This window comes from Pseudophryne corroboree, chromosome 4 (assembly GCF_028390025.1).
Source record: "Pseudophryne corroboree isolate aPseCor3 chromosome 4, aPseCor3.hap2, whole genome shotgun sequence".
Lineage (NCBI taxonomy): Eukaryota > Metazoa > Chordata > Amphibia > Anura > Myobatrachidae > Pseudophryne > Pseudophryne corroboree.
This window is the reverse complement of record NC_086447.1, coordinates 94,279,421-94,351,509: the sequence shown is the minus strand read 5'-3', so window position 1 is coordinate 94,351,509 and position 72,089 is coordinate 94,279,421. Positions and strand designations below refer to the sequence as shown.

Here is a 72,089-nt window from a genome sequence, read left to right as displayed (position 1 = left end):
CTCATTTAAATGGGTTGATTTTTGGGTGGGGGTGGAAAATTTTCTTCTACCGCTTTTGCAACCTTATCTCTCTGGCTTCTGTGCTTGTTTATTCTTACCATCCTGGAATATGGCATGCATCCTGTGAATTGACTTTAGGTTTGGTGGCTTCCAGAGATCAGCGTCCTGTCCTATGCCAGGGCAAATTAATGTAAACCACACTCCCTGGTAATATAAGCACCTGGCTGAAAAGCACAGAGGAGAAACTAGAAAGTAAGTGCCATTTATTTTGGAAAAGCTGCGGGAGAGGATTACAGGCCAATAAATGTAACTCTGTAGGAGAAATAAGTCTACTATATATGATCTGTGTTCTCATTATAAACAAAAAGGGGGGGGGGAAACAACAATCTTGGACAGTGCTGATGAAAAGCAAGGCTGCATAGGGCCTAAGTGCAGACCGTACCCAAAGTACATAATTTATATTCAATTGACAGACTTTTATGTGCCAATTGCTAAAACCCTGGTGGGCGCGCTACAAAAGGGCTGTCTTCTGGAATGTCAAGTTAAAAAGCTCTAGAGTGTTCTCCGTTGTTTTGTGAAGTGTTCCATATTCCATTTACTGCTTCGCGTTACAGCACAATTAGCATAACAGCTTATTTCTTTTCTTTTACCAGAAATGGGAAAGAAAGAGAAAAAGAAACACAAAATTAGATGTTGGTGCGAAGTTGCTCACTGTGGGACAAAAGCTTTTGATTTTCATTGTTCGGTCCCGCTGCTCCGAGTCTGCTGCGTACCTAATTATTCTCAGAACAACTCCAAATTACCCCCCCGGAGTACAAGAGTGCGCAACGCTGGCTAATTATACCTGGCTTGTTCCATGGTTTCCATGTGAGAGAAATCCAGACCTTCTGCTGGTAATGTCCCGCTCCGCTGTATCCTATTGAACGAGACAGCGTGAGTTCGTTGCTGCAGGCCAAAGCCCCATGGATTTCTGTTCTGAAAGAGTGTAAAAAGCAGCGCACTGCTGGGAATCATACACTATGTTCTGTCAGGGTTATATTTCTAGACCTGAAAAGGGAACATGTAGTTATTATACATTGTATTCATCTGTGGGAACAAAGACTTTTAAATGATTAGGTACAGTAGATGCCAGACGCCTGGCCGTATCCAGCAGCTGTAATCTTGTATCACCTGTGTACTGTGCTAAAGCTATGTGAATGGAGTTGGGTGTGCTTTGTCAACACTGACCATGTCAACATGATTAAAATGCCGACAAAATGTTCTTGGTGGTGCAGCGATCACTTACCTGGTGGCTCAGTTGCTGTCTTCTGGGCCTGGCGGTCAGGTGATGATGAGTGACGGCAGACATCCAATGGTATGTAATGCCTAACCTCTCCTCCACCAAGCGCCTAACCCTCCTCGCCTGCAGCCTAATCCTCCTCTCCTTCAGCCTAAACCTCCAATCCTATAGCCTAACCCTAACCTCCCCTTCTGCAGCCTTCCCCCTAACCTTCCCCTTCTACAGCCTTCCCCCAGACCTTACCCTCCTATAGTCTACCCCTAACCCTCATCTCCTGAACCTTCCCCCTAACCCTCCTGTAGCCTACCCCTAACCCTCCTCTCCTGCAACCTAACCCTCCCTACACCTACCCCTCCCCTCCTGTAGCTTACCCCTAACCCTCCTGTCCTGCAACCTAACCCTCCCCTCCTGCAGCCTATACTTAACCCTCCTCTCCTGTGGCCTACCCCTAACCCTCCTGTCCTGCATCCTAACCCTCCCCTCCTGTAGCCTACACCTAAACTTCCTCTCCTGTAGCCTACCCCTAAGCTCCTCTCCTGCAACCTAACCCTCCCCTCCAGTAGCCTACCCCTAACCCTCCTCTCCTGCATCCTAACCCTCCCCTCCTGTAGCCTACACCTAAGCTCCTCTCCTGCAACCTAACCCTCCCCTCCTGTAGCCTACACCTAAGCTCCTCTCCTGCAACCTAACCCTCCCCTCCTGTAGCCTACTCCTAACCCTCCTCTCTTGCAATCTAGCCCTCCCCTCTTATAGCCTACACCTAACCCTCCCCTCCTGTAGCCTACACCTAACCCTCCCCTCCTGTAGCCTACTCCTAACCCTCCTCTCTTGCAATCTAGCCCTCCCCTCTTATAGCCTACACCTAACCATCCCCTCCTGTAGCCTACACCTAACCCTCCCCTCCTGTAGCCTACACCTAACCCTCCCCTCCTGTAGCCTACACCTAACTCTCCCCCTCTGTAGCCTACACCTAACCCTCACCTCCTGTAGCCTACCCCCTAACCCTCCTCTCCTGCAGCCTTCCCCCTAACCATCCTGTAGCCTACCCCTAACCCTCCACTCCTGCAACCTAACCCTCCCCTCTTGTAGGCTAAGCCTCCCCTCCTGTAGCCTTCCCCTAACCCTCATGCAGCCTAACCTGAATGTCTGCTTAAATGCTGACATTTCAGATGTTGACATTTTGAACATGACTGTTGACGTTATGACTGCACCTCATATGAATGATAATGCATTGCTGCATCGCTTTGGCACTGGTGTTTGGTTCCTGTACAATCTGTGAGTAGGTTCTGTGTTCTCCGCCTGGTTACTTGTGTTTCCCCTGATGGTGCAATGACCTACTGGCAGTTTATTTGGTTTATGAGCACATTCAGCCCTGTGATAGATTAGAACAGTTTTGGACCTCACAGCAACAGCTGGGCCTCCCTTTCCTTACCAGAAACTCTTACTGCAATTGTTGCACAGGATGGCTCTATTATTTATGTCTCCTTCATCGGGTACAGCGGCAGAGGCTTATTAACATCTGGGGGAACCAGATGCAGCCATCCTGCCCCTCCCCTTAGCTTTTGCTGGTTGGTGCCATCTTCTGTGTGATATATTTGGGCAGTAGCGCATTCACAGAAGGCAGAAGGGCTCTTGCATGGTGCCAGAGTGTTAACTCTCCCCATCTTTCACAATAAGTCACACAAAAGATGGCGCCTTCGGCAAAAAGGCAGAGGGGGGACCCTCTGCAGACATATCATTCTGGGTGCAGGGCATACCTTGACTCCGCACACCCTGTACCTATTGCGGATTACACCCATTGTTCAGAGAAGATAAGCCAGGTTTCCATGTAGCTGTCTCATGAGCAGGGTACTACCTACCCTTTCTTTTCATGTCTGCATTTACTTTACCAAAACTGTATGTACCAGGCCGGTACACATATGTCCTATTTTCCCATTTTCTGGTACTGCGGAAAGTTGTAAGGGGTCTATTTATGAAGCAGTGAAAAGAGTGGAGAAACAGACCAGTAGAGAAGTTGCCCATAGCAACCAATCAGCTTTGAAGGAAGCCTTTATCAAGTACATTCTGTAAAATATAAGCAAGATGCTGATTGGTTGCCATGTACAACTTCTCCACTGGTGTGTTTCTCCACTGTTTTCACTGCTTCATGAATAGACCCCAAAGGGGGACATGTACTAAGCAGTGATAAAAGTGGAGAAGTGAGCCAGTAGAGAAGTTGCCCATGGCAACCTATCAACTGCTCTGTATACTTTTATAGTATGCAAATTATAAATGTTACGTCAGTGCTGATTGGTTGCATGGGCAACTTCTCCACTGGCTCACTTCTCCACTTTTATCACTGCTTAGTACATGTCCCGCTAAGTTTGAAATCGACGTTCATGATAACGTAGCTTCTGTTGCGCTCAGTACAGCCCCCGACTTAAAATTACGTGAGGGATCGCAGCAGAGGGACATCCTGCATCGCTATTGGCCATGAGACAGCTATGCCAGTCGTAACTCTACCACAGTGCTGCGTAACTGAATTATACTTAGCCTGGCCTACACCTCCTAGCTACTAAGCTCACTGCACTGGAGAAAAGTTATTCCGATTTCATGCGATCATTTTTTTTTTCTGTGCGTTTTTTTTATTTTTTTTATTTTAAATTTTGTTATTGCAACTTTATAACTATGCATTGCTAAAGTGGTGTTCCCCTGAGAAGCACACGTCGCCTTGGGATTTTCTGTATCAGCATTTTTAAAACCCAGCACTGAACTGCAGGGACGGCTCCGACTGATGGATGAGTGCGACAGCTGGGACTGTCGCTACGCAGTCTGTAAGAGAAGGAGAGGATCCAAGGGACATCTTTCTCACCTGCTCGGCAGCCGTGGCCGCTGCCACGGGACATGTAGACGGAGCTTTGCAGCTGGTAATGTGTGGTGTTGCAGGAGCATCCATGGAGTAATAAATTATGAAATATTCTCTACAGTCCTGTGTAGTGTGGTGGTGACATATAAATAATTCCGTAATATTCCAAATGTTTCAAGGCACAAGCTGAAATGGTTCCTGAAATTTACTGTTTTCTTTTTTAGTAAATTTCCAGGCTCAGTTCTCATGATTTATTGGATCAGCATACAAAATGGCTGCCTCCACTCACTTCAGTATTGTTTTTTAGGTGTCACTCTGATTTGACACACTATTTCCATGGTCTCAAGAATTTTATAGGGTTCCTTTTTTCCACTGGTAATGTAGTACAGAGTGATACCTTCTACTGGGCAACTAAGCAAACTCTGGCCTTACTGTTAGGGGTAGTTGTGGAGGCTGTTATAAAAACCAGTGAAGAGATGGCCCCTGGCACTCAAAGATTGTTTGCTGACATTTGTCCATGTAACATCCATAAGCCTTCGAAGCACACTGTGAAAGCATCAGAAAGGACCATATTTAAAATTGGTGATTGATTTATTTAACTAGATTTAACTGATTTGGTGACTGATTTAACTGGTTGTGAGGCGCTACATCTCTCGGGTAAGGGGTGAGAATGCCCATTGGCTGCTGCCTCTGTTCCGGTCGTGGGTCTCTAACTGAATAGTTCCGAGCACTTTACTTGGAGGAGATAGGGTGTGACACGACCTGTGTCTGATTGCATCTGCCTATTAGGGTGGCTGGGGCTGGTTAATTATGATTTAAGAATGATGTGGGTTACGCTGGGTACATACTATATAATCTACTGTGTGATATATTGTTCTGACGCGTATTTGAACGATATGCATACCCTCCAACATTTTACACATAAAAATCGGTACAAATTAGAAAAGGGGGCAGGGTCATGGGTAAAGGGGGCGTGGCCACACCCCTTTTCCTATACTTTCAAATAGAAGTTTGGAGAGCCAAAAATCGGTACAGACCATAAAAAAAGGTACTGTACCTATTAAAAAGGAGGGTATGCGATATGTTGTACACATCATATAGTGTGTACTCCTCATCCGTCGTTCCCAGCCGTCGTTCATTCCACGGCTGATGCAGTGTTACATACAGTACCGCATGTAACAATACATTGCTCCATCGTACAGTGGATTGCGTAGTGTGATGTATCGTTACATCGCATTGCTGCGTTGCACCGTTGGAAGGCGTGTACGCACCTTTTAGAGTAGTTTTTATAATTGTTTATATGTTATTTATAAATGGAAGAAAAAAAAACCTTTTATCTGGTTAATACGTAAAATCGAAAAAGAATTGTGATGGGGAAATGCAGCTTTACCATCTTATTTCTGGTGTCTCCAGTTGGATGTGAAATTAAAGTCTTTGCTCTGCCGCTGTAATTCCTATGGCTGGTGCTATCCTGTGGATATAAGCAGGTGTCACGGCGGTATCACTCGTCGCTGCCAGGCCAGCTGTGCTCCTGATTAGCTACAAGACATGAGACGGTTACTGGTGGGAATATCATCCCACTGTATTATTGTATCTGTCATGATAACAGTATGGGGCAGTAAATTCCACAGCACTCCTTGCCTATATTTATCCTATCTTATACAGCGCTTGAAGTGTTTCCCTTTTCTTTCTTCATTTGCAGATCCTATATGGGGGGAAAAAATGTTTTAAACTTGTTAATGTTCTGTGAATCAGTGAAAATGTCTTTGCTGTTTTTAAGACAAATGCAAGTGTATATAATGAAACAATAATCCGAGACCTCAGTTGAACCAATCTTCATCGGAATGGGGCCTTTTCCATTTACTAGGAACTAAGGGGGACATTTACTAAGCAGTGATAAGAGTGGAGAAGTGAGCCAGTGGAGAAGTTGCCCATGGCAACCAATCAGCACTGAAGTAACTTCTATAATTTGCATACTATAAAATGATACAGAGCTGATGATTGTTTGATGGGGAAATTTCTCCACTGGCTCACTTCTCCGCTCTTATCACTCCTTAGTAAATGTCCCCCTCTGGGCCTTATTCAGTAAGGATTACAAATTCTGCTTATTAGCAGAATTTGCAATCCTTTTGTTCACATGCTGGGGGCCGCCCATTGCAGGGCAAGGCCGCCCAGCATGCTGCCAGTCGCCACCCCCCTGCGACCACGCTGAAATTGCGGTCGCACCGCAATTTCAGCGTGATCACAGAAAGTAGGGAAGCCTACTGCCGGTGCAGCCTGGCTGCGTCGGCAGGAGGCCTGCAGCCATCTTTTTGATCACATCGGCTGAGTGTAATGTCACGCAGCCGCCCGCTCACGCCCACGCCACGCCCCCAGTTCGTCTGCCGTCGCCTCAGTTTCCCAGATGCCAGCCCCACAACACTCCATCTCCGCCTAGGAAACGGAGCATTGCTGAGCCCCTCCCGCCCCGCGAACGCCTCTGCCTGATTGACAGGCAGAGGTGTTCGCGGGGCGAGTGGGGGGCGACGTCTAAGCAGTTTTGGGGTGGAGTCAGGGGAAACAGGGGCCTGACAGCGGCGTTTTAGGGGCAGCTGTGTGTTGTCACACGCATCCGCTCCGATCTAAAAAATGGCGCGACTCCTGCCGGCACAGCTTGGCTTCCCTAGTTTCTGCGACCATGCTCTGATTGCATTGCAGTCGCAATTAGAGCGTGATCGCAGTGGGTGGGCGACAGGTTGCATGCTGGGCGGCCTTGCCCTGTGATGGGCGGACTCCAGCATGCGATTGAAAGGATGGCAGAGCCTGCCAAAATGCAGAATCTGCAATCCTTACTGGATTAGGCCTTAAGTAAGCAAAATAGAAGCCAAGATCAATGCCACATGTTTAAATATGTTCTATCAAATTGAGAATCTAGAACCATCAAATGGCGCCACAATAGATCAGATTCAAGGACGTTTTATATAAACTATAAATGTGTGCAGCTACATTTGTGCTAGATCAGGATGGCAGCTCTGGGCCACTTAGGACACATGTGACGCGTTTCAATGCCTATCTACCTACCAGTGATCGCATTGAGCGGAAAAAAAAGTGGGTCCCAGGGATCCCTCACTTGGGGTCCTACTCCACTTTTTCTGGGTCCCATTGCAATTTGTGCTTTTGAGCTACCCGTATGCCATCAGACCACCCCACATGCCCTACACATAGGCTACTATACACTTTGGGATGTCCCACCTTTTCAGTACTGACAATGCCGCAGCTCGGGTCACACCAGTAAGCTCTCCACTGTGCTGGAGGGGCACTGGGCAAAGAGGGGGGATGTACTGTAGGTCTCAGGCGGCGATCACACTGTACTGGGGGGCACTGGCCAGAGAGGGGGGATGTACTGTAGGTCTCAGGCGGCGATCACACTGTGCGCTGGTGGGTACTGGGCAGAGAGGGGGGACGTGCTGTAGGTCTTAGGCAGCGATCACACTGTGCGCTGGGGAGCACTGGGCAGAGAGGGGGACGTACTGTAGGTCTCAGGCGGCGATCACACTGTACTGGGGGGCACTGGGCAGAGAGGGAGGATTTACTGCAGGTCTCAGGCGGCGATCACACTGTGTGCTGGGGGGCACTGGGCAGAGAGGGGGGACGTTCTGTAGGTCTCAGGTGGCGATCACACTGTACTGGGGGGCACTGGGCAGAGAGGAGGGATGTGCTGTAGGTCTCAGGCGGTGATCACACTGTGCTGGGGGCACTGGGCAGAGAGGGGGGATGTACTGAAGGTCTCAGGCGGTGATCACACTGCGCTGGGAGGCACTGGGCAGAGAGGAGGGATGTACTGTAGGTCTCAGGCGGTGATCACACTGTGCGCTGGTGGGTACTGGGCAGAGAGGGGGGACGTGCTGTAGGTCTCAGGTGGCGATCACACTGTGCGCTGGGGAGCACTGGGCAGAGAGGGGAGGACGTGCTGTAGGTCTCAGGTGGCGATCACACTGTGCGCTGGGGAGCACTGGGCAGAGAGGGGAGGACGTGCTGTAGGTCTCAGGCAGTGATCACACTGTGTGCTGGGGGGCACTGGGCAGAGAGGGGGGACTCAGGCGGCGATCACACTGTGTGCTGGGGGGCACTGGGCAGAGAGGAGGGATGTACTGTAGGTCTCAGGCGGCGATCACACTGTGTGCTGGGGGGCACTGGCCAGAGAGGGGGGATGTACTGTAGGTCTCAGGCGGTGATCACACTGTACTGGTGGGCACTGGGCAGAGAGGAGGGATGTACTGAAGGTCTCAGGCAGCGATCACACTGTGCTGGGGAGCACTGGGCAGAGAGGGGGACGTACTGTAGGTCTCAGGCGGCGATCACACTGTACTGGGGGGCACTGGGCAGAGAGGGAGGATTTACTGTAGGTCTCAGGCGGCGATCACACTGTGCTGGGGGGCACTGGGCAGAGAGGGGGGACGTTCTGTAGGTCTCAGGCGGTGATCACACTGTGCTGGGGGGCACTGGGCAGAGAGGGGGGACGTTCTGTAGGTCTCAGGTGGCGATCACACTGTGCTGGGGGCACTGGGCAGAGAGGGGGGATGTACTGAAGGTCTCAGGCGGTGATCACACTGCGCTGGGAGGCACTGGGCAGAGAGGAGGGATGTACTGTAGGTCTCAGGCGGTGATCACACTGTGCGCTGGTGGGTACTGGGCAGAGAGGGGGGACGTGCTGTAGGTCTCAGGTGGCGATCACACTGTGCGCTGGGGAGCACTGGGCAGAGAGGGGAGGACGTGCTGTAGGTCTCAGGCAGTGATCACACTGTGTGCTGGGGGGCACTGGGCAGAGAGGGGGGACTCAGGCGGCGATCACACTGTGTGCTGAGGGGTACTGGGCAGAGAGGGGGGACGTGCTGTAGGTCTCAGGAGGCGATCACACTGTGTGCTGGGGGGCACTGGGCAGAGAGGAGGGATGTACTGTAGGTCTCAGGCGGCGATCACACTGTGTGCTGGGGGGCACTGGCCAGAGAGGGGGGATGTACTGTAGGTCTCAGGCGGTGATCACACTGTACTGGTGGGCACTGGGCAGAGAGGAGGGATGTACTGTAGGTCTCAGGTGGCGATCACACTGTGTGCTGGGGAGCACTGGGCAGAGAGGGGGGACGTTCTGTAGGTCTCAGGCGGCGATCACACTGTGCTGGGGGGCACTGGGCAGAGAGGGGGGATGTACTGTAGGTCTCAGGCGGCGATCACACTGCGCTGGGAGGCACTGGGCAGAGAGGGGGGATGTACTGTAGGTCTCAGGCGGTGCTCACACTGGCGCTGGTGGGTACTGGGCAGAGAGGAGGGATGTACTGTAGGTCTCAGGCGGCGATCACACTGTGCGTTGGTGGGTACTGGGCAGAGAGGGGGGACGTTCTGTAGGTCTCAGGCGGCGATCACACTGTGTTGGGGGGCACTGGGCAGAGAGGAGGGATGTACTGTAGGTCTCAGGCGGTGATCACACTGTGCGCTGGTGGGTACTGGGCAGAGAGGGGGGACGTTCTGTAGGTCTCAGGCGGCGATCACACTGTGCGTTGGTGGGCAGTGAGCAGAGAGGGGAGGATGTACTGTAGGTCTCAGGTGTGCTGGGGGGCACTGAGCAGAAATGAGGGACGTACTCTAGGTCTCGAATCGGTGGCGATTGGATAAGGACATCGCTGCCGGCAGTGAGAGAGAGACTGAGAATTGGCCTCTCTTTCTCTTGGTTATTGGCTGCACAATGCGTCCTGTAGAACCCACTAATTTATAAAAACGGGGTCCCAAAATGCCTGTAGTGCATAAAAACGCGCTATAGGTCATATTTTGTGATCGCTGTCTACTATAACCTCCAAAGTGCTCCATATAAAAGTACATAGGGGGTCATTCCGAGTTGTTTGCTCGCTAGCAGTTTTTAGCAGCCGTGCAAACGCTAAGCGGCCTCCCACTGGGAGTGTATTTTAGCTTAGCAGAAGTGCGAACGAAAGGATCGTAGAGCTGCTAAAAAAAAAAAATTGTGCAGTTTTAGAGTAGCTACAGACCTACTCAGCGCTTGCGATCTCTGTTCAGTTCCGGATTTGACGTCACAAAAGCACGCCCTGCGTTCGGCCAGCCACACCTGCGTTTTTCTTGGCACGCCTGCGTTTTTTCGAGCACTCCCTGAAAACGGTCAGTTGACACCCAGAAACGCCCACTTCCTGTCAATCACTCTGCGGCGGCCATTGCGACTGAAAAGCTCCGCTAGACCTTAAAAAAATACATCGCCCGTTGTGAAAGTACGTGGCGCGTGCGCACTGCGCTGCATACGCATGCGCAGAACTGCCGTTTTTTTTTACTTAATCGCAGCGCACATTTTCAGCTAGAGATCAACTCGGATTGACCGCCATAGTTTCCGTCTTCATCTATTGCTGGTGCTGATGAGTCTTTCCAGCTATTCTGCACCCAGGACAGGGGGGTGCGGAAGTTCCCAAACTCTGCTTCATATACAATCCATGTTTTATTGGTCTAATGTCTCCCGGCAGTTAATGTGCAGGAGCTTTCTTTGATGTGCCTTCCACCGCTTATCCCTCAACTTTGATATCCCTGTATTAACAACAAGTATATTCTATATAAACAGACCCACAGGAGAACAGAACGCGCCAGCTCTACTATGTGAAGGGTGCATGGCAAATAAGGGAATTGCAGATCAAGCCTCTGTAGACCAGGTGCCAGCACACAAATGCAAAACAAAATGTCCAGAAGGGTCGTTGAACTACCGCCCTTCTCTCCGTGCAAACAGGTGATTATGGGAGTTTTTTTCTTAATAGATTGTTTTGCAGATTGCTGTGTGCTGGCACCTCCTTTGTTTTTTTTAAACAAAACTTTTTATTTTTTTCCCCCAGTTTGACCTCACGCATTACGATCCGTACGCATGCGCATTCGTTTGATAATCGCCCGCTGTGCAATTTCGCACAACAGTGATCAGGTCTGAATTGCGCTCTAAGGGGGTAATTCAGACCTGATCGTAGCATCAAATTTGTTAGCAGTTGGGCAAAACCATGTGCACTGCAGGGGGGACAGATATAACATGTGCAGAGAGAGTTAGATTTGGGTGGGGTGTGTTCAAACTGAAATATAAATTGCAGTGTAAGAATAAAGCAGCCAGTATTTACCCTGCACAGAAACAAAATAACCCACCCAAATCTAACTCTCTCTGCAAATGTTATATCTGCCCCCCCCCCCCCCCCCCCCTGCAGTGCACATGGTTTTACCCAATTGCTAACAAACTTGCTGCTGCGATCAACTCAGAATTACCCCCATGTGCACTGCAGGGGGGGGCAGATATGACATGTGCAGAGAGAGTTAGATTTGGATGGGTTATTTTGTTTCTGTGCAGGGTAAATATTGGCTGCTTTATTTTTACACTGCAATTTAGATTTCAGTTTGAACACACCCCACCCAATTCTCTCTCTGCACATGTTACATTTGCAACCCCTGCAGTACACATGGGGCCTAATTCAGACCTGGTCGCACGCAGGCTATTTTTTGCACTGCTGCGACCAGGTAATCGCCGCCTACAGGGGTGGGGGTAAGTGCTTTGCAGGGGTGTGATCGGATGTGCAGTGAGCTGCACAAACAAAAGTTTGTGCAGTTTCTGCACAGCCCAGGACTTACTCAGCCGCTGCGACGATCCGGGCCGGCGGTGACGTCACAAATCCTCCTCCGGAACAGCTGGACACGCCTGCGCTTGACCGGACACTCCTTCAAAACGGCGAGTTACCGCCCAGGAACGCCTTCTGCCTGTCAATCTTCTAGCGATCGCCAGTGCGATCGCTTTTTCCGTTAGCTTCGTCGCTGCCCGGCGATCCCCGTTGCCGGCCAGCGACGCGCCTGCGCGTTGCAGGTCGCACGCATGCGCAGTTTATACCAAATCGCACGGCTGCGAAAAAAGGCAGAGTGTGATCGGGTCTGAATAACCCCCATGGTTTTGCCCAACTGCTAACAAATTTGCTGCTACAATCAGGTCTGAATTACGCCCTTAGGCCCTCATTCCGAGTTGTTCGCTCGCTAGCTACTTTTAGCAGCATTGCACACGCTAGGCTGCCGCCCTCTGGGAGTGTATCTTAGCTTAGCAGAATTGCTAACGAAAGATTAGCAATTCTGCTATTGGGGGTAATTCCAAGTTGATCGCAGCAGGACATTTTTTAGCAGTTGGGCAAAACCATGTGCACTGCAGGGGAGGCAGATATAACATGTGCAGAAAGAGTTTGATTTGGGTGGGTTATTTTATTTCTGTGCAGGGTAAATACTGGCTGCTTTATTTTTACACTGCAAATTAGATTGCAGATTGAACACACCACACCCAAATCTAACTCTCTCTGCACATGTTATATCTGTCTCCCCTGCAGTGCACATGGGGGGTCATTCCGAGTTGTTCGTTCGTTATATTTTTCTCGCAACGGAGCGATTAGTCGCTAATGCGCATGCGCAATGTCCGCAGTGCGACTGCGCCAAGTAAATTTGCTATGCAGTTAGGTATTTTACTCACGGCATTACGAGGTTTTTTCTTCGTTCTGGTGATCGTAATGTGATTGACAGGAAGTGGGTGTTTCTGGGCGGAAACTGGACGTTTTATGGGTGTGTGCGAAAAAACGCTACCGTTTCTGGGAAAAACGCGGGAGTGGCTGGAGAAATGGAGGAGTGTCTGGCCGAACGCTGGGTGTGTTTGTGACGTCAAACCAGGAACGACAAGCAGTGAACTGATCGCAGTTGCCGAGTAAGTGTGGAGCTACTCAGAAACTGCTAAGAAGTGTCTATTCGCAATTTTGCGAATCTTTCGTTCGCAATTTTGATAAGCTAAGATTCACTCCCAGTAGGCGGCGGCTTAGCGTGTGCAAAGCTGCTAAAAGCAGCATGCGAGCGAACAACTCGGAATGAGGGCCATGGGGCCTAATTCTGAGTTGATCGCAGCAGCAACTTTATTAGCAGTTGGGCAAAACCATGTGCACTGCAGGGGGGACAGATATAATATTTGTAGAGAGAGTTAGATTTGGGTGGGATGTATTCAAACTGAAATCTAAATTGCAGTGTAAAAATAAAGCAGCCAATTTTTACCCTACACAGAAACAAAATAACCCACCCAAATCTAACTCTCTCTGCACATGTTATATCTGCCCCCCCCCCCTGCAGTGCACATGGTTTTGCCCAACTGCTAAAAAAAAATCCTGCTGCGATCAACTTGGAATTACCCCCATTAATAGCAGAATTGCTAACAAAAGATTAGCAATTCTGCTATTAAGTATTTCCTTGCAGTTTCTGAGGAGCTCCAGACCTACTCCTAGACTGCGATCACCTCAGTCCGTTTAGTTCCTGCGTCCGGCCAGCCACTCCCCCGTTTCTCCAGCCACTCCTGCGTTTTTACCTGGCACGCCTGCGTTTTTTAGCACACTCCCTGAAAACGGCCAGTTTCCGCCCAGAAACACCCACTTCCTGTCAATCACACTACGATCAGCAGAGCGATTGAAAAGCTTTGTTCGCCCATGAATAAAATAGCATAGTTTTGTGTAAAATTGCTTAGCGCGTGCGCCCTGCGGTGCATACGCATGCGCAGAACTGCCGGATTTTAGCCTATTAGCAATTCTGCTAAAAATAGCAGCGAGCGAACAATTTGGAATGACCACCTTAGTCAGCCCTTTGTCAGGCACATTTGTAAGGTGTGTAATTCTAAAAAGCCTCACTTATTCCAAATTGGCAGTCTATCAGTTTTTAGCCATAATTTATCTAGTACATTCTACAAATGTTAGCTAGCACCTTATTGGTTGCTATCTCACTGTGGTATGCAGGTATTCCAAAATAGGGAAAACCCCCAAATACTTCTGCTCCCAAGCATTTTGGATATGGGTGACAGCCTGTATCTCAAATTTTGTACACACGTTCCATAAATGTGGAAGCCGTGGTTCCATTAAAGCAATTCAGCACTACTGGGAAGAAGCTGAAGCCACTCTGTCAAGTATCTCCTCTATGGACTCCCCTGCTTCCTACTAGCCTCGCCCTATGATCCCCCTTTTTTCTCTTTAACTCCCTTTCAAATCACATATGTGACCTATGCACCTGGATACCATGACCTATGCTCATCTGCCGCTTTTTTCCTCCTGTTCTTCTAGAACCAAATCACTCCTGTTATAGGAGATGCCCTGGTCTCTGTATTTGATGTAAGGATGGCCATAGACCATCGATGGTTAATAGTTTTCCATTGATGGGGAGATGCAATGGTGTTTTTTGTTTGTTTTTTTGCTTCTTTTTCTGACTCCGGGGCACGGAGCCTAGCACACATCCCCGATAGGACCTGCAAAGTCCCGCCACCACATCTGATAGACCTGCTGCCCTCTGATTAATTGAGCAGGGTGACCATTGTATGAGGGCATGGGGGTCTGTCATTGTGCTCATGTACAGCATCGCACAAATTAGCAAGTTGGGCTAGAGACTGCATTGCCATCAGCCCATAGAAGCTGGTAAGGACTGCTGTAATTGCAGGGGAGTGGCCTCCCATGGTATGTGCTGTCACAGTCCCAGGTGGAGAAAACTCCTCCCCCTGGGACTGCCTGTCTGGCTGTGATTAGCAGGGAGTGCTTCCAATGGGAAGTCGTTGTCACTGCTAGGCAGTCCCTGCAGGTAGCACATTATACTGGGGGGCAGCAGTCCTGCAGGCACTAGGAAAAATCTGCCACTATAGGAAGTACAGCTGTGGAACTGCAATTGCCAGCAAGCCCTGATAGGTATTGACTGCTTTAAGGGTAACCGTCCAGGCATTTACTGTTTTGATATATCTGTTTTTTTCTTTCTGTTTTAGCAAGCAAATATATGTGCTTATGTTTGTCACCATTATCAACATGTATGTATGTATGTATGTACAGTATGTATGTATTTCACACCAGGCCTTCTGAGTCGCAACAGACACCCCTAGTAGGTATACCTGGGGATACCGCCCAACGCCACACTATAGGGGTATCCAATTATACGCAGTAATCTACTGCATGACTTACGGTGTGAGCTGAGATCGCTGCAGGACAAACACACATCCACGTGCTAGCCTGTGTGTGAGCTGAGAGCGCCGCAGGACAAACACACCTCCACGTGCTAGCCTGTGTGTGAGCTGAGAGCGCCGCAGAACAAACACGCCTGCACGTGCTAGCCCGTGTGTGAGCTGAGAGCGCCAAAAGACAGTATCCAGATCTTCATCTACTTATCACTTCCAATAAAGTACGGGGGTAGAGTAAGCACAGCATGCTGGGGTGACTGTGGGCGGCTGCCTGGTGCCAGCTGTTGAGTCGTGCATCACTCATCTAGCCGATGTGGTGACTGTTACACAGCGAGGTGGGGTTACGGGGGAGCTGTCTGTATTGCTCATCCATCATCACGGGTTTGTTGAGACAAAACACCTTATTAGTTAATGTCTGTCCCCCGGAGATGAGGCAGAGCAGAGCTACAGAGCGATGGAGAAAAAGACGTATTATGTTACTTTCTGCATTACAGCTTTTGGCTGTCGCTCTCATAAAGATAAAATTATAGTGTTATGCAGGAATCTTAGCTGCCCACGCTATGGGTAGATGGGTACAGTGCAGTGAACCAAATATTCATGTCAGTGCGGCTTTTTCGTACTAGAAGCAAGTGGCATTGATGAGGTATAGGACACAGTGGGTGAGGTGTATCAAACCTTGATGAGAGATAATGTGGAGAGGTTACTCAAGCACCCAATCAGCTACTGACTGTCCATTATCTAGCGCAGGGTTTTAAATGACAGTAATATGCTGATTGGTTGTTGCTTTGAGCGGGATGCAGTCATTATCCCAGTAGTCAGGATCCCGACGGATCCCAGAGGTATGTACGGGGGGGTCATGGTTAGACACTAGGGGCAGGGTTAGAGTTAGAGGGAGGTTAGAGTTAGGCTGCAGGGGTGGGGGAGGTTAGGGTTAGGTTGCAGGAGGTCAGGGATAGGATTCAGAGGGGGTGCAATTAGGATAAGGCTGCAGGCCACCGCACCCCACACCCACCCCATAAATAATTACATATATGTCTGGGTCTGAATGCCCAGTGTAAGGCCACATGATAATGGCTCCTACAGCATCTGAGAACCATCTTACCTGGAGACGGGTGTAGTACGGCTGACCGGCGGTCAGCTTACCGACGCCGGGATCCCGGCAGCATACCGACGCCGGGATCCCGGCGGGGAGGAGCGACTGCAGCAAGCCCCTTGCGGGCTCGCTGCGCTTGCCATGCTGCGGGCTCGGTGGCGACCTGCAGTCGCCACGGGTTCTATTCCCACTCTATGGGTGTCGTGGACACCCACGAGTGGAAATAGTCCCTGTTGGTCGGCATGCCGACCATCGGGACAGTGACCCGTCGGGCTGGTGGAGGAGGTCATGTGACTGTCGGTCAGCTGACCGGCGGTCACATGAATACCACCCCCTGGAGACACCCCTAACTTCTCCAATGGCAGCCTAATCCTCCCCTCCCGCAGGCTAACCCTAATCCTCCCCTCCTGCAGCCAAACCCTAACCCTGCCCTCCCACAGCCTAACCCCAACCCTCTCCTCCCGCAGCCTAACCCTAACCTCCCCTCCTGCAGCCTTACCCTAATCCTCCCTTCTTGCAGCCTAACCCTCCTACCGCAGCCTAACCTTCTTTTTTTTTTTTTTTGTCATCTTTTAAATGTAAACCATTTTAGGAAGCTTATTGTTACAGATGCGCCCTCATTTATCTAGCCTCAATACACCACGCAACGTAAGATATGTGGCACAGGTAAGCCGCCAGGTCCTGTGCAGCTCCAATTTTTGCAGAAAATGCATCTTAGTGGCAATGCGATATGGCTAGCACGCATCGGGAGACTGGTTTGATTAATTTGATATATGACACATGTATATCCCTGTGTGACTGAGGGGGAGATGTACTAAGCAGTGAAAAGAGTGGAGAAATGAGTGTAGTAGTTGCCCATGGCAACCAATCAGCTGCTCTGTATAATTTCATAGTATGCTCATTTTAAATGTTAAATTACTTCAATGCTGATTGCCAAGGGCAATTTCTCCACTGGCTCACTTCTCTGCTCTTTTCACTGCTTAATACAACTCCCCCTAAGTCTGTATACAAAGCACATTGGAACTTGCATGGAAACAAGCTGTGGTACCGCAGCATTTTGTATACAGATTCAGAGACTCAGTCACACACAGATACACAAGTGTTGCATCACTTTGCACATTTTGGTGAAAAGATTCCCTGACTCTGTCAGAGTCTCACGGGACTTGGCACACCACGAGGGGCTGTTTAGCGTGACTGCAGCACTGATGTATGAGGACACATCTGTAATTATCCTGAGTTTGTGAGTGGACAACAAAACTCGTTGCGTGCCGCTGATCTGACCGGAGAGCAAATGTTTGTGCAGGTAGCGCGCCGTTCGGTACCCCCTGGATACTTTGAATGGGCTGTTTTGGTGAATTTCCTGGACGGAAAGTTCAAGGTCTGTTATTCAGGAAGATGTCTGGCTTACCTCCCAGGAGCGACTGCCAAACTTGCTGGCTGTACTGAAGGGAAGACGAACTGTTTAGCTGAGCTACCGTTCCTCAGTGTTTTGCCATTGGTGCAGTGTGAACGGATGATAGGAGCCAGAGGAGACGGAAAGTCTGACATAGCAGCAGTGATGAATATTGCAGTGTCTCCCAACGTAAACCTAGCAGCGACCGAGATGTGATTCAGCTACCTTTTCTGATAAAGAGGTATACTGATTCATTGTGCCTAGACGTGCTCTGTCTATATAAGCTCCCACCTTTTCAGGAGTCACTGCAGTGCAGCAGCTCGGAGTTTTGGAGGGCGTATACAGGCAGTGTAGCCATGGATTTTCCTGTATAATGCATTAAAAATAACTAAAAGTTTGCTATAAAATATACATTCTATGGCTGACAATGAAATATGAGTGTACAGGCTGAGGATGTATCAGGGTTTATGTACACACCAGCAGATGCCTTACAACTATGGGGGTCATTCCGAGTTGATCATAGCTGTGCTAAATTTAGCACAGCTACGATCATTCACACTGACATGCGGGGGGACGCCCTGAACAGGGCTATCCCGCCCCGCATGTCAGTGCCGGCCCCCCCGCAGAGTGCAAAGGCATCGTACAGCGGCGATGCCTTTGCACTTCAAGAGTAGCTCCCGGCCAGCGCAGCTTTAGCGTGCTGGCCGGGAGCTATTCATCGCTCCCCGGCCCGCAGCGGCTGCGTGTGGCATCATGCAGCCGCTGCGGCCCGCCCCCCCTGCGTTGGCCGGACTGCTCCCACGAAACGGCAGCCAAATGCCGCCGTTCCGCCCCCTCCCGCCCAGCGACCGCTTCCCTGCTACGGCCTTCGTCCGTCTGGCATGCGCCAGCGCATTACGTCGCTGGCGCTTGCGCAGTAGGGACCTGTTTGCTCTGCTGCGACAAAAAGCAGCGAGCGAACGGGTCAGAATGACCCCCTATGAACATCCCAGTTAATTAACCAGTGGTGTGGTTTTACTGAAGATAAAGCAGGTACAGCTGTACTCACTGTTATACACACTGTAAATGGAACAGAGCGGGGTGTCACACAGCTCATCAGCTGCTGGATGTATGTAGGTACTGGCTAGTGGTGCAGGATGCTGGAACAGCGTCTATATCACAGGTTTCACTGAAGCCAATTGGAAGTCTACTACCTCACACAGGTGGATATTTACTAAACCTTGGACGGAGATAAAGTTGATGGAGATAAAGTACCAGCCAATCAGCTCCTAACTGTAATTTTTCAAACCCTGAAATGGCAGTTAGGAGTCGACTGTCTGGGACGTTATCTCCGTTGACTTTATCTCCATCCACGGCTTAGTAAATAGACCCCACAGTCTCAAGGATCGCGCCGCACATGGTCCGTAGCCATCTTAGTACAGGGAATGAAGCTTCCCAGGAGGGTAACTCCACTTTGGACATAAGCTACAGTTAAACCGACAACTGGAAGCACCATCATTGCTCTTACTGTCGTTCCAGATCAGATTTTCTCCTATAAATGTGCCATAATATTCTAAACACAGACTCCACACAGAGTTAAGTGTTGCAGTTAGTGTCCCTCTCCAACCCCAGGAATGCTGCTTATCAGTTCACTAGTAACAAAGCAAATCACTGGGACATGAACCACATTTAATTTGTAAATAACCTGTAATGCGTCTAATAATATGTGGCCCCAAACATGCTTTTAGATGCCATCTGTAGGCGCTGCCTTATAGGGCGTATTGTGTCTCTGAAATATAAAGTCTTGATGATAGTTGCAGCTTGCTGCCCTGGTTTCTTACCCTATATAAATGTTTCTTTCAGGAATGCTGCAGAACGGAAAGAAGTTCGATTCATCCAGGGACAGAAATAAGCCTTTTAAATTCAGGTTAGGACGGCAGGAAGTGATCAAAGGATGGGATGACGGCATTGGGCAGGTATAGTACATGCTTTCTGTTACTGCGCAGCACGTGTGTGTGTGTGTGTGTGTGTGTGTGTGTGTGTGTGTGTGTGTGTGTGTGTGTGTGTGTTCTGCTTAGGAAGACTCTGCACAGTTCTGTTACATAGCTGGTTGGAATTGTTTGGGTGAAATCCCAGCAGACGGGATCCTGCTGTCTGTGTTCTGACAGTCAGAATCCTGACAGATCGAGGTAAGTATTTATACCCTAGCCCACCCTGCAGCCTAACCTTAAGCTCCCTCACCCCCCGCAGCCTCCCCCTCCCCCTAGTGCCATACCCTAACCCCAAGGCCAGTACTTACCGTCGGGATCCCACTTTCTGTGTTCTGTCAGGATCCCAACTGCCGGGATTCTGACCGCATCCCATCACAATACATAACAATATCACAAAGCAGCACATCATCAATGCTGCAAGGGCAAGTGAAGGTAGGTCGCTTAGCCCTGTCATTCTCTTCCATCATCCTTCCATCTGAATGCAAGCCTATAAACCTGTGGAGGTTTTCCTTTCCCTTAAAAGTAAATTTATAACTGGTCCTCATTCCGTCTGACATCTGAAACATGAATCCGAATGATTGAAGCAGCTTTGTAACCTTGGTTACATCAGAAAGAAGACCCCGCCCTTCACTGCACTAGATACTACACATTGGAGCAGATGTATTAACCTGGAGAAGGCATAAGGAAGTGATAAACCAGTGATAAGTGCAAGGTGATAAACGCACCAGCCAATCAGCTCCTGTTAATTTACAAATTTGAGCTGATTGGCTGGTGTACCTTGCACTTATCACTGGTTTACCACTTCCTTATGCCACCTCCAGGCTTAATACATCTGCCCCATAGAAACACAGAATGTGACGGCAGATAAGCGGTGAAATGAGCGACCTGCTAATCTAGGCCAATGTAGTACAAGCGATAGCGACGTGCGGGGCCGCACAATGCTATCGCTGTGGGGCATACACACGGAGAGATCCGTGCTTTCTAACCAGGTCAGATTAACCGGATCTCTCCGAGTGTACCCACCTTTAGAAAGGAATGCAGTTTAGTTTTTTTGTATTTAATGGGGATTAAGTGAATGAATAACAGGAGGAGTAACAATTACCCGGACACTGGGACCAGATTGTATATATAGAAAAGATAGGAAGAAATTAAAAATCTAATCCATCAAACGATTGGGGGAGAGATGTGTGCTGAGCGGTTCGCTCAGCACACATCTCTCCCCCCGCTCAGCACAGCGCGATGTGTGCTGAGCGTGCGGGGGAGACGGGGGCGCTCATTTCACCCAGCGGGGGCTGCGCTGCGCATCGCTATCACTGTGAGGGGTACACACGGAGTGATCACTGCTTAAAATCTAAGCAATCTAGTCAGATTGCTTAGATTTTAAGCAGCGATCGCTCCGTGAGTACCTCCCTTAAGTCTCCATAAGATAAATGTAATGGAAAATAAAAAAGCTTGGCGACTTCCTGCAGATAATGTCTATAGACCTTAACATGAGACTACGTGGCGATGAGCTGGTTATTACATTGTTAGGGCACGCTGTGAGGCTTCCTGTGCCTTCTGTGTTACACTAACAGCATTACACAGTGTATAACCAGTGTCTCAGTGCGCGTCGTCCACTGTCTCTGTTCTATATTTACCATCCTGTAAAAGGGGCGTGGCCTTGTGAGAGATCCTGTGTCATTGGGAATTTACAGTATATGATTGAAGGCTGAGGACATTATAGCAAACAGAGTAGATGCGCAACTTCCTTAAGGGGGAGATGTACTAAGCAGTGAAAAGAGTAGAGAAGTTGCCCATGGCAACCAATCAGCTGCTCTGTATAATTTTATAGTATGATTCTTGTAAATGTTACTTCAATGCTGATTGGTTGCCATGGACAACTTCTCCACTGGCTCACTTCTCCACTCTTTTTTCACTGCTTAGTATAGCTTCCCCTAAGTTTGCTGATAAGGGTTGGGTACAATATGCCGACATTGGCAACACTCCGCATATCTACATGTTGAATATGTCAACTGATGACCTGTCGGAATCCACAGTGTCATCACTGACATAATTTCATTAGTCAGAATGTCAACAGTATGTCAACCCGAAACAACCTAACCCTAATTCCATGTCTACAGTCACAATGTCAACATCTTGGACATTACGACATTGTGTGGGCGTCGACATATTATCTGTCGACATTTTAAACCTGTCGACCATACAAGCATGTCAAAATTCTGCTTTTGACACTTTGATTATCAACATTCGCTGGGGGGGAATTCAAATGTTATCGCCCCCGATCTCCCGTCTAAATTGACGGGAGATCGCAGGGGGTGATATACAATTGATGTTCCCTATCGCGCAGGTTGCGCCCGTTAGTGTCGGGTTTAGCCGAGTAATGGGCGTGATTGGGAAAAGTGCCGTCAGGGCGCCCAAACTGATCACTTTTCACACATTTCAGCTCACCACCCCCGGCGGGTGCGAGCTGAAATGTAGACGCCGGCAGCCGATCACACCCGAACAGATCTACATACAGTATGAATATCTCCTTTGGGCGCCATCTAGTCAAAAGATTGACATTGACAGTGTTGAAATAGACGTTATGGTAAGAACTTACCGTTGATAACGTGATTTCTTTTATGTCCACAGGATAACATTGGGATATGGTTGAGCGAAAGCAGAAATGGCACCAACACGGTCACGAGCTTTCTGGCCTCCCAGGATGCATCGGGGCTTCACCATATAATCCCGCCCACTGACTCAGTCAAATCAGTTCTTTCCACAGCGATTTAAGCAGGAGTATCAGATAGAAACCTATTTAGGGGATAAGAACACACATGCACACCCTTCCATACAAGAGGTTTAGTGATTGTCAAGATCCTCAAATCAGGTGCGTCAGGGTGGGATCCCTATGGATACCTGTGGACATAAGATAAATCACGTTATCAACGGTAAGTTCTTACCATAACGTCTATTTCTCTGGCTGGGTCCACAAGATTATCCACAGGATAACATTGGGATTCCCAAAGCCAATTTTAGTGGTGGGGACGCTCCTGATTACACAGGAGGACCTTTCGCCCGAAGTCTGCGTCATGAGAGGCAAAAGTATCCAAGGCATAATGTCTAATGAATGTGTTTATGGAAGACCATGTGGCTGCCTTACAAATCTGTTCTGCTGAAGCACCCTGTTGTGCTGCCCATGAAGGACCTACCTTACGTGTAGAGTGTGCAGAGACATTAGCCGGAGTAGGGAGATCTGCATGAGAATAAGCTTCTGATATTACCATTCGGAGCCATCTCGCCAGCGTCTGTTTACTAGCAGGCCATCCTCTTCTATGAAATCCGTAGAGGATGAAGAGAGAATCTGTTTTCCTGATGGCACTAGTACGATCTATGTAGATTCTTAAAGCTCGGACTACGTCCAGCGACGCTTCTCCCGCAGAAAGTCCCGATACTTGAAAAGCTGGGACTACAATCTCTTCATTCAGGTGAAACTTTGAAACCACCTTCGGAAGATAACCAGATCTCGTTCTAAGAACTGCTCTGTCTGGAAAAAACCTTAGGAAAGGAGACTTACACGATAACGCTCCTAAATCTGACACTCTTCTGGCTGACGCCATTGCCAGTAGAAAAAGTACATTAGGCGTTAACCATTTAAGATCTGCTCTCTTAAGCGGTTCAAACGGAGGACCCTGGAGGAATTTAAGAACTAAATTCAAATCCCAGGGAGCTGCAGGAGGAACAAATGGAGGTTGAATATGTACCACTCCCTGAAAGAAAGTACGTACATCCTGTAAATCAGCAATCTTTCGCTGAAACCATACAGTTAATGCTGATACTTGAACTCTCAAGGAAGCCACTTTCAAACCTTTATCCAATCCTGCTTGAAGAAAATCCAAAATCCTGGATACTTTAAAAGATCTTGGATTCAAACTTTTTCCAGTACACCAATGAATATAGGCTTGCCATATTCTATGATACACCCGAGCTGAAGAAGGCTTTCTTGCTCTAAGCATAGTTTGGATTACTTGTTTCGAAAATCCTCTAGCTTCTAAGATAGAGGTTTCAACAGCCACGCCGTCAAAGACAGGCGATCCAGATGGCTGTGACAACCAGGACCCTGCATTAGCAGATCTGGACGCTGAGGGAGCAGTATTGGTGCTTCTACGGACATCCTCAGAAGATCTGTGTACCAATGCCTTCTTGGCCAAGCTGGAGCTATTAGAATTATTGCTCCCTTTGCTTGCTTTATTTTTCTCACTACTCTAGATAACAGAGATATTGGAGGGAACAGATACGCCAGATGAAACTTCCATTCTACTGACAGTGCGTCTACAAGGACCGCTCCAGGATCCTTTGTTCTTGATCCGTACTTCGGAACTTTGTTGTTTAGATGAGACGCCATGAGGTCTATCTCTGGTAGACCTCATCTGTTCACTATTGTCTGAAACACTTCTGGGTGTAATGCATACTTGCCTACCTGACCCTCTCCATGAGGGAGAAAATGCTCTGTTCCTGGACTTTCCTGGTAATGTATGATTGCCATCACCTGTGGTGAAACACCTTTCTTATCAATTACCTAGCTCACCACAGGTGATGGCAATCATACATTACCAGGAAAGTCCAGGAACAGAGCATTTTCTCCCTCATGGAGAGGGTCAGGTAGGCAAGTATGGTGTAATGCCCATTCGGTTTCCTGAATGGTGTGTCGACTGAGAAAATCCGCTTCCCAGTTCAGTACACCTGGGACAAACACTGCTGACAATGCTGGGAGATAGAGCTCTGCCCATCTTAGAATGGGAGTTACTTCCTCCATCAGTCTCTTGCTGCGAGTTCCTCCTTGATGATTGAGGTACGCTACTGCTGTTGCATTGTCTGAGCGAATCTGGACCGGTCTTCCTTGCAGACTGTCCTTTGCCTGAACTAGCGCCATATAAATGGCCCTTATTTCCAACAGATTTATTGGCAGGCGACTTTCCCTTGCGGTCCATTTTCCCTGGAACCAAAGGCTTCAGAGTACCGCACCCCAGCCTTGCAGGCTGGCATCTGTTGTCAGGACTTGCCATTCTTTTATCCAAAAGGGTCTTCCCTTGTTTAAATGGTCTGTCTGTAGCCACCACGCTAGAGACCTTTTTACGTTTACTGGAAACTTTATCATCTGCTTCTTTATCGTCTGATGATTTCCGTTCCATTTGGTCAGAATAAGGTGCTGCAATGGTCTGGAGTGGAATTGCGCATATTCCACCATGTCGAAGGTTGATACCATCAGACCCAACAGTCGCATTGCTGCATGGACTGACATTGTCTGGGCGTGCAACGCTTCCTTAGCCATGACCTGCACCTTGACTATCTTTTTCTCTGGTAAGAGAACTTTCTGTAGGTCTGAATCCAATATGGCCCCCAAATGAACCATCCGCTGTGACGGATTCAGAGACGACTTTTCCCAATTTATGAGCCACCCGTGTCTCTGTAAACAAACTATTGTCTGTTGAAGATGGCTCAAAAGTAAATCCTGCGAATGTGCTAGGATTAACAGGTCATCGAGGTATGGGTATATTCTTATCCCCTGTTTGCGCAGACAAGCTGCCATAACCACCATAATTTTGGTAAGCACCCTGGGTGCTGTTGCTAGCCCGAAGGGCAAAGCTTGGAACTGAAAATGTTCCTGGAGGATGGCAAACCTGAGGTAACACTGATGAGACAGTGCTATAGGCACGTGTAGGTAAGCATCCTGTACATCCAGAGATACCATGTAATCTCCCGGTTCCATAGCTAACATTATGGAGCGTAACGTCTCCATGTGGAACCTTGGGATCCAAATGTATTTGTTCAACATTTTCAGATTGAGAATTGGTCGAAATTACCCATTTGGCTTCTGGATCAGAAATAGATTGGAGTAAAACCCTTGTCCCCTCTGTGATGGTGGTACTGGGATAATCACACCTGGCTGCAGTAATTTTTGGACTGCTTCTTGCAGGGCATTGGCCTTCGACCCATACCCCTGAGATACCACCTTCTGCACCCAAGCATCTGTTGTTGACTGTTGCCATATGTGTGCAAAATGAAGGAGTCGGCCCCCAACCCTGGAATCCTCCAGGCGGAGGCCCGTCTCTTCAGGCTGATGGTTTCTGTTCAGGCTTGGAAGCCGGCTTTTTGCTAGCGCACTGCTTCCTACCCCTGGTTCTGAACTGGGGTTGCTTAGACTCCTCTTTTGCTTTCACTTTGCTTTGCCAACGAAATGAGCGAAACTTTGAACCCTTAGACTTAGGGTTATAAGTAGCCGGAAATCTGACCTTCTTTGATTCAGCCTCTGATTCTAGGATATCAGATAATGGTTTCCCAAACAATATATTACCAATGAAAGGCAATGCTTCCAACTCTTTCTTGCATTCCGCATCTGCTTTCCAGGTATGTAGCCAAACTGCTCTGCGAGCGGCTACTGTCAAGGCTGAAGCTTTAGAAGCAACTGTACCCATATCAAATACTGCTTCTTCCAAGTATTGGGCAGATTGTCTTAAACGGCTTAAATGATACTCTTGCTCCCTATTAGGAGAAGGGATGTCATTCTCTAGTTCCTCTATCCATTCGCCCATTGCCTTTGCTATCCAGGCCGAAGCTATAGCAGGTCTTACCACTGCTCCTACTAGAGAAAATACATTTTTCAAAAAGCTATCTACCCTTCTGTCTGTGACATCATTTAGTGAGGTAGATGACAGTGGTAAAGCAGATTTATGCACAAGTCGCAGAACATGTGCATCTACTTTCGGAGGAACTTCTCTTTTCGAACAATCCGCAGCTGGAAATGGATAATAAGAATTCCATCTTTTCGGAATCTTATATTTCTTACTGGGCGTCGCCCAACACTCATCCATCATTTCCGTCAGCTCATCTGACGCTGGGAATTCAGTTTTAACTGATTTTGTTCGTTTAAACACAGGTGCTTTAGATTTTAACACTGTCTTGGCTGGCTCTTCCAAAGAGAGAACAGCCTTCACAGCATCAATAAGTTCAGCTATATCCTCTGAACTAAAACTCTGCGACTGATCATCATACGGAGTATTTGAATATACTGTATCATCATCTGTTGTATCATCTTGTGTAGTCTGCCACATAGACGCATCTGTCTTAGTCTTACCTGTCCCTTGGTTGCTTGTAGAGGCTACTGGAACCAAGCCATAGGAAGAGAGCTGCATGTATGGGATAATAGTGTAACCTAACCCTTGAGGTGGTGCTACCGTGTCATGACTGTGGTTTTGTGGACCCGGTGTTAGTGAAGTCTGTGCGGGCGACTGGAGGACAATGTGAATACTATTACTGACCTGGTTTGGGAGTGTTGTGGACTCGGGGTTTCTTCCGGTGACCGGGAAGAGGAACCGCAGCTGAGATGACCGAATCTAGGTTTTCCTCATGCAGGATTTGGTCGGCAGACAGGAGGCACGTATGGATGCTGGAGGTCTCCTGAAAGACAGAACTTGAAAAGGTGCTGAGGAATGAATGAAGTAGTACCGGATGCTGGAGACACCAATTACGCTTGTGAGCACTGGGTGTTTGGAGGTGCAGAAGTGCTAGGAGGCACTGAAGTGCTTGTAGGTGCAGAAGTGCTTGGAGGCACTGAGGTGCTTGGAGGCACTGAGGTGCTTGGAGGCACTGAAGTGCTTGGAGGTGCAGAAGTGCTTGGAGACAGTGAGGTGCTTGGAGACATTGAGGTGCTTGGAGACATTGAGGTGCTTGGAGACACTGGGGTGCTTGGAGACACTGAGGTGCAGAGGTGCTTGGAGGCACGGAGGTGCTTGGAGGCACGGAGGTTCTCCGAGGCACGGAGGTGCTCGGAGGCACGGAGGTTCTTGGAGGCACTGAAGCCACAGGGATACGGGAGCTCTGGAGATCACAACTACAACAGCAGTAAAGATGAAACATGGCAGCTGTGGTTTTCAGTTAAGACTATGGAATACTGTACTGTGCCTTTAAGATGAACCACTGCAGCTGTGCCTTTACGTTGAGACTCGTGGAAATAGTGAATATCAGTGGCAACACAAAAGTAAACCAAACTGGGTAACAAAGGAACAGAGTTTTCACAGGAACTAAAGTACAAAGGTTACCTTTAGGGAGCTCAGCTTCAAAGCTCACACAGAGCTGTGTGTGACACGAGGAACTGGCCCAGTTTCCAACTCAGTCTCCCAACTTATACTTGCTGGTCCTTGGTGATTGGTGAGCAGGATTAGGTGATGCAGAGAGTCTCAGGCTGGCATAGGATTGGACAACTCTGGGTCAGGTGAACAGTCACTGTCATGTGAGTACTCTAGACTAGGCTGTGATGTAGAATGAGGCCTAGCAGGCCGAGAGAACACTGAAGCCTGAACTTCTGCAAAACATAGGATGCTGGCTTTTAGGCCTAAACTTCAGATTACTGAATTCAGCCTCACACAGGAGATCACCACAGGTGGAGCTAATTAACTATTACCTTTCAGGCAGAGAACTCAGGAAAACTCATAGTGCTGACAAGCTGTTTAACTCAGTGAGTAAAAAGACACAGGATCCGGGACAGATGGCAGGGGTAAGTCACCAAATATGAAACCTACAGTCAGGATTGTGACAGTACCCCCCTCTTCAAGCGTGGACTCCGGACACCCATCTTGAATCTTAGAGGAACTTGAGAAATTCATACAGAAGAACTTAGGACCTTCGTTGATGCCTCTTCTTCTTACGGGAACATTTGGTTTTGACCAAGGAGAGCGGAATCTCCTGTAAAGATAAACCTTCCTTAGAAAACATGGGACCTCCCATGAAAGGAGTAGCATCATGAACTGGATCAAATTCAGAGTCTGAGTCCAAGTCTAATGGAAGATATGAATCTCCCTTAGATACACAGTTTGCAGATGAAAAGGAAGTGCACTGGAGTTTTAAATTCTCTGGGCTAGGAGAGACTCCTACATGAGCAATTTTAATGGTCGAATTCTTACCGAAGGAGATTCTTAGATTATCCCTGGGAGGACAGCACAAACTTCCTTCTGCATTCCCTTTAGAGCATGATTCTTTTATCGAGTCAAATTCCAAAGGTTTAGGACTAAATTCTTTAACCACAGCATTACTAAAAGTCTGTAAGTCATGGAACACAGGATCATTACTCTCAAAAAGCGTGTTGGCCCACTCCAAAGCTCTTCCTCTGAATGTGTTATGCACACCAGTGCCAGCAGGAATGTACTGGTGTCTGAACGGAGAGGGATGCAAAACAAATGAACTCGCAGACAGACTGGGGAATATGACATTACATACACAGAAGGTGATAGGGTAACAAAATAAACACAAAGTGAACAGAGAAGCCCAAAGGCTAAGAAACTGGGTGTCTCCCTAGTATTAGGAATGCTCAGATGGAAAGAAGCGAGATGTTGTGATTTAATACGTAGAGAACCCAAAATGCTGTTGCTAAGGGCAACAGCAAAACCCTAAAGGGTTACCAACGGGTGTGGCAGTAAACTCCTTGGTCAGAGATGGAATAATAGACACAAGGAGAGTCTCCACAATCCTAGTCCTCACTTGCAGTGCACTGGTTCAGTTTACTGCCACTAAACTGACACCTGAACACCTTGCACAGTGAGAAAGGATTTTGGCAGGCAAGTCTGAGAATACAGCCGCAAACTTGCTAGGTTCACAGAGTAGCAAAAGAACCCCAGCAGGTTAAACGACTGACTCCAGTCTTACTGCTAGGTCTGGATTGGCAGAGTGTAATACCAAATCCCAAGGCCTATTTGCAGTAAGCAACAAACAATTACAAAGTTTACACAGTACTAGCTAGCTTTCAGGAACTGACTAACCAACAAAGATTCAGCAGCATCTGCCTAACCTGAGAAGAGGGTTTATATAGCAGGTGCTGTCCACGCCCCACTCAGACCTCACAGTCTGTGAGCACAAAAACCAGCACCGGATCCCCTGCCGTGCACAGAGCCTGTAACCACTGCACAGCAAAAGACCCGAACCGGAGTATCAGCTACGCTCAGGTTACTCCGCTAGCACTTGTCTCCCGGTTGCCATGACGACGTGGCAGCACAGAGCAGGAGATCCTAACAGTACCCCCCCTCTGACGAGGGGTCAAAGAACCCCTACCACCGGGTTTATCGGGGAACTGCGAGAAGAAAGAGCGTAACAGTCTGGGGGCATGAAGATCACAACTGCACACCCACGACCGCTCCTCCGGGCCATACCCCTTCCAGTGCACCAAAAATGACAGCCGACCCCGAACCATCTTGGAGTCAAGAATCCTTTCAACAACAAACTCCCTCTGGCCACGTATCAGAAGAGGGGAAGGTCTTCCACTGGAAGAAGGATTACTAATCGCCCGTTTTAAAAGGGAACAATGAAATGTTTTATTGATACCCAAAGAACGGGGTAGATCTAACTGAAATGCCACCGGATTGATAACCCTAGTGATCTTATAAGGACCGATGAACCGGGGGCCTAACTTATGAGATGGCTGTCTCAACTTCAAATTCTTGGTAGACAACCAGACGAAGTCTCCTAATTTGAAGCTGCAGGGTCTTTTCCGCTTATCAAAAACCCTTTTGGTCACTAATGACACAGACACAAGGGCTTTCTTCACTTTCCTCCAAATACCTCTAAGGACCGAAACCACAGAGGAACCACCAGGCGTGGAGTCCAGGGGGTCAAAAGAATTGGCCTTAGGATGATGCCCATACACACAAAGGAAGGGAGAGATCCCTGTAGCAGAGTGAGCCGAGTTGTTATAGGCAAACTCCGCCATGGACAGATGAGCAACCCAGTCAGTCTGACACTTGGAGACATAACACCTGAGGAACTGCTCCAAGGATTGGTTCACCCTTTCAGTCTGCCCATTAGACTGCGGATGGTAGCCTGACGACAAGCTTACAGAAATCTGGAGATCGGAACAAAATGCCCTCCAGAATTTGGCCACAAACTGGGATCCTCGGTCAGAGACCACATCAAGTGGCAACCCGTGGAGGCGCACAACATGCAGCATAAATAATTCAGACAGGCGTCTGGCCGATGGCAGCCCAACCAATGGAACGAAGTGTGCCATCTTCGAAAACCTGTCAACGACAACCCAGATGGCTGTCATCCCCGAGGATTTGGGCAAGTCCACCACAAAATCCATTGAAATGTGGGTCCATGGCTTAGATGGAATAGAGAGTGGATGTAATGGGCCAACAGGAACCCCTCTAGGAGTCTTATTTCGGGCACAGATGTCACATGCCCGAACCCACTGATCCACATCCCTAGCCACCGAGGGCCACCACACCGCCCTAGATAGCAACTCCTGAGTTCTGGCAATACCCGGGTGACCTGCCGACTTCTTGGCATGGAATTCCAGGAACACTCGCTGTCTTAACCTAGGAGGCACAAACAAAAGACCTACCGGAAGGTTTGGAGGAGCCTGCTCCTGTGCTCTAAGGACTAATGACAAGAGGTCCTGGGTAATGCCCACTTTAATACATGATGGGGACACAATGGGCAATGGCTCCTCTGTGGTCTCCTGGATTGGAGCAAAACTCTGCGAGAGCGCATCAGCCTTGATGTTTTTTGACCCAGGGCGATATGTTATCAAAAAATTAAAGCGAGCAAAAAACAAAGCCAATCGTGCCTGCCTGGCATTGAGGCGCTTCGCTGTCTCTAAATATGCCAAATTCTTATGGTCGGTGAGAATTGAGACCACAAACTTAGCCCCCTCAAGCCAGTGTCTCCACTCCTCGAGTGCATCCTTAATAGCCAACAATTCACGGTTACCCACGTCATAATTCATCTCGGCAGGCGAAAATTTACGGGAAAAGTAAGCACAGGGATGAAGGCGATTATCAGACACCCCCATCTGAGAGAGCACTGCCCCAATACCCATCTCAGAGGCATCCACCTCCACCACAAAAGGACGCTCTGGATCTGGGTGTCGCAGCACCTTGGCCGAGACAAATGCCCTTTTGAGACGGGCAAAAGCCGCTTTGGCCTCACAAGACCAGTGAGCAACATCCGCCCCTTTCTTAGTGAGTGCCACCAAGGGCGCCACTATAGACGAAAATCCAGCGATAAATCGTCTATAAAAATTCGCAAAGCCCAGAAAACGCTGAAGCGCCTTCAAACTAGTGGGCTGCACCCAATCCAGGACTGCCTGTACCTTGGAACCCTCCATTTGGAAACCTTCTGGGGAGATAATATATCCTAGAAATGCGATTTGCTGAACTTCAAATTCGCACTTCTCCAGCTTCGCCCCAAGCCGGTGGTCTCTCAGTTTCTGGAGGACTAAGCGTACATGCTTCCGATGTTCCTCCAGGGAATGGGAGAAGATTAGGATGTCATCTACGTATACAACTAAGAATCTATCCAAATATTCCCTGAGCACATCGTTCATGAAGTCCTGGAAGACTGCCGGGGCATTACAGAGCCCAAAAGGCATCACCAAATATTCAGAATGCCCTGAGTGGGTATTAAAGGCAGTCTTCCATTCATCCCCCTCTCTTATTCGGATTAGATTGTACGCACCGCGTAGGTCAATCTTAGAAAAAATGGTGGCAGTACGAAGCTGGTCAAACAAGACCGAAATGAGAGGCAGTGGGTATGAGTTTTTAATCGTGATACGGTTCAATTCCCTGAAGTCGATGCAGGGTCGCAACGAACCGTCCTTTTTACCCACGAAGAAGAACCACGACCCAACTGGAGACTGTGAAGGTCTGATAAATCCCTTAGCCAAGTTCTCCTGAATGTACTCTGCCATAGCCTGAGTCTCAGGACGTGACAGGGAGTACAACCTGCTCTTGGGAAGCTTAGCATTCGGCAACAAATTAATGGCACAGTCATAGGGGTGATGGGGAGGTAGTACCTCTGCAACTCTTTTGGAGAACACGTCCGCAAAATCTGCATAACATCCTGGCAATCTTGGCAAACTTAGCTGCGAAAGCCTGACTGGAAGGCTCAAGCAACTCCTGAAACAATCAGTACCCCAACTAAGAATCTCCCCAGAGACCCAGTCAAATTGAGGATTGTGGGCCCTTAACCAGGGTAACCCCAACACCAATGGGGCAAAAGTACAGACAGTCACATAAAAGGACAATTTTTCAGAGTGTGTGGCTCCAATAAACAAAGAAATCTGGCTAGTGCAAGAGGTAATTTTACCCTGGGATAATGGTTCCCCGTTTAACCCACAAATCACAATTTCCGATGCCAAGGGTACTAAGGGAACAGAGTGTTTCAGGGCGAATTGGCGGTCCATAAAAACCCCGTCGGCCCCACTGTCCACAAAGGCCTCAGTCTTGACAGTTTGACCGAGGATCTTCAAGGTCACCGGAATGATAAAAGTCTTCTTGGGAAATTCTGACTTCTGGCCTGACAGGATATTTCCCATCACCCTCAGGCCCTGAAGTTTTCCGGCTTTTCTGGGCATGATACTACCACATGACCTATATTCCCACAGTACAAACATAACCCCTGCTGTCTCCTCCGCGTCTTCTCACGCGAGGAGAGGCGGGTAGCCCCAATCTGCATAGGCTCCTCGGAAAATTCCTCAGAGTCTAAGGTTCCCTTGGGAAAGAAGGAAACCTCGGTCTCCCTTTCAAGCCTGCGCTCTCTCAGCCGTCTATCCACCCGAATGGATAACTGCATGAGCTGATCCAAGCTATCAGGCAAGGGATATTGTACCAGTTGGTCTTTTAACTGGTTAGAAAGACCTCTTCGGTACTGGTGTCTCAGGGCTGGGTCATTCCACTGGGTATCATGGGCCAACCTCCGAAACTCCGTACAATAAACCTCAACTGGCCTTCGCCCTTGCTTAAGGATCGAAATCTGAGCCTCGGCTGAGGCCGTCTTGTCAGGGTCATCATACAACATGCCCAGTGCCGTAAAAAAAGCATCAACACTTTTAAGCGACGGACAGTCAGGCTGCAACCCATATGCCCAGACCTGTGGGTCTCTTTGTAGCAAGGAAATCACTATGCCCACCCGCTGAATCTCCGACCCAGAAGACTGAGGCCTAAGTTGGAAATATAGCTTGCAGCTCTCCTTGAAACAAAAGAACTGCGAGCGATCTCCAGAAAAACGATCCGGGAGATTTACTTTCGGCTCCTTAACCCCTGAAGGTACTGCTGCTGCGGGAGCTCCGCCAGCGGCCTGCGAGGTGTGCATTTTAATGGACAAATCATTAAATTGTCGAGTCAGGACCTGCACCTGATCGACCACCTGTTGCAAAGTATTTTGAGGGGTATGCTCCATATTCCCACAAAATTTCAACAGGAGTATTGGGCTGCTGAATATGTTATGCACACCAGTGCCAGCAGGAATGTACTGGTGTCTGAACGGAGAGGGATGCAAAACAAATGAACTCACAGACAGACTGGGGAATATGACATTACATACACAGAAGGTGATAGGGTAACAAAATAAACACAAAGTGAACAGAGAAGCCCAAAGGCTAAGAAACTGGGTGTCTCCCTAGTATTAGGAATGCTCAGATGGAAAGAAGCGAGATGTTGTGATTTAATACGTAGAGAACCCAAAATGCTGTTGCTAAGGGCAACAGCAAAACCCTAAAGGGTTACCAACGGGTGTGGCAGTAAACTCCTTGGTCAGAGATGGAATAATAGACACAAGGAGAGTCTCCACAATCCTAGTCCTCACTTGCAGTGCACTGGTTCAGTTTACTGCCACTAAACTGACACCTGAACACCTTGCACAGTGAGAAAGGATTTTGGCAGGCAAGTCTGAGAATACAACCGCAAACTTGCTAGGTTCACAGAGTAGCAAAAGAACCCCAGCAGGTTAAACGACTGACTCCAGTCTTACTGCTAGGTCTGGATTGGCAGAGTGTAATACCAAATCCCAAGGCCTATTTGCAGTAAGCAACAAACAATTACAAAGTTTACACAGTACTAGCTAGCTTTCAGGAACTGACTAACCAACAAAGATTCAGCAGCATCTGCCTAACCTGAGAAGAGGGTTTATATAGCAGGTGCTGTCCACGCCCCACTCAGACCTCACAGACTGTGAGCACAAAAACCAGCACCGGATCCCCTGCCGTGCACAGAGCCTGTAACCACTGCACAGCAAAAGACCCGAACCGGAGTATCAGCTACGCTCAGGTTACTCCGCTAGCACTTGTCTCCCGGTTGCCATGACGACGTGGCAGCACAGAGCAGGAGATCCTAACAGAATGCCAGGAACAGATAACGAGTAACGTTGGAAGGAATTACTGCACCTGAAGGATCAGACTCCATCAGAGAGAGACATTGTTCAACCAGAGCGGCATATTGCAATAAATCTCCATCAAAGTGAATAGATGGTAAACCATCAGACGAAAGCTTAGAGACTGAAACCGATGATGCACTCTCAGAAGCTAGATTGGAGTTAGTTTGTAGAACGTCAGGCTGATGAGAAACTATCCCTTCTGAAGTAGTCTGGCTGAAGTCCTCAAATAAGACTGAGAAATCACTTGAAATCTTCTGGATGGAGATGCTAGTAATTCTCCCCGAAGCAGCACCACTTGCGTCTGCGACTGAGGTAAACAACTCTGGTGACTGGATTGAGGAAGTAACTTCGGTGTCCTTCTCAGCGAAATTAGCCTGAAGTCCTGTATCCAAATCAGCAGATGGAACATTAAGTTGCTCAGACAAACTTAGGGACAAAGTTGAGAAAACTGTACTTAGATCAGTATCCAGCACTGGAGCACGTTCAGATTTTAAATGAGTAGCCTTGGGATTTTTCTTGACTTTGGCAGCTACAGCAGAATTATTCCGACATTGATGAGAAGAGGTATTAGATTTCCCTGCAGACGCTGTGGACTCAATGCGGGAAGACGAGGAAACAGAATCAGAGACAGACTGAAGTCTAATTTTAGATTTAGATGGTGAAAGTCCTTTACTCGGACCAATGCTTGGAATTGGTTTGAGTCCAGATGAGCTTGAACAGACTGAAACTGGAGAAATCTTTGGCTGGACGAGTAGGACTGGATTGGATCCGAGGATACTTGAATTGGCTGGAGCCAAAGGAGACTGACCATGCTGGTCCTGGAGTATCGCTGGACCGGATGGAACCGGGACGGACTGACCAGGCAGAACCTGGAGTATTGCTGGACCGGCTGGAACCGGGACGGACTGACCAGGCGAAGCCTGGAGTATTGTTGGACCGGCTGGAACCGGAACGGACTGACCAGGTGGAGCCTGGAATATTGCTTGACCGGCAGGAGCCCTTTACTTCACGGGGCTGAACTGAGGCAGGAGCCCCCTCTTCACGGGGCTGGGCTGAGGCAAGAGCCCCCACTTCACGGGGCTGGGCTGAGGCAAGAGCCCCCACTTCGCTGGGCTGAGGCAAGAGCCCCCAATTCACGGGGCTGGGCTGAGGCAAGAGCCCCCACTTCACGGGGCTGAGGCAAGAGCCCCCACTTCACGGGGCTGGGCTGAGGCAAGAGCCCCCACTTCACGGGGCTGAGGCAAAAGCCCCCACTTCACGGGGCTGGGCTGAGGCAAGAGCCCCCACTTCACGGGGCTGGGCTGAGGCAAGAGCCCCCACTTCACGGGGCTGGGCAGCACTCTAGACTCTCTGGCTGGGCAGCACTCTGAAGACTCTCTGGGGCTGGACCATCTGAACCCCTCACTGGGGCTGGACGCTCTGAACCCCTCCCTGGGGCTGAGGACACGGACGCCCCTCCTTGGGCTGAGGACACGGACGCCCCTCCTTGGGCTGAGGACACGGACGCCCCTCCTTGGGCTGAGGACACGGACGCCCCTCCTTGGGCTGAGGACACGGACGCCCCTCCTTGGGCTGAGGACACGGACGCCCCTCCTTGGGCTGAGGACACGGACGCCCCTCCTGGGGCTGGACACTCTGAAGACGCCCCTCCTGGGGCTGGACACTCTGAAGACGCCCCTCTTGGGGCTGGACACTCTGAAGACGCCCCTCCTTGGGCTGGACACTCTGAAGACGCCCCTCCTGGGGCTGGACACTCTGAAGACGCCCCTCCTGGGGCTGGACACTCTGAAGACGCCCCTCCTGGGGCTGGACACTCTGAAGACGCCCCTCCTGGGGCTGGACACTCTGAAGACGCCCCTCCTGGGGCTGGACACTCCAAAGACGCCCCTCCTGGGGCTGGACACACCGAAGACGCCCCTCCTGGGGCTGGACACTCCGACTCCTCTGTGACTCTAAATGGCTTGAACATTCTTCTCTGGACACCCAACTTGGGATAAGGTCTTTTAATCACCGGACCCCAGTCATAAATTTGAGTCTCTTTCAGAGTAGCCTTCTTGATACCCCCCGTCAGCAGTAGCAGGATCGGCTACTGTGAACGACTTGTAGACATGAGCACCATGATACTGAGATTTGTCACTATTCCCTGGCTTGCGAAGAATGCAGTCTTTAACAAAATGACCGGAATTTCCACAGTAAAGACAGAGGTGTAGCTCCCTACGCCGCTGACGTTCAGCTTCAGAGAGCTTGGGCCGTGGATAGCTCTGATGAACAACTTTTCCTTGCACAGAGAAAGAGACTTTATTAACTGGATGGGACAAAACAGGTTCAACAACGTTGGTAGTATTCCTGAAGAGATCAGGCATCACGGAAAGAATACTAGACAAAAGTTCTTGTAACTGTAATAACATCTGGTAGAAAACCTGCAGTTGGTCAGGAGTCTTAGTGCAGAAGGTCTGAGAATCTCTGGAGAACGAATTCCGCTGCAGACACTGTGCCAATTGATGCTGAGTCAACTCCAAACCCTCCAAGCGTCCTGCAATATTGCTTAGGAGGTCCTGCGTCAGACAAACACTTTCGGCCGGGTCCATGTGGCCAGTTCCTACTGTCATGACTGTGGTTTTGTGGACCCGGTGATAGTGAAGTCTGTGCGGGCGACTGGAGGACAATGTGAATACTGTTACTGACCTGGTTCGGGAGTGTTGTGGACTCTGGGTTTCTTCCGGTGACTGGGAAGAGGAACCGCAGCTGAGATGACCGAATCTAGGTTTTCCTCATGCAGGATTTGGTCGGCAGACAGGAGGCACGTATGGATGCTGGAGGTCTCCTGAAAGACAGAACTTGAAAAGGTGCTGTGGAATGAATGAAGGAGTACCGGATGCTGGAGACACCAATTACGCTTGTGAGCACTGGGTGTTTGGAGGTGCAGAAGTGCTAGGAGGCACTGAAGTGCTTGTAGGTGTAGAAGTGCTTGGAGACACTGAGGTGCTTGGAGGCACTGAGGTGCTTGGAGGCACTGAAGTGCTTGAAGGCACTGAGGTGCTTGGAGGTGCAGAAGTGCTCGGAGGCACGGAGATTCTTGGAGGCACGGAGGTGCTCGGAGGCACGGAGGTTCTCGGAGGCACTGAAGCCACAGGGATACGGGAGCTCTGGAGATCACAACTACAACAGCAGTAAAGATGAAAAACGGCAGCTGTGGTTTTCAGTTAAGACTATGGAATACTGTACTGTGCCTTTAAGATGAACCACTGCAGCTGTGCCTTTACGTTGAGACTCGTGGAAATAGTGAATATCAGTGGCAACACAAAAGTAAACCAAACTGGGTAACAAAGGAACAGAGTTTTCACAGGAACTAAAGTACAAAGGTTACCTTTAGGGAGCTCAGCTTCAAAGCTCACACAGAGCTGTATGTGACACGAGGAACTGGCCCAGTTTCCAACTCAGTCTCCCAACTTATACTTCCTGGTCCTTGGTGATTGGTGAGCAGGATTAGGTGATGCAGAGAGTCTCAGGCTGGCAGTGGATTGGACAACTCTGGGTCAGGTGAACAGTCACTGTCATGTGAGTACTCTAGACTAGGCTGTGATGTAGAATGAGGCCTAGCAGGCCGAGAGAACACTGAAGCCTGAACTTCTGCAAAACATAGGATGCTGGCTTTTAGGCCTTAACTTCAGATTACTGAATTCAGCCTCACACAGGAGATCACCACAGGTGGAGCTAATTAACTATTACCTTTCAGGCAGAGAACTCAGGAAAACTCATAGTGCTGACAAGCTGTTTAACTCCGTGAGTAAAAAGACACAGGATCCGGGACAGATGGCAGGGGTAAGTCACCAAATATGAAACCTACAGTCAGGATTGTGACATACCGGAGTTAATCTGTCCGCTATTGAAGATAAAGTCTTTGCGAACATATTCCATGGTGGCTCTGTTGGTGGTTGAACCAACTCCTGTTTTTTACTTTGCTGAAAAGCAAAACAGTTCGCACACAACCCCTCATAAGTGACCTGATAAATTCTCCTAGTCACTTTTGCCGCTCACAGACATGGTAATAATCTGTTAATGACTACACAATTTGTGACTGAAAATCACCTATATACGAGTATATAGAAGTGAGATCAATCTGACCACAGCCGTGCACCTGATTTGAGGGTCAGAACAGGACTGACAACATAGAAAAGTCAGCACACATACTAGCAGTCAGTCACATGTTAAGGCATTAGACATTGTCATATGAGAATACAACCCCCATAACAACTTAGAAGTAAGTAGGAAAATTGTACTTCTGTTTCAACTGGTTCTTTTTCAACATAACATGCAGAAAACACAGTAATATACAGATCTCATATGCAATATGTACTAAAAATTAACAATTCATACTAACAAGTAGAGAGAATTTTTAGTACTGTATACCCTTTCTCTGTAGAGCGGGATACAGGGAGACTCACCACACTTCCATATCCAAGCAAATGCGCTCGTAAGACGCTGAGTGGATTCAGACGCTACTGATGTACACTACCACTCCTGATAACTGATAACGGACACAGTCGCTCACTAACGGACACGGACGCTCAGCGACTTCCACGTGTATGCAGACGCTAAGGCCTGTGACTCGGTCTAGCCGGGAACTCTAGTGTACACAACCGCAGCGTCTAAGCTGCGACCGAGTACCCTCGTGGTAGCGTCTGAGACGGAAGTAAGGTCATTCAGTTCATGGACGGGAGACGCGCAGAAACTGGTCATGAACTCGGAGGACGGGCGGCCAGGAGAGCGTCTGAATCCCCCTGTTGACTTAAACTCTAAGGATCGCGGCCTCTACCTAGTCCTGGCGCCTATGATCCCTAGAGCGTAGCGCTGTTGCACTCGAGATGTTCGGCGCATCAACACACTGTTTGTAATCTCCACTGTGTCCGGACCCCTCTAGTAAAAGGAAATCCATAGACTTACCTTCCCCCCATGCTCCGGCCACAACCTGGTTACGTCTGCTGGACCTGCTAGAACATCCGACACAGACGCCCGTCGAGACAGCACTGTACCGCGGTAAGCGTTGTTGCGACCCGGTGGGGAGTTGTTGGAGCGACTCTTTCCAGTATGCGTTTAAGACGCTGTTAAGAAAAGTCGCTTAAAAAACATAGTAAGTTCTATAAAAATAACATAATAAAAGCTTCAGGCGGCTTTATTCACAGCAGCCCTGTGACCATGCGGCTTCCTGCCGCACCAAGCAAAAAACTGATTTGACTGAGTCAGTGGGCGGGATTATATAGTGAAGCCCCGATGCATCCTGGGAGGCCAGAAAGCTTGTGACCGTGTTGGTGCCATTTCCGCTGTCGCTCAACCATATCCCAATGTTATCCTGTGGATAATCCTGTGGACCCAGCCAGAGAAATTCATAACGTCTACACCACTGTGTTGACAGTTATGTTGACATTGTTGTAATGTCAACAGTCTTGACATTAGGGGGGCTTAGGGTTAGGCCAGTGGTTCCAAACCTCGGTCCTCAAGTACCCCCAACAGTTCATGTTTTCCAGGTCTCCTCACAGGATTGCATGTGAAATTATTTGCTCCACCTGTGGGTCTATTAAAATGTATCAGTGAGTAATGAATACACCTGTTCAACTTCTGGGTGACCTGGAAAATAGGATCTGTTGGGGGTACTTGAGGTTGGGAACCACTTGGTTAGGTTACTTAGGTACTAGAGGAAAGGTTAAGGATAGGGATTAGGCAGAGCGGAGAAATACTCACCAGAACAGCTCTGACCTGCATGTGAAAGTCACATGATCGCCGGGACCTGGAAGCCACGCTGGAGCTGCTGCAGACATAAAAGGCAGGTAAGTCACTAGGTAAGATGGTCAACATATAATACCACACCCCTGGCAGACTGGGTACATTTCCTTTTTAATATAGGGAAGTTTTGTGGAAATTGTTGAGCAGCTTTCATCTATATTAGATCATTTAACAAGAACCACAAGTACATGGATTATAAAGCTGCTTCCTTCACGTTGGTTTCCCAGGCATCAGGCTTGATCCTGGTGCTTGCTGGTCAGTGAGGAAGAACATCATTATCTTATATGTTTAGAGATGTGAGCTCGGTTGCTGTACCCAAACTGGCAGTGCTAAAAATGAAGCTTCTATTTTCAAATCTCAATATAAAACATTTTACGGCCCCCTCTATTCATTCTTGTGTATTTCCATCCCAGCGCCGTCATAATCTGACAGCATGTGAATCATATGGGTTGATCAGCTTCTAGGGCACTTTTATAACGGAGGCTTACGTGTTCTAGCCTCTGTGCGGCAGGGCATACTGCGATGGCTGTCCCGCAATAGCTAAGGAGACCGACGGTCTCAATACCTCCCCTGCATCCCGCCCCCTGAGAATCCCGACAGTCGCCATGCCGACTAGCAGGGATTATTCGCTCGCAGGGAAAACCATGTGTAAAATAAGAAGTGGCCACCTACAGCATCATTGCATGGCTTCTCTACAGAACGGGAGGCTGTGGGATGTATAACAGCGCCCTCTGTTGTCTGTGTCCTGTATGCACACATATGTAAGCATGCAGTCACTGGCATCTTACAAACCCGTGCTAAGGAGTGTTACCACGTAATAGTAAAGTGCTATCTCCCCTACTATAAAGCTAAAGGCCCTCATTCCGAGTTGATCGCTCGCTAGCTGCTTTTAGCAGCTCGGCCGCCGCCCTCTGGGAGTGTATCTTAGGTTAGGAGAATAGCGAACGAAAGATTAGCAGAATTGCGATTAAATAATTCTTAGCAGTTTCTGAGTAGCTCGAGACTTACTCCTACACTGCGATCAGCTCAGCCAGTTTCGTTCCTGGTTTGACGTCACAAACACGCCCTGCGTTCGGCCAGACACTCCCGCGTTTTATCCTGGCACGCCTGCGTTTTTCCGCACACTCCCAGAAAACGGTCAGTTTCCGCCCAGAAACACCCACTTCCTGTCAATCACACTCCAATCACTTCAACGATGAAAATTCTTCGTTCGGACGTGAGTAAATCTACTAAGTTTTGTGCTAAAATACTTACCGCATGCGCACTGCGAACCATGCGCATGCGCATTTTTGCCTTAAGGTCCGTTGCGAAAATCGGCAACGAGCGAACAACTTGGAATGACCCCCAAAGCACGCAGTTTAACGGGTGAATAAAATAAAGTAGACTGTAGTCCCTTAACCACTTAACTGACGATTTATTTTGCCGAAAACCACTCCGAAATTGTCGGGGTTTTTTATGAGTGAAGAACATGAATTTAACCCTATCCCAAATGAATTTAGTTTAAAAAAAAAAAAAAAGGGAAAAAATGTTTTTTTTCTTTTTTTCCCCAAACATTGAAACAGCAATCGTGAACATCGGAACATCAGGAACATCGCGACCATCGCGGCTTTCATTTTGAAAGCCAGGACAGCCTGCAGGTATACAGGGGGGTTCTAGGGGTGGCTTGGGAGGGTCAATTTACACTCCCCAGCGGCTGCCATTGTCTGCAGCTGCTGGAGTGGGGGGATCCTGCCGTGCTGCCGATCACACAGGGGGAGTGTGTGGGGGGCAGAGGGACCTTCCGGTCCCTCTGACAGCAGCAGCGGAGGGAAGTTTATCTTCCCTGCCGTTGCTAACACTATCTGCATGGTCGCATTTGATGCGACCATGCCAGGCAAGTGGTTAATGACATGTAGATTGTAAGCTCGCTAGCAGGGCCCTCTTACCTCTATGTCTGTCTTGTTTTATTATGGTTTTGTTCCTAATTGTAATGCACAATGGACTATGCTGGTGCTATATAAGTAACTGATAATAATAGTTCCAATTATATTGGAGCCAGCAGGATATTTTAATGAGTATCCCCCTACATTTTAGTAGTTGTATCCATGAAACGGGGCAGCTGTCATGGGACACTAGTGGAAGTACTGTAGGCATGAAAATCATAGATGGGAAGAGGGTGCTTGTGAGAAGGCTTTGGTGTGGGTATATTGTAGTTGGGAGGAGGGTAATTGTGAGGGTGCGATAGTGTGGGTAGTGTAGGTGTGAGGGGGCATTAGTGTGGGTATAGTGTAGGTGGGAGAAGGGTAGTTATGAGGGGGAAGTGTTGGTCTTATAGGTGGGGGGAATGTAGGTGTGAGGGTACATTAATGTGGGTAGCATAGATGGGAGGAGGATAGTGTGAGGGTGCGATAGTGTGGGTAGTGTAGATGTGAGGGGGCATTAGTGTGGGTATAGTGTAGGTGGGAGAAGGGTAGTTATGAGGGGGAAGTGTTGGTCTTATAGGTGGGGGGAATGTAGGTGTGAGGGTACATTAATGTGGGTAGCATAGATGGGAGGAGGATAGTGTGAGGGTGCGATAGTGTGGGTAGTGTAGGTGTGAGGGGGCATTAGTGTGGGTATAGTGTAGGTGGGAGAAGGGTAGTTATGAGGGGGAAGTGTTGGTCTTATAGGTGGGGGGAATGTAGGTGTGAGGGTACATTAATGTGGGTAGCATAGATGGGAGGAGGATAGTGTGAGGGTGCGATAGTGTGGGTAGTGTAGATGTGAGGGGGCATTAGTGTGGGTATAGTGTAGGTGGGAGAAGGGTAGTTATGAGGGGGAAGTGTTGGTCTTATAGGTGGGGGGAATGTAGGTGTGAGGGTACATTAATGTGGGTAGCATAGATGGGAGGAGGATAGTGTGAGGGTGTATTAGTGTGGGTAGTATAGGTGAGAGTAAGGTTGGTGTCTGGGGGCATTAGTGTGGGCAGTATAGGTGTGAGGGTGTACCAGTCTGAGTAGTATAGGTGTGTGGGTAATGTGTGTGGGACTTTGGGGGTCATTCAGATCTGATCGCTGCTGTGCACAGTGGGCGCGTTGGACAACTACAGCGGGCATCGCCGGCCAGCGATGGGATGATGCGAAAATTCAATTGGCACACGCATTTGCAAGGTGATTGACAGGAGGAGGCCGTTTGTGGGTGGTAACTGACCGTTTACTGGGAGTGTCAGGAAAAACGCAGGTGTGTCCAAGCGTTTTCAGGGAGGGTGTCTGACGTCCGCTCCAGCCCCTATCAGCCTGATGTGATCACACTGTAGGAGTAAGTCCTGGGCTGCGCAGAGACTGCATACAGTGGATTTTAGCAGCTCGGCGTACACATAGGATCGCACACTTGCGCTGCAAATATACACTCCCCCTGTAGGCGGCGACTATCTGAACGCAGGACAGCAAAAGTAGCAGCCCAGCGATCACATCTCAATGACCCCCTTTAGTGTGGATAGCGTAAGTTGAAGTAGGGTAGGTGTGCGGGGGCATTAGTGTGGTTAGAATAGCTGGGAGAAGGGTAGATGTGAAGGTGCATTAGTGTGGGGTACTATAGGTTGGAGATGTGTAGGTGTGAGGGGGCATTAGTGTGGGTATAGTGTAGGTGTGGGGGAATGTAGGTGTGAGTAATATAGCTGGGAGAAGGGTAGGTGTGTGGGGGCATTAGTGGGTAGAATAGGTGGGAGGAGGGTAGGGGTGTGGGTGCAGTAGTGTGGATAGGGTAGCTGTGAGGTGGCATTAGTGTGGATAGCGTAGGTGGAAGGAGGGTAGGCGTGAGGGGGCATTAGTGTGGATAGGGTAGATGGGGAGGGTAGGTGTGATGGGGCATTAGTGTGGATAGGGTAGATGGGGGAGGGTAGGTGTGATGGGGCATTAGTGTGGGAAGAGGGGAGGTATGAAGGAACATTAGTGTGGGTGTCCTAGGTGGGGAGGGTAGGTGTGTGGGGTATTTTTGTGGATAGTGTAGGTGGGAGGAGGGTAGGTGTATAGGGGCATTAGTGTGGATAGGGTAGGTGTGAGGGGGCACTAGTGTGGATACGTAGGTGGGAGAAGGGTAGGTATGTGGGACATTAATGGATAGCATAGTTATTGTGGAAAGAGGGGAGGCATGAGGGGACATTAGTGTGGATCTGGTAGGTGGGGAGAGGGTAGATGTGATGGGGAATTAGTGTGGATCTGGTAGGTAAGGGGAGGGTAGGTGTGAGGGGGCATTAGTTTGGGTAGCGTAGGTGGGAGAAGGGTATGTGTGTGGGGGAGGGGAGGTGTGGGGGCATTAGTGTTGACAATGTAGGTGGGAGGAGGGTACGTGTGTGGAGGCATTAGTGTGGATAGTATAAGTGGGAGGAGGGTAGTGTGGGGGCATTTGTGTGGATAATGTAGGTGGGAGGAGGGTAGGTGTGTAGATAGGATAGGTGGGAGAAGGGTAGGAATGTGTGGGCATTAGTGTGGGCAGTGTAGGTGGGAGGAGGGTAGGTGTGTGGGGGCATTAGTGTGGATTTATAGGTGGCAGGAGGGTAGGTGTGTGGGCAGCGTAGGTGGGGGGAGGGGAGGCGTGAGGACAAATATTTTTACTATTTTTCTCTTACGTCCTAGAGGATGCTGGGGTCCACATTAGTACCATGGGGTATAGACTGGTCCATTAGGAGCCACTGGCACTTTAAGAGTTTGAGAGTGTGGGCTGGCTCCTCCCTCTATGCCCCTCCTGCCAGACTCAGTTTAGAAAATGTGCCCGGAGGAGCCGGTCACAGCTAGGGGAGCTCTCCAGAGTTTCTCTAGTAAAAGTTTTTTTTAGTGTTTATTATTTTACAGGGAGGCTGCTGGCAACAGCCTCCCTGCTTCGTGGGACTAAGGGGGGGAGTAGTGTCCGCCCTGCGGGGTCTGAGCCACTATCTCCGCTGACAGGACATAAGCTCCTGAGGATGCTGATCGTTAGCCGCTCCAGGCGACCGCTCACTCCCGTAGCACACCGCCACCCCCTTACAGAGCCAGAAGACTTCGGTGGCGAGTTAGTCACCGCCCCCCCTGGCAAGCGGGGAGCCAGTGTGAAATGCCTGCAGTTCCTGTACAAGAGACGCTGACAGGGAGAGCTGTCTCTCCAAGCAACTCCAGCTATCCTGTGCGGTACCAGGGGATTGTAGAAGGGGGGGGGGGAGATGCGGTGTACAGTCTGTGTAGTCTATTAGGTCACACAGATAGCGCTGGTAGTCTTATTTATTCTACCTCAGAAAGCGCTGTGTGTGGGTTGGCTCCAATCTCTGTGTCTCTCTATGGCATACTTGGGGGGAAATTGTGTCTGACATTTCCGTGTGTGTGGTGTTATCTCCCATTACCATGTCTAGGGAGATGTCATATGCTGCAGAAGAGGGATCCATTCCATGTACACCGGATTGTAATGCTTTATCTCAGATCCCTATTGTTGAGCCTGAGTGGTCAACCTCTATCAAAGGAATGATCTCTCAGATCTCTGCTAGGGTAGCTAATACTGAGACTGAAATTCAGGTGTTGAAATCTATTGCAGTTTGGTCAGGCTCTGTTCCTCTTCCTGCAAAATCCCCTAGCATGTTCCCACAGAAACGTGCACTTGCCCAAATTATGCAAGATGACACGGATACCGACTCTGACACGGCAGACAGTGATGGGGATGTGCTGAGGGGAGCGGCATCCCTTGCTAATAGGGTGCAGCTCATGATTGAGGCCATTAGAGATGTGTTAAATATTACTGACACAACACCTGAGCAGGTTGAGGAGGCTTACTTCACAGATCATAAGAAAGCTTCGCTAACCTTCCCTGCGTCTAAAGAATTAAACGCTAGATTTGAAAAATCCTGGGAAAACCCGGAGAAAAAACTCCAGAAACCCAAAAAGGGTTCTGGTTGCTTTTCCCTTCCCTGAGGAAGATAGGAAAAAATTTGAAAACCCACCCATAGTTGACGCTTCTGTCTCCAGACTGTCTAAAAGGTGGTTTTACCTGTCCATGGATCTACCGCGTTAAAAGAACCGGCTGATCGTAAAATTGGCGCTACGCTCAAATCCATTTAAACTGCTTCAGGAGTGGCGTTAAGGCCCACTATTGCCTGTGCATGGATTTCTAAAGCCATAGTAAAGTGGTCAGGCACATTACTAGAGGATTTGGATACAATGGATAGAAGTGACATTGAATTGTTTTTACGTAACATACAGGATTCTGCGGGGTTCATGGTGGAATCCATGAAGGACCTGGGTACGCTGACTGCGTGGATATCTTCCATGTCGGTATCAGCTCGCAGGGGACACTGGCTACGCCAATGGTCTGCAGACGTGGAATCCAGCAGAAGTGTGGAGAACCTACCCTACACAGGTCAGGCTCTATTTGGGGCCCTACACAGGTCAGGCTCTATTTGGGGCCCTACACAGGTCAGGCTCTATTTGTGGCCCTATACAGGTCAGGCTCTATTTGGGGAAGCGTTGGATGCGTGGATTTCCACGGCAACCGCGGGAAAGTCACCTTTCCTCCCCTCTGCTACACCTTCTATGAAGAAACCATTTTGTTCTGCTGTACCGCAGTCCTTTTCGGACCGATAAGGCAAAAAAGTCCAAGCCTCCTACCACTTTCTTTAGTGGTGGTCGTGCAAAATCCAAAAAGCCTGCACCCACAGGCTCCCAGGACCAGAGACCTGCTTCTGGTTCCTCAAAATCCTCAGCATGATGATGGACCGCAAAGCCTGAAGGACGGGCTGGTGGGTGCGAGAGAGACGTTTCAACACGTCTGGGTGTCGTCCGGCCTGGATCCCTGGGTACAGGATATTGTGTCCCAGAGGTATAGACTGGAGTTTCAAGACCTCCCGCCTCACCGTTTCTTCAAGTCATGCTTGCCAGCTTTGCTGACAGACAGAGCTATCCTACAGGAAGCCATTCTAAAATTGGAAAAGTCACAGGTCATTGTCCCAGTTCCACCTCATATGCAAAACAAGGGTTATTATTCAAACCTTTTCGTGGTACCGAAACCGGATGGTTCGGTCAGACCAATTTTGAACTTGAAATCGTTGAACCCGTACCTGAAGGTGTTCAAATTCAAAATGGAGTCTCTCAGAGCAGTGATTTCCAGTTTGGAGGAGGGAGAGTTCCTGGTGTCCCTGGATATCAAGGATGCGTACCTCCACATTCCGATTTGGCTGCCGCACCAGGCTTACCTCAGATTTGCACTGTTAGACAGTCACTATCAATTTCATTCGGCCTATCCACAGCACCGAGAGTGTTCACCAAGGTGATAGCAGAGATGATGGTTCTCCTCCGCAGGCAGGGGGTGAACATAATCCCATATCTAGACGATCTGCTGATAAAGGCATCGTCCAGGCAGACGTTGTTGCAGTCCATTGCTCTCATGACTCATTTCCTCAGGGAACACGGTTGGATCCTGAACCTTCCAAAGTCACATTTAGAGCCGACAAGGAGATTGTCTTTTCTGGGAATGATCCTCGACACGGTGCAGAGGGTGTTTCTGCCAGAGGAGAAAGCGTTGGTGATTCAAACATCGGTCCGGGATGTCCTGAAGCCAGCCCGGGTTTCGGTTCATCAGTGCATTCGCCTTCTGGGGAAGATGGTGGCCTCTTACGAGGCTCTACAGTATGGAAGGTTTCATGCTCGTCCCTTCCAACTAGATCTCCTGGACAAGTGGTCGGGATCTCATCTACACATGCACAAGAGAATACGTCTGTCGCCGAAAGCCAGGATTTCACTACTCTGGTGGCTACAACTACCTCACCTTCTGGAGGGCCGCAGGTTCGGGATTCAGTACTGGATCCTTCTAACCACGGATGCAAGTCTTCGGGGCTGGGGCGCAGTCACTCAGTGGGAAACCTTCCAAGGAAGGTGGTCAAGCCTGGAATCCAGCCTTCCAATAAACATTCTGGAACTAAGAGCCGTGTACAACGGTCTTCTCAAAGCGGCCAATCATCTGCGAGATCGAGCCATTCAAGTGCAGTCGGACAATGTAATGACGGTGGCTTACATAAACCGACAGGGTGGAACGAAGAGCAGAGCTGCAATGTCAGAGGTAACAAAAATCATCCTCTGGGCAGAAAAACACGCGTTGCCGCTGTCAGCAATCTTCATTCCTGGAGTAGACAACTGGGAAGCGGACTTCCTCAGCAGAAACTATATCCATCCAGGAGAGTGGGGACTCCATCCGGAGGTGTTCACAGAGGTAACAGATCTTTGGGGTGTACCTCAAATAGCCATGATGGCCTCTCGTCTCAACAAGAAGCTTCGGCGGTATTGTTCCAGGTCGAGGGACCCGCAAGCCGTGGCGGCAATCCTCATTGCTCCGGACTGGCCAAGAAGGGCTTGGTACGCGGATCTTCTGGATCTACTGCTAGAAGAGCCGAGGCCTCTTCCTCTTCGGGAGGACCTGGTGCAGCAGGGGCCGTTCGCTTATCAAGACTTACCGCGGTTACGTTTGACGGCATGGAAGTTGAACGCCAGATATTAGCTCGGAAGGGCATTCCAAACATGGTTATTCCTACCCTGATACAGGCTAGGAAGGGAGTAACGTCTAAACATTACCATTGTATTTGGAAAAAATATGTATCTTGGTGTGAGTCCAAGAAGTTTCCTACGGTGGAGTTTCAACTGGTGTGGATATGGGCCTGACGTTGGGATCCATAAAGTTCCAGGTTTCGGCCTTATCCATTTTCTTCCAGAAACAGTTTGCTTCCCTCCCTGAGGTTCAGACTTTTCTGAAAGGGGTTCTACACATCCAGCCTCCCTTTGTGCCTACGGCGCCCTGGGATCTTAATGTGGTGTTACAGTTCCTCCAATCGGATTGGTTCGAGCCTCTACAGGAGGTAGGGGTCAAGTTTCTTACGTGAAAGGCGGTCACTTTGTTGGCCTTAGCTTCTGCTTGAAGATAGAGCTGAGCTCCGGACATGAAAGTCCTTGGATGTTGTTAGGGCTCTGAAAAAATATGTGAAGAGGACTGCTCGTCACAGAAATTTGGACTCTCTGTTTGTCCTGTATGATCCCAAGAAAATTGGGTGTCCTACTTCTAGGCAGACGATCTCTCGCTGGATCAGGTTCACTATCCAGCATGCGTATTCTATGGCAGGATTGCCGTGTCCAAAATCTGTTAAGGCCCACTCTACTCGTAAGGTGAGTTCTTCCTGGGCAGCTGCCCGGGGTGTCTCGGCGTTACAACTTTGCCGAATACGTTTGCTAAGTTCTACAAGTTCAATACTTTGGCCTCTGATGATCTGATGTTCAGTCAATCAGTTCTGCAGGAGCCTCTGCGCTCTCCCTCCCGTTCTGGGAGCTTTGGTACATCCCCCATGGTACTAATGTGGACCCCAGCATCCTCTAGGACGTAAGAGAAAATAGGATTTTGGTTACCTACCGGTAAATCCTTTTCTCGTAGTCCGTAGAGGATGCTGGGCGCCCGCCCAGCGCTTCGTTTTCCTGCAACCGTTATCTGGTTCAGTACTACTTTGGTTAGTTATGTACTGCATTGTAACTTGGTAAGTAATGTTTCAGCAGTTGCTGAGTTTTTCAAGCTAGTTAGCTTGATGTGCCTTGTATGTGTGAGCTGGTGTGAATCTCGCCACTATCTGTGTTAAATCCTTCTCTCGCAGATGTCCGTCTCCTCGGGCACAGTTTCTAGACTGAGTCTGGTAGGAGGGGCATAGAGGGAGGAGCCAGCCCACACTGTCAAACTCTTAAAGTGCCAATGGCTCCTGGTGGACCCGTCTATACCCCATGGTACTAATGTGGACCCCAGCATCTTCTACGGACTACGAGAAAAGGATTTACCGGTAGGTAACCAAAGTCCTATTTTAGAATACTGCTGAAAGATATATCAACCCGGAGCAGCTGTACATGTTACGAGTTTGTCTCAGGCACTGCTCCACAGCTGTTCTCGATCCTTGACAAAACATCACTACAGATGGCGTACCCTGTGGAACACCAGTGAGTGGACCATTGTCGGTCACTGTAGCTCCTCCCAAACAGGCAGCACCAGTCGTCCCTCTCAGCCATTGTGGTCTCCTCTCGTCATGGTAGACAAACCATTGATCAGCTGGGCCTCTCTGACACGTTCCTGGGCGTGATTGGCTGTTTGAGAAGAATTCTTATCATAAATACCAAATTTCATTTTGGGTGTAGTTTTACAAAGATGAATAAAATCCTTGAATAAGGCCGTAACACTGTAGGCAGTAATGATTCCTCTGTTTTACTGGTTACACTGTCTGATCTGTATATCATCTGTGTATATGTCGTAAAGGGAATACATACTATTTACCGGCGGCCAGGATACCGGCTGTCAAGATACCAACAGCGGCATCCCGCCCGCCAGTATGCCGGCATCGTTGTGAGCGCTAGAAAGACCCTTGTCGGCTCGCTGTGGGCATTTCATAAATGCCCACGGCACTCTGACACTCCCACATCAGGGTGGCTTTGTGCGATCACATTGTCCCCACCCCGGAAACGTCCTGTTTCACGGAAAGAGAGATACAGCCAAGTGCTGCCCAGATCAGAATAGGATGGACATACGCAATAAAGAGTAAATTTGTGTCCGCGCATGCGCTGTACACTAAAAGTCGCCAACCGCAGAGCAATATCGCCAGTGTAACCTAGAGTGCGCATGCACAACGTAGTGACCTTTGCGTGTAAGCCAAGTAGTCTAGTTAACAAATTAACATTTTTAACTAATGAACTTCCATGTGTCATCTTGGCTATTTCATCCAGTAGGGCCTACTTTCCTTATAAAGGGGAGAGTTAGCAAATCTTGGAGAGCGATGAAGTGAAGAGGGATAAATCACCAACCAATCCGCTTCTGCTCTTTTTCTAGCACAGCCTGTAAAATGACAGAAACTGATTGGTTGGAACATTATCATTTGCCATGATTTGATAAATCTCCCCCAAATTAATCTGAAAAGATGCAGTTTGACTAAATATCTATCTTTTCTCTAGCATCCATAAGGGATATTGGGGACAGATTAGTACGATGGGGTACAGATGGGTCCAAAAGAGCCAGTGTACTTTAAATTTCTTCACTAGGTGTGCTGGCTTCTCCCCTCAATGCCTCTTCCTACAGCTCAGTTTAGAAACAAGTGCCCTCAGGAGAGGATGCACACTTTGCAAGCTCCAGAGTTTTTCTTCAATTTCTTTTAAAGTTTTATTTCTTTCGGTATGCTGTTTGGGCAACAGCATACCTGCACTGTGGGAGTTAGGTAGGGAACGGTCACCGGCCTCTTGAGGTGCAGAGCCGATTCCCCGCTGCAGGACCACCGTCCTGAGCGGCTGTTTGTTCAGCGGGGCATGGCGCCTTGGCTGTCGCAACCACAGCATGCCGCACACCCCTAACACTGCCTGAAAGTGATCATCGGTGGTGAGTACCAACTGGGGGCCCCGCTAGGGGGGTCCCCCGGTTCACTGTGCGGCAGAAGCGCGGGTGAGGAGTACGGGTCTCTCCTGGGGGGACCCGCTGTAGCCCCTTAATGAGACTGGCTAATATAAACGTTGTACCAAGCATTTATGTGAGGCTACATACACTAGGAGACGTATAAATATTCAAAGGTAGCTCCGGTGCCATGGTGGGGGGCGGAGCTACACGAGAGCGGGCTCAGCGGCATTTTGGCGCCTATCTCTGCATAGCAGCAGCAGCAGCCTCACAGCTCCTCCATATCAGTCCCTGGATCGCTGGTACCGGGTGTAGAAGGGGAGAGCCACTATATCTGTGCACAAGTAACATCCCTCTAAAGTTGGTTCTAAATCGGAGTGGGACCTTCTGACGTCACTAGGGGAGGAGACACGTCACCAGGGGGAGGAGCTACGGCCGAACAGGGTAATCGAAAAGTACCCTTGCTTTGCTCGCCGCGCTTCGCTCGCCACGCTTCGGGCTCGCCACCTGATTACTAAAGGTAATAGTTAGTGGCGTGGATAGTAGAGGAACTATCCTGCTGGCCTAGCTCCTCCCCCTTGTGTCGTGACTCCTCCCCCTGAGGTAAAATGTCCCTTAGGCCACTTGAATCTAGCATCTACCATCCCTCTAAGGCAGTGGTTTCCAAACTTTTTTGAATCACGGCGCCCTAGAATATCAGAATTTTTTTCACGGCACCCCTAGGCCAAAAATTTTCTTATTGAGAAATTTAGAAAGAAATATTACATCAAGTAGATCGCGTTTATATGTCATCCTTAGGGTCAGTTGTGTGGTAAGGGACAAGATTTGCTTCTGTTTGGCCACATATTTTATGACTGGCAGCCACCAGCACTGGTTTTGCCTATTACATTGACCATGAATAATTTGAATTGGTCCTGGACCACCAACCCAGGGCACCCCTGCAAGTGTCCCGAGGCACCCCAGGGAGCCACGGCACACAGTTTGGGAACCTCTGCTCTAAGGGATTTCCCATATTACAGTCTCACTGTTGTTTACACAAAAACACTGACAGCCTCACTGGGGCTGCACAGCGCTGGGTGCGCTAGGGTTCTCTCTCCTGTGTCTCCTCTCACATGCAATAGGGCAGGCTTGTAATATATATATGTTTTGTGTGTGTATTCTGTTTTCTACTTCAACATGGTAAAACAGAAGTTACAGGTTGAGTATTCCATATCCAAATATTCCGAAATACAGACTTTTTTGAGTGAGAGTGAGATAGTGAAACCTTTGTTTTTTGATGGCTCAATGTACACAAACTTTGTTTAATACACAAAGTTATTAAAAATATTGTATTAAATGACCTTCAGGCTTTGTGTATAAGGTGTATATGAAACATAAATGAATTGTGTGAATGTACACACACTTTGTTTAATGCACAAAGTTATAAAAAATATTGGCTAAAATGACCTTCAGGCTGTGTGTATAAGGTGTATATGTAACATAAATGCATTCTGTGCTTAGCTTTAGGTCCCATCACCATGATATCTCATTATGGTATGCAATTATTCCAAAATACGGAGAAATCTGATATCCAAAATACCTCTGGTCCCAAGCATTTTGGATAAGGGAGACTCAACCTGTATTCAGTGTATGTAATGTTAGATTCTCTCCTAGTTCATCTAGCTCCATATCATGTGAGCAGTGTAGTCAGCCATCTCAGAATGCTGATTTTAATGTGGGGGAGAGTCCTGAGGCCCCCCCCCCTCCCCCCCCCCAAAAAGTATGATGTTTGAAATGTCATCACAGCTCACTGCAAATGCAAATAAGACTCAGGAACTGCAACAAGCAGTAGCAAGTCTAGCTGCTAAACCCCCCCGTCTACTGCAGGTACACAAAAATGTGCTCTACCTGCACTCCTATCAGTTACTGATGATGATATACAGGATGATGGGGATGATGTGGACCCCATAAGTGGGGATTCCACCCCTACCCAGGGTATAGAACCCCTCATATTGGCTATTAGGGATAAGTTAAAGCTCCCATGGAGGATGCCACTACACAGCAGTCATTTTTCCTCCCACAAGACAAACTGACAGTCATATTTCCTGATTAGATGACTTATTTAAAATAGCCTGGAAGAATCCAGACAAGAAATATCAATTGTCAAAACGATTTTTGCATACATTCCCCTTTGCCCCTGAAGGCAGTAAATTCTGGGAAGAGTCTCCAGCAGTAGACGTCTCAGTCTCTCGTCTTTCTAAAAAGGTGGTACTCCCTGCTCCGGGCTCCTTTACAGTAAAGGACCCGGCATATAGGAAAATTGAGACCACTCTGAAATCTATTTACATTGCTGCAGGTGTTGCTCAAAGGCCGGTCATTGCAGGTTGCTGGATGACACATGCAATTCATTCCTGAGCTAATCAAATTAAGGAAGGTCTTTCGGGTGATATGACCTTAGTTAATACTGTTACTTTCCTGAAACACATTCAGGACACGGCGAGAGTCCTCTGTGACTCCCTTAAAGAGATTGGCAATATTAATGCTAGGACCACGGCTATGGCTGCGTCTGCGCGCAGAGCCATATGGTTGCGTCAGTGGATTGCTGATGCTGACTCCAAACGTAATGTGGTATCTCTTCCCTTCACAGGTGAATTGCTCTTTGGAGGTGAATTGCACACATGGATTTCCAAAGCTACTGCTGGGAAATCTACATTTCTCCCTTCTGGGGCTCCGCCTGCTAGACGTACCTACCCGGGACCGTCTACTCAGTCCTTTCGGTCCTCCAGATTTCGAACTAGGGCCAGAGGGGCCTCCAACACAGCTAGAGGCTCCAGAGGTAAACCTAAGAAACCAGCCGTCGCCGGATCTCATAAGGGACCTTATCTCTCAGGGTTACAAGCTGGAGTTCAATGGTACTCCTCCCCAGTGATTTTTCAAATCAGGCTTGCCAGCTTTAGAAAATATGCTTGGTACACTACTGCTGGCCATAAACAAGTTGGTCCAGTCCCAGGTCATTGTTCCAGTACCCCTACTACAACAAAGACAGGGTTACTACTCCAGTCTGTTCGACGACGGGGGTCATTCCGAGTTGTTCGCTCTGTATTTTTTTTCTCGCAACGGAGCAATTAGTCGCTAATGCGCATGCGCAATGTCCGCAGTGCGATTGCGCCAAGTAAATTTGCTATGCAGTTAGGAATTTTACTCACGGCATTACAAGGTTTTTTCTTCGTTCTGGTGATCGGAGTGTGATTGACAGGAAGTGGGTGTTTCTGGGCGGAAACAGGCCGTTTTATGGGAGTGTGCGAAAAAACGCTACCGTTTCCGGGGAAAACGCGGGAGTGGCTGGAGAAACGGGGGAGTGTCTGGGCGAACGCTGGGTGTGTTTGTGACGTCAAACCAGGAACGACAAGCACTGAACTGATCGCAGATGCCGAGTAAGTTTGAAGCTACTCAGAAACTGCTAAGAAGTGTCTATTCGCAATTCTGCTAATCTTTTGTTCGCAATTTTGATAAGCTAAGATTCACTCCCAGTAGGCGGCGGCTTAGCATGTGCAAAGCTGCTAAAAACAGCTTGCGAGCGAACAACTCGGAATGACCCCCGTAGTACCAAAACCAGACGGGTCTGTGAGATCCATTCTGAATCTGAAGTTCTTGAATCCTTACCTGAAGGTTTTCAAATTTAAGATGGAATCTTTGAGAACGGTAATCGCAGGCCTGGAACAACAGGAATTCCTAGTGTCCCTGGATATCAAGGACACTTACCTACATATCCCAATTTGGCCTATTCATCAGGCCTATCTGAGGTTTGCCCTGTGGAACGATCACTACCAGTTTCAAGTGTTACCCTTCGGCCTGTCTACAGCTCCGAGGGTGTTCACGAAGGTGATGGCGGAAATGATGTTTCAACTCAGGGTCCAGGGGGTCAATGTGATTCCATACCTGGACGATCTCCTGATAAAAGCGAGCTCCAGGGAGCTTCTGTTGCTCCATATAGATCGCACTATCCAACTTCTGTCACTCCACGGGTGGATCCTCAATCTGCGGAAGTCCCACCGGGAACCGTCTCAACGGCTCCTGTTTCTGGGGATGCTACTGGATACTGTAGCACAGAAAGTGTTCCTTCCAGAGGACAAAGTGAGAACACTTCAAGAAATGGTTCGCATGGTGCTCCAACCTGCTTGAGTCTCCATTCATCTTTGCATAAAATTGTTGGGAAAGATGGTGGCCTCGTACAAGACACTTCAATTCGGAAGGTTTCATGCCAGACCGTTCCAATTGGACATCCTGAACAAGTGGTCCGGTTCCCATCTTCAGATATACCGGATGATTCGGCTGACACCTAAGGCCAGAATCTCTCTCCTGTGGTGGCTACAGTCTTCCAACCTGCTGGAAGGTTGACGCTTTGGGATTCAGGATTGGATCCTCCTCACGACGGATGCAAGTTTGAGAGGATGGGGAGCTGTCACCCAGGAGGCGCAGTTCCAGGGCAGGTGGTCTGCCCAAGAGGCCCTACTTCCGATCAACATTCTGGAACTTCGGGTTATCTACAATGCTCTGATTCAGGCATCCCCTCTACTCCGGGATCAGGCGATCCAGGTGCAGTTGGACAACACCACTGCGGTGGCGTACATCAATCGACAAGGAGGGACAAAAAGCAAGGCCTGCATGCGAGAAGTGTCAAGAATACTCCTCTGGGCAGAAAGAAATGCAAGAGCACTGTCTGCGGTCTTCATTCCGGGAGTGGACAACTGGGAAGCGGACTTCCTAAGTCGCTGCGACCTCCATCCGGGGAAGTGGGGACTACACCCTCAGGTGTTTCAGCAGATCATCGACAGGTGGGGATACCCACAGATCGACTTGATGGCCTCTCATCTCAACAAGAAGCTTTGCTGCTATTGGTCACTAACCAGGGACCCTCAGGCGAGTGCAGTGGATGCGCTGACATCGCCTTGGCCTTACCAGCTGGTCTACCTGTTCCCTCCGATTCCGCTGATCCCAAGGGTGCTCAAGCGGATCAGGCATCAAAGAGTGGAAGCAACCTTGATTGCCCCGGATTGGCCCCGAAGAACGTGGTACGCGACTCTTCTGGGCATGTCCGTAGAGGACCCTTGGTCTCTACCGCTAAGAAGGGATCTTCTTCAACAAGGACCGTTCGTCTATCCGGACCTACGGCGGCTTTGTTTGACGGCATGGAAGTTGAGCGGAACATCCTAGCTCACAAAGGGCTTTCCAAAAAGGTCATTGCCACTATGGTGCAAGCCAGAAAACCTGTGACGTCAAAACACTATCATCATATCTGGCAGAGACATGTCTCTTGGTGCGAGGAACTCACTTATCCCTCTGCAGAATTAAACTTGGGAAGGTTCCTACGATTTCTGCAGGCTGGAGTGGATAAAGGCTTACGTCTGGGATCCAGTAAGGTCCAGATTTCAGCTCTTTCCATCTTCTTCCAGAAGAACTTGGCTCTCTTGCTTGGAAGTTCAGACCTTCTTGCAAGAGGTGCTTCACATATAACCACCATTCGTGGCACCTTGGGATCTGGATGTGGTGTTACGTTTTCTACAGTCCTCCTGGTTTGAACCTCTGATGACAGTAGAAGATAAGTACCTCACGTGGAAAATGGTGATGTTACTGGACCTGGTTTCTGCTAGGCGTGTCTCAGAATTGAGGGCCTTGTCGTGCAAAAGTCCATACTTGATTTTATGAGAACAGAGCGGAGCTCTGGACTAGACAGCAGTTCCTGCCGAAGGTGGTCTCCGCGTTTCACTTGAATCAACCTATTGTATTTCCGTCCAGTTCTGACTCTTCTGCTCCTCCGGAGGCTTTGGATTCTGTGCAAGCCTTGAAAATGTATATTAAAAAAAACAGCTTGGATCAGAAAGATGGATTCCTTGTTCGTGTTCTATGATGCGCGGAAAAAGGGGTTGTCCTGCTTCTAAGCAGTCCATTGCTCATTGGATTAGGCTTACTATCCAACAGGCCTATGCATCGGCAGCCCTACCTGTTCCACAGTCTCTGAAGGCCCACTGTACAAGAATAGTAGTCTCCTCCTGGGCGGCTGCCCGTGGAGTCTCGGCCCTGCAACTATGCCGAGCTGCTACCTGGTAAGGGAAGAACACCTTTGTGAAGTTCTACAGGTTCGATACCCTGACCAAAGAGGATACCCAGTTTGGGCAGGCGGTGCTGCAGATGTCTCCGCACGTTCCCACCTGTTCTGGAAGCTTTGGGACATCCCCATCGTACTAATCTGTTCCCAATATCCCTTATGGATACTAGAGAAAATAGGATTTTAAATACTTACCGGTAAATCCTTTTCTCGTAGTCAATAAGGGATATTGGGCGCCCGCCTCTGTGTGGTGACTTTCTGTAGGTTCTCTGTTATGTGTTCCTGTTCCTGTTAATGCTGCTAGATGTTGCTGGCTAAGTTATGGTTTGGTGTGCTGGTGTGAAAATCTCACTACACTTTTTGTTGTTATGTTCCTTCTCTCAAGTATGTCATTCTCCTTCGGGGCACTGTTTACCTATAACTGAGCTGTAGGAGGAGGCATAGAGGGGAGGAGCCAGCACACCCAGTTGAAGAAATTTAAAGTGCACTGGCTCCTTTGGACCTGTCTATACCCCATCATAGTAATCTGTCCCCAATATCCCTTATGGACTACGAGAAAAGGATTTACCGGCAGGTATTTAAAATCCTATATTTTTATCTTCTTTCTTTTCTTTCTTTCTGTCTTTAGATGAGCTTAGGTCAGCGTGCAAAGTTGACCTGCACACCAGATGTTGCCTACGGAGCCACGGGCCACCCAGGAGTCATCCCTCCCAATGCTACCCTGATCTTTGATGTGGAGCTTATGAAGATAGAGTGACCATGTAAAAGGGCGGGCAGACAAGAGATCTCCAAAACCGTTAATCTCCTCTTCCTATCAGCTGTTGCCACCCTCACTGCTGAAGACGTTGGTGGGATGGAGAAGAGACACTTCAGCAGTTAGGGGCCACACAAGTCTTCACACTTAACCCTTAGCACTGTCAAAGGAGACTGCAATAGCTCAGACTGCAGCCTTCTCTGGCAACACCGTTATGACAGGACTGCTTTAAGTGATTTGTGGTCAATTTATTTAGTAATGATACCAGGTGAGTAGTTAGGTCCAAGAAATGGACACAGCTGGAGCCTACTCACCTCTGACCGCATGCTCTCCATAGTCATAGATATAGTTCTTACTTTAAGATCATTGAGGTCTTTCCAAATCGGATACATTCCACCCAGTTACTGTACACAAGCTTTGACGATCAAGAAAGGAAATCATAAGTTTGTGATAGACCAGTGGTCTTATTAGCGGAGCCTTCACTCGCCAATATCTTAGAGTCACTTAAGTATGAATGTGTGTAATGCGTGGCCAGTTTGAAACCAACAAGACTTGAAAACCTCAACCACTTGACCTTAAAGTAGTCCTGTTCACGGCAGCTAAAAGAGGCAGTCCCAAAAAGCCACAATCAAATGACAACACTAACTTAGGCGGTTGACTTCCACAAATGATATAGTTACATCAAAACTTTTTATCTTCCCCTCATTGCTTGATTAAAGCTTTTATTTATGAAATGCAGGCAGCACTGAAGTGGGGGGCAATGTCTCTGCTAATTTATTAAAGCAGCTGCTTTATATTAACTTATGCATCAGGAGAAAAACAAATGTTTACTATTTCTGGGACACAGTTCCAGTTTGGAATGGTGGGAGGACAGCAGAAACACCAGAATTGGTGGTAGCCACTTCCTGTTTTCATAAACGCCATTTATGTTTTAGTATTATTTAGTGTTTTTTCTTCCTTATTTATATATATATATTTGTATATATACAGTACCAAACGAGGAGACACAGTTGTACAGTAACAGACAGATTAACGAGTTGTATGAATATTTTATAGAGACATTGCGCCACAGGTGATCTAAAAAGAAATCTTTTAGAAAAATGCCACTTGGTGCTAAAGGGACTGCCTCTTTAAAGGGCCTAATAAAATCTATTTAAGTTCTGTTGTTTTTTTTTTTCCTATAATCCTATCAAAGTATCTTCCCAGATCTTGGCCTCAGCCCAGAAAAAATAAAAACAACAACAAAAAGAAAAAAAAAAAAAAAAAAAAAAAATTGTTCAAACGCTCCAATAAGGGGCTTTCATTGCTGTTATTGTCATTTTACTTTTTTTAGTTGTGTTTGTGGATTTTTTCTTTGTCTTGAAGCTTAAAAACTGTGTTGCTTTCCAGGAAGATAAGCAAAGAACAAAACTGATTCAGCAATCACAAAATCACCAAAAAAAGATCAAAAAACAAAACAAAAACATACAACAATCACAAAAAATTTATAATAATAATAATACAACAAACACCGGGAAAAAAACATCTGCTACATTGGCAATTACACTATTTCTAAGTTGTACATTTTGTTTAAGCACTGCCTTCCAGATGGTTTCTGTCACAAGCGCCCAGCGGGGGCAGCCATTTTGTCAGGTGAACACACAAGTAGACATACTGGGATGGACACCCATCGTTTTGGAATGTAAAAGCAGGACACTGATGTGACAAGAAGTTTGCTCAGGGTCCAAAATCTTTCCCATGCTTTATTTTAGATGGCAAGTAAGCTAAATCTGTAATAGGGGCCTGTTCCAAGTTAGTAAAAGTCCATGAAGGGGGTTTAAATGAAGCCAAAAGATGAAATGCGAGGTAAAGATTTAGGGTTTGGGGAAAAAAAGGTACTTTCTATGGGAAATCTATTCAAATCCATCCATTAGAATTTGTGCTATCAACTCGTGCTTCGTGCTACAGTGATCTCAAAAGTCCGTAGTGAATTTGGTTCAGCCCACAAAATGGCCACCATCTGTTCTCTGTGTGGAAAATAGGTACAGGTCAATTTTGGGGTTAAAAGCTGTGCAGGGCTGTCTGGAAGTAAGATTTTATAATTTGCATTTGACATAGCTCACCCAATAAATAAATAAAAAATAATAATGTATTTTAATAAAGTAAACAGCCCACTGCCTTACAGTACACTTAGGGAAGGAGGTGCTCGGAAATATCTGCGCGCATTCTGTGCACAAATGGGCATTAGCTAATGGTTACCTGCTGTATCACACTGACTCAGTCCTGTATGTCTTGCTTGCTGCTAATCTAAACAAAGAAGCCTCTCCTTTAACTTCGTATATACAGATCTATATATATATATATAAGAGAAAAAAAATAAATTTTAAGAAAAACCTCACTGTTCCACAGCTTTGCATGTTGTATTTTTGTATTTATTGATTTTTACAGTTTGACAATATACAGTGTGGTTCTGTCACGTCTGTTTCTGATGTCTGATTTCAGCACTGCGAATGGAGCTCGGAATGTCACTGTTTGCAATCAGCGCAAATTTCCTGAGCTGGTAAAATATTTAAAGATCTGTTGCAAGATGGTCCGTAGTCTCCACTTATTCCTTAGGCATGGTGGCCCATTTTTCGTAAGAAACTGAGCCCCAGCTGTAAGTTGCGCCTTCTATTCTGCATATATAGTTATGGAACCAGGAGAACAAAGTTAATTCACATATTGCTGCAAGTGTACGCAATGTTTCATTAAAGAACTAACACTTACAAATATATGTAGCTGAATGCTTTATACAGGTATTTGCTCAAACAGTTTACAACGGGATGCAGTTATGTGACCGGCAGTCGGGAGAAAAAGAAGTGATTTGATATTGAAAGGGGCGCAAATCCATTTCATTTTTGCATGCAGAGAAAATACTGGCTGCGTTTGCATGGGTTCAGTATGGTTTACCGACGGACACAATACTGACGGTCATAATCCCAACAGCTATTGACTGACAGTCAAAACACCGACACAGTCAAAACACCGGCACTCATTATGCTGACATGTTCAACATGCCGAAATAGTCAGAATGCCGACATGTTGAAATACCGACATGAGTTTTTTTGTGTGTCAACATGGACACCATCTAATACCCCTTTCACACCACCAATGCCGGATCCCACCCGGGAATTGGAAACGGGTCCTTCCCAGCTGGGATCCGGCATTGGAAGTTGTTGCTGGCTTCCCCGACCCAGCAATATACCAGGCGGGTTGCCGTAGCGGCAGAGGGCGGAGCTGGCAGCGGAGGCGGCGCTGGGAGATGAGATCATCTCCGCGCCGCCTCTCTTTGTTGTAGTGAACGGGTCCCGGGTCGCATCGACCCAGGGGCCCGTTTACGCTGCCATTGACCCGGTATTCAACCCGGGATTAACACTGCTTTATTCCCGGATCGAATTGCCGGGTTAGGTGACCCGGGATTTCGGTAATGGCGCTTTCACACCGCATGCCGACCCGTGTCGACAAGGCAATATCCCGGGTCAATACCGGGTTATTTGTGCGGTGTGAAAGGGGTATAAGTGTACCGCGTCCGCTCACCATGCTTCGGGCACGGTGCCTCGCTGTGCTCGGCACACTATTACATATCCCCCTCCAGGTCCACTGGGATGATGAAGTATGAACAAGTCTGTTTTTGGGCAAAAATTCCTTAAAAACGTATGTCAGCATTTTGTCATGTCGGCATTTCAAGTGTCGGTATGTTGGCATTTTGAACCAGTCAGCATAATAAATGCCAGTATTTCAACCGTGTCTGTATTGTGTCCGTCGGTAAATCAGTTGCTACCCGTTTGCATGAAAGAACAAACAACTGCTTTTACAGCACCTTTAGGATTAACAATCAATATAATTGAATTCCCCTGATATGGGGGGTAATTCCAAGTTGATCGCAGCAGGACATTTTTTAGCAGTTGGGCAAAACCATGTGCACTGCAGGTGGGGCAGATATAACATGTGCAGAGAGAGTTAGATTTGGGTGGTTATTTTGTTTCTGTGCAGGGTAAATACTGGCAGCTTTATGTTTACACTGCAATATAGATTGCAGATTTAACTCACCACACCCAAATCTAATACCCCTTTCACATCGCACAAATAACCCGGTATCGACACGGCATATTGCCTGACCCGGTAATTCAACCCGGTATAAAAGAAGGATTATACCCGGGTTGAATACCGGGTCAGGTGCAGTGTGAATGGGAGCCACGTCGATGCGACACGGTTCCCATTCACAGCATAGGGAGAGGCGGCGCAGGAGATGAGCTCATCTCCCAGTGCCGCCTCCAACCCCGCCCTGCTGCGCCCCACCGCTGCTATGGCAACCGACCCGGTATATTGCCGGGTCGGAAAGCCACCATAGCAGAGCAAATGCCGGATCCTACCCGGTAAGGACACGTTTCTTTTACCGGGTGGGATTCGGCATTTGCGATCTGAATGCGGTATAACTCTCTGCACATGTTATATCTGCCTCCCCTGCAGTGCACATGGGGGGTAATTCCAAGTTGATCGCAGGAGGTTTTTTGATAGCAATTGGGCAAAACCATGTGCACTGCAGGGGAGGCAGATATAACATGTGCAGAGAGAGTTAGATTTGGGTGGGTTATATTGTTTCTGTGCAGGGTAAATACTGGCTGCTTTATTTTTACACTGCAAATTAGATTGCAGATTGAACACACCCCACCCAAATCTAACTCTCTCTGCACATGTTATATCTGCCTCCCCTGCAGTGCACATGGTTTTGCCCAATTGCTAACAAAAATCCTGCTGCGATCAACTTGGAATTACCCCCATGATGCGCTGCCGTATAAACACAGTGTATATGCTTAAAGATGAACAATAAATAAAGAATAAAAAACGGCTGCGCAATATAGCAGAGAAACTAAAGAAAACCGAACTGACGTGTAAAAAAGGGAAGATTTATTGAGCAATAACTTAAAACATAAATGTATAAAATGATAAAATAGTATCACTAATTGATACAATAAGAATATGTAACCGGTTACCCCAATTCAGTTCATCACTGGCCTTGCAGAATATACAGGTATAGCCAATGTATTGGGGTAACCGTTACATATTCTTATTGTATCAATTAGTGATACTATTTTATCATTTTATACATTTATGTTTTAATTTATTGCTCAATAAATCTTCCTTTTTTTACACATCAGTTCTGTTTTCTTTTGTTTCCCTGCTATATTGCGCAGCCGTTTTTTATACTTTCTTTATTGCTACCCGTTTGCATGTCACTTCGTTTAACCACTTACCTGACGAATATTTTTTTTTTTTAAACTATCAGAAATTGTCGGGGTTTTTTTCTGATTGAATTTGGTTAAGAATATTTAAATAAAAGATTGTCCAAAATGATTATCTTTAAAAAAAAAAAAAAAAAGGGGAGGTCCCTCTGAGAGCGCCAATTGCAGGAAGCTTTCTGACTGGTCGCATCTGATGCCACCATGCCAGGCAAATGGTTAATACACTGAAATGTAAACTTAAGCTGCGACATACCTCTTTCCAACTCTAAATCCTCTTTGCCAAACTTTTTAATCCGTGTCATCTGCAGAGCAGCATGGTTTTGCCATGGTGAAAATTTGCTCTGCTGTTGCTTTTTTTTTGTTTGTTTGTTTATTTGCTCTTAACAGTGCATAAGCACCTATGTTTGTGACTGACAGAGATATTTTGAAAAGGAGATAACGATTTGTAGGACAACTTATAAAGAGTGACTATCAGATGCTTGGTTAAAAGCTATTTGCTATTTGAGTTATAAAACCACAAAATAATTTATATCAGTGGTTCTCAAACAACTGGGGCAGATGTATTAAGCCTGGAGAAGTGATAAAGCAGTTATAAGTGGAAGGTGATAACGCACCAGCCAATCGTTACGGGTTTGAAAAATAACAGTTAGGAGCTAATTGACTGGTGCGTTATCACCTACTATTTATCACTGCTTTATCCATTCTCAGGACCCCTAACAGTTCATTTTTTCCAGGTTACCTGTGGATCTTTAATTTGTGGGCGTTCGTAATTTACCTGTACACCTGCTGGGTTGTCTGGAAAATGTGACCTGTTAGTGGTCCTGATGACCGGGTTGAGAAACATCAGACTAGTTGATATTGGTGGTCATTCCGAATTGTTCGCTCGCTAGCAGTTTTTAGCAGCCGTGCAAACGCTATGCCACCGCCCTCTGGGAGTGTATTTTAGCTTAGCAGAAGTGCGAACGAAAGGATCGCTGAGCGGCTACAAAGTTTTTTTGTGTAGTTTTAGAGTAGTTCAAAACCTACTCAGCGCTTGCGATCACTTCAAACTGTTCAGTTCCTGTTTTGACGTCACAAACACGCCCTGCGTTCACCCAGCCACGCCTGTGTTTTTCCTGACACGCCTGCGTTTTTTCGAACACTCCCTGAAATGGTCAGTTGACACCCAGAAACGCCCACTTCATGTCAATCACTCTGCGGCCAGCAATGCGACTGAAAAGCATCGCTAGACCCTGTGTGAAACCATCGTTCGTTGTAATAGTACGTCACGCGTGCGCATTGTGCCGCATGCGCAGAAGTGCCTTTTTTTGCCTCATCGCTGCACAGCGAGCGAATGCAGTTAGAGAACATCTCGGAATGACCACCTTAGTATCTAGCTGGTCACAGGTGTATCACCAGTTGTCTCATTTTAAAGGTCCGCACCTGACCTGGAAACCATGAACTGGTTGGGATCCTGAGGAACAAGTGTGAGAACCACTGACCTATTGTATTCCTTCTGCTAAACCTGGGATCCAGACATGGAGGAGAGAGTAAGGATGCGCTGGAAGTACACATGTACCAAATTCATGCTGTCATTCCCCAAAAATCAGTATCATTCAGCCGAATTACACATGGGAACTCTAAATGCACATTTAACTTGAAATGATCACATACGCTTCCAATAGTCCTTGGTTCCTGCATGGGGGATCTGGATCCGCTACAGTATCTTATGCAAACTTTGGAGAGAGATAAAGTACCAACCAATCAGTACCTGCCATTTTTCAAACACCGCCTGTTACATGGCAGCTAGGAGCTGATTGGTTGGTACTTTGTCTCCAGGTTTTGATAAATCCCCCCCCCCCCCTGGAACTTACCTGGATCTTTCTAAGGAGGGTGGTGGCCCCTCGTCTCGAACTTGACTTGTGATAAGTCCTAGAAATGGTATATATCTACAGTATATGAAAACTATGAGAAGTCACATACTCTTTCACACAAGCGATAAAAAAGAAGACATTCATCAGCTGGGCTGGTTTCAAACTACTAATATTAAAGCAAAAATAAATATTAAACAAGAGGAAAGAGATTTCTTCTCATCCGTAGGGGAGAGTTGCCGGAACGCAGCCAGTTGTGGCCCCTGGTGCAAGCATCAGTTAAGCAGAGATCCCCTGGTGACTTTCAGTGGTTCACCCCCTATTGTATGCAAAGAATGTAAAAAATAATCCATTGGAGACCGAACTATCGCCTTCCAGAGCTTGGTAAACCTATGTCAGAGTTATTAGGACCTATACTGATGTGATCATTTATAGTGTAATCATGTGGAAAGCAGCAGAGTATCCTGCACCAACAAATCGTCCTTCCTGACAATACAGGTCTCGTCTTGACAGCAGTAAACCCTATATAAGTACTTTAATCGCTGTAACTCCCTCCCTACAAGACGTCTATTAAAAGGCTGCATCTTTGGTATACCTAGGAGAATTAAGACAAATTAATTTCAGGTGAATTTTCCCAGATTTCTCTATGTAGAAGTAACCATGGGAACAGTAGTTGAATTAAATTTCCATATATATAAGATAGAACGTGTACCCCTCTAAACCCTAAGGGGGGAAGTTGCCCATAGCGATGAATTAGCTTCTAACTATCATTGATCAAGATGAATTAGCTTCTAACTATCATTGATCAAGTACAGTCTATAAAAATGATAGAAGCTCATTGGTTGCTATGGGCAACTTCTCTTTAGACGGTATTATACATCTTCCCTCTTCCAGGCATAAATTGTGCCTGCGGCTTTGATTTAGTTGTGCCATCATGTTCCCAGTTAAGTAGCATGGCAACGGAGAATGGCTTCTGATTCGTAACCAAATGTGAGTGAAGTCCTTTCATTTGGGTATGGGTCATTTGGTCGACAGTCATTAGGTCGACATGCACTAGGTCGGCAGGGTGACTAGGTCGAGATGGTCATTTGGTCGACATGTTTTTTTTTTACTTTTTTTATGGTCGTTTTATTCGTAAAGTGACAGGGAACCCCAATTAGTGCACCGCGTCCCCTCGCTTAGCTCGCCATGCTTCGAGCAAGGTGCCTCGCTCTGCTACCGCTGCGCTCGGCACAGGTTACCGTTCCCAATTGTAGTCCACGTGGATCGTAAAGTATGAAAAAGTAAAAAAAATGAGGTCGACCTTGTTCACGTCGACCTAATGGCCATGTCGAATTAGTGCATGTCGACCAATAGTGGTCGACCTAATGACTATCAACCTAGGTCTTGTCAACCTAATGACCGTAAGCCTTTTATTTCTAGCAATGAAAGCGTATATAGGCCATATGGTGTCTATGGATGAACCTCATTCTTCATTGGCAAGATAAATGGTGAATCACCAAGTGAAATAGTTATTATTTACATGAATAATTGAATAGGAAAATAACTTTCCTTTTAGAAACAAAACCCTCCTATTGTAGCACCTGCCCCCTGAACCCCCAAGGTGGCATTTTAGTAGTTATCTTCTCCATCGGCACTGAGATCTCTGCCCTCCATTGTCAGGAGCATTGTAATTGGTGGTGGCATTGGGCAAGATGGCAGGTAGGCAACAAAGCACTCATTGTCATTTGTCTTCTCGCCTATGGAATGGGAACTCATATACAGTATTTGTGCATGCTAAATAATGTCATTTTATCTCAGATCGACAACCATTTCATATATGTATTTTCCATTCCAAGTGAAGTAAGCGGTGAAATAACGACAGAGTGTCAATTGCAGGACTCTGCGACCTTGTAAGTGCACATCAAGCACACGGGACTCTCCTTCCTCTGGGCGATGTTTCCTGGCACAGAGAAATTGCTATAGAGGTCCTGGAGTTTCAACACTGATATCCTACTGCCGTCATCCTTGAGAAAGGACAAAGTTTCCATATTAAGAGCAATCGATTGCTCATTGTCGTTCATCACAGAGGCGGCATTATGTACATAACACAGATCTTTACCTCAGAATCCAGGGAACATTGCCTATTGACACGTCCTAGGCAGCGCAATTCTACTTAATAGGTAGCGTTACTAGGTTGCTATTACCAATTTAGAAATGAATACGGAAATCTCTCCCCTAAAAGTCCTGTGGCCACATACGTTTTTTAGTAGCGTAAAATATGGCCACACGAGTAAATCCAGCACTGTATTTTTTTTTCTGAAAAACTTTATTAATACACCGCAAATCAGCTATAGTACACGATATGTTTAGTTCAGTGGCCGCATCTAGGAGCATGCCGCTGTCCCTCAGGTTGTCACATCTGACGTGCAGAATATCAGACGTGGCGTCCTAAGGGGAGTGCACGATTGGGGTGTGCTATAGTACATAGACAGTTAAAAGATAGACAGTCATTAGGTAGACACCATATGGCCGACAGTCAAAAGATAGACAGAGTCAAAAGTCAGACAAAACAAAATTATTATTTTTTGTGTATTTAAAAAAAAAAGTAACCCAAATTTGGTGAAATTCGTCCCCATGTGGGATCGCTACGCTCGCCATGCTTCGGGCTCGGTGTCTCGCTCTGCTCCGCTCGCCACAACTTTACTAAAAGTTAATAGTTTGTGACATGGATAGTAAATGAGGCAAAAGTTGTAAACAACACAGGAAAACAAAAAACATTTTTTTTTTGTGCGTCTGACTTATGACCGTCTGACTTTTGTCTGAGTTTTGACCCTGTCGGACTTTTGACTGTCGACCATATGGTGTCTACCTAATGACTGTCTATCTTTTAACTATCTATAGACTGGAAACTGCGCAATTGAGGGTACGCACTAGATGATTTGTCGCTCCAATCTGCAATATCAGACGACATCATCTAATGTGTACCCACCCTTAGGGGAATGTGGGAAGGTTACATAAGTCAGAGGGAAAAGGTGAAACAAATAGAAGGAATAATGCAGTACATTAAAAGTGAAGTTGCTAGTCTCGAATCATTGAAAAGGGTCTGTGAAAAAGTTCCGGGACCCTCTTCTGCCAGCAATACAGCATTTGTGGATAGGTCTTCGAAAGTCTCAACTTGATTAATAAAAGTGCGCTCAAAAATAATTCCACCCAAAATAAAAACTCATGCTTGGGTGGAATATCCAAAGTACAACGCAGGGCCTAATTCAGACCTGATCGCTCTTGTGCGCAATCCACAGCGGGCGATTACTGAACGACTGCACATGCGTACGGATTGTAATGCACAGACGCAAGGCTGAACTGCGGATAAATTCTGCGTTTTTTGTTATCGCTAGGCGAACGCAGGCTGATTGACAGGAAGTGGGCGTTTTGGGGTGGTAACCAGCAGCTTTTCTGGGAGTGTCAGGATAAACGCAGGCGTTCCCAAGCGTTTTCAGGGAGGGTGTGTGACGTCAGCTCTGGCCCTAATCAACCTGTTCCTATTGCACTGTAGGAGTAGGTCCTGGGCTACGCACAGACTGGAAAAATCATTCGATGGTGAGTGAGTTAAGATCGGATTCACAGCTGACCGGTGTTTGCAAAGCTTTTCTCGTGTCGTACGCAGACGTGCACGGGGCAGATTTTCACTTAGTCTGGGCGGCGACTATCCGATCGCAAACCTCTGCAAATTCTCAGAGGTGCAATTAGATCTGAATCAGGCCTGCAGTTCAAAAGGGTTACTTTCCAGGTGTTCACTATTGAAGGTGTACTGTGAATCCCTCAGCGTCTTTCACCCACCATAAACTGACATTCTTTCTACCACTTGCTCCCGAGCTGCGGCTACAGGCAAATGGAAGACAGCAGATGGACAGTGTTATCATTATGGCCAATAACAGGATACATAATGACTTAAACCCTGATACAAAAATAAGTGCAGCTTATGCATGTTTATTGATAGAGAAAAGTGTTTCTCAACCCCAGTTTTCAGGACCCCTAAGAAGTCACATTGTCCAGACCCCCGGAACGTGCACAGGTGTGTCACGCCCAGCAAGTTCCACAGGTGACCTGGAAATCATGAACTGATTGGAGCCCTGAGGGGCGAGCTAGAGAGCCACTGATCTACACACTACCATCATTTCCCGCATGAAAGCAACAGTGCTTATGTGTCTAAGAAGTGTTTAACCACCTCGGTGGCATGTGCACAGCTGTGACGTTTATGCTGGATTTCACTGTGAGCCAGACTTTTCTTCTCCCATCATGCCACACACACTCACCTCTGCCCTGTGATCCTGCTTTCCTGCTCCCTCTTCCCACTCACAGCGAGGGTGGACTGACCCACAGGGGTACAGGGGAAACCTCCCGGTGGCCCCACTACCCCCCCCCCCCCCCCCCCCCAAAAAAAAGGATCAGGTTCCAGGTGTGCACTTGAATTATACATATGTTAACCTTATACTGCACAGCAGTGGCGGAACTAGCGAGCGGTGGGCCCAGGTGCGACAAAATGCTTTGGGCCCCCCCCCCCACCATCCCCCCCCCACATCCCCCCCCACACACATCCCATCCAAGTCCACCCCCTCACCCCTGGAGAGGATCTGGTGAGGGGGACCTGCTCAGGGCCAGAGAAATGGATACCTAGCAACAGTGCCGTAACTAGACATTTTAGCACTGTGTGCAAGAAACGGCATCGGACCCCACCCCTGCATGCAAAACAGGGGCAGTGCGCGCCGTAGGCGCGCGCACAAATACATAGTGGCGTGGCTTCGTGGGGAAGGGGTGTGGCCACAAAATAATACCAATTCATAAAACGGTGCACAGTAGTCTCCATTATTCAAATTACGCCGCACAGTAGCACCACTACACCAGGTAGAGACCCTTTTACACCTTACAGCGGACAGATTCCTCTTTTTACACATTACAGCAGACAGCGTGCACTTTTTACACATAACGGCAGACAGCGTGCCCTTTTTACACATAACGGCAGACAGCGTGCACTTTTTACACATAACGGCAGACATCGTGCCATTTTTACACATAACGGCAGACAGCGTGCCCTTTTTACACATAACGGCAGACCGCGTGCCCTTGTTACACATAGCGGCAGACAGCGTACACTTTTTACACATAACGGCAGACAGCGTGCCCTTGTTACACATTACAGCAGACAGCATCCTCTTTTACACATAACGGCAGACAGCGTCCCCTTTTTACACATTACGGCAGACAGCGTGCCCTTGTTACACATTACGGCAGACAGCGTCCCCATTTTTACACATTACGGCAGGCAGATTCCCCATTTTTACACATTGCGGCAGGCAGATTACCCCTTTTTACACATAGCGGCAGGCAGATTACCCCTTTTTACACATAGCGGCAGGCAGTCCCCCATTTTTACACATTGCGGCTGGCTGATTCCCCCTTTTTACACATTACGTCAGGCAGTCCCCCCTTTTTACACATTGCGGCAGGCTGATTCCCCCTTTTTACACATTACGTCAGGCAGTCCCCCCTTTTTACACATAGCGGCAGGCAGTCCCCCATTTTTACACATAGCAGCAGGCAGGCCCAAGAAAGAAAGAAAGAAAAAGAGAAAAAGAAAGAAAGAAGAATTATACTTACCCTCTCCGCCGGCTCAGCCGCATCAGACGATTCCCGGGCAGTAGAGGAAGTGGAGGACGGAGGTGAAGAATGGAGCCGCAGCAGCGCTTTGTTACTGGTGGAGGCGCTGCTGCTGCTGCCCCTCTGCTTCCCTATAGGCTGTTCTCGGAAGATAGCCTATAGTGAAGCAGAGGGGCAGCAGCAGCAGCGCCTCCACCAGTAACAAAGCGCTGCTGCGGCTCCCTCCTTCACCTCCCTCCTCCTCCTTCCCCCGTCAGTGCCGCTGCTCCTCTCCTCTCCGGGCGGCTGTGCGCTGCGGGCAGCGGTTGTCCGCAGCGCACAGCGGCATGTAATGAGTCAGTTTGACTCATTACATGCTTGGGCCCCTGGACAGAGGCGGGCCCCAGTGCAACGCACTGCTTGCACTGCCGGTAGTTCCGCCTCTGCTGCACAGGTCTATGGTTTATTGGGTCTGGGACTGAGGGTCGACAGCACAAAGGTCGATACACCTTAGGTCGACGCCAATTGGTCGACACACCTTAGGTCGACATGGACAAAAGGTCGACAGGAACAAGGTCGACATGGAAAAAGGTCGACTTGAGTTTTTTATGTTTTTTTGTGT

The 72,089-nt window shown here is 48.0% G+C and overlaps 1 protein-coding gene across 1 annotated transcript; it reads left to right on the top strand.

Moving 5' to 3' along the window:
- Positions 1–19,438: 19,438 nt before the first annotated feature.
- On the top strand, positions 19,439–61,122 carry FKBP1B (FKBP prolyl isomerase 1B). Its single transcript, XM_063915286.1, has 2 exons — positions 19,439–19,558; positions 58,615–61,122. The coding sequence occupies exons 1-2, from the start codon at positions 19,448–19,450 to the stop codon at positions 58,741–58,743; spliced, it is 240 nt and encodes a 79-aa protein (XP_063771356.1). The 5' UTR covers positions 19,439–19,447; the 3' UTR covers positions 58,744–61,122.
- Positions 61,123–72,089: the final 10,967 nt, after the last annotated feature.

Excerpts from the sequence above, each read along its gene's own strand:
- FKBP1B (XM_063915286.1), top strand. The coding sequence starts at position 19,448 with ATGCTGCAGAACGGAAAGAAGTTCGATTCATCCAGGGACAGAAATAAG. Across the intron at positions 19,559-58,614 it reads GGGATGACGGCATTGGGCAG|ATGAGCTTAGGTCAGCGTGC; the intron begins GTATAGTACATG and ends TTCTGTCTTTAG.